General features: G+C 42.2%; 5 protein-coding genes across 7 annotated transcripts; 1 reads left to right on the top strand and 4 right to left on the bottom strand.

Annotated features, from left to right (window-relative positions):
* Positions 1–12,083: 12,083 nt before the first annotated feature.
* Positions 12,084–22,555, bottom strand: wnt7ab (wingless-type MMTV integration site family, member 7Ab). Its single transcript, XM_083769980.1, has 4 exons — positions 22,195–22,555; positions 21,242–21,468; positions 17,029–17,300; positions 12,084–14,471 (listed from the first exon to the last, which is right to left on the bottom strand). Exons 1-4 carry the CDS (start codon positions 22,263–22,265, stop codon positions 13,989–13,991), a joined length of 1,053 nt encoding a protein of 350 aa, XP_083626106.1. The 5' UTR covers positions 22,266–22,555; the 3' UTR covers positions 12,084–13,988.
* A 674-nt stretch (positions 22,556–23,229) lies between these two features.
* On the top strand, positions 23,230–29,805 carry fbxw12 (F-box and WD repeat domain containing 12). 2 transcript variants are annotated; one of them, XM_083768850.1, is made up of 10 exons: positions 23,230–23,391; positions 24,202–24,239; positions 24,622–24,791; positions 24,988–25,112; positions 25,818–26,024; positions 26,129–26,299; positions 26,434–26,674; positions 27,290–27,468; positions 27,999–28,135; positions 28,738–29,805. In XM_083768850.1, the coding sequence occupies exons 1-10, from the start codon at positions 23,293–23,295 to the stop codon at positions 28,835–28,837; spliced, it is 1,467 nt and encodes a 488-aa protein (XP_083624976.1). In that variant the 5' UTR covers positions 23,230–23,292; the 3' UTR covers positions 28,838–29,805. The 2 variants fall into 2 exon arrangements, with proteins under 2 accessions (XP_083624976.1, XP_083624977.1); XM_083768851.1 differs by lacking the exon at positions 24,202–24,239 and having other exon boundaries at positions 23,268–23,391.
* A 1,619-nt stretch (positions 29,806–31,424) lies between these two features.
* On the bottom strand, positions 31,425–38,500 carry ptpdc1b (protein tyrosine phosphatase domain containing 1b; the record flags this gene model as incomplete). Its single annotated transcript, XM_083769847.1, has 9 exons — positions 31,425–31,439; positions 32,609–32,719; positions 34,287–34,472; positions 35,104–35,999; positions 36,348–36,485; positions 36,773–36,891; positions 37,381–37,461; positions 37,558–37,723; positions 38,455–38,500. 9 exons carry the CDS (start codon positions 38,498–38,500, stop codon positions 31,425–31,427), a joined length of 1,758 nt encoding a protein of 585 aa, XP_083625973.1.
* A 1,789-nt stretch (positions 38,501–40,289) lies between these two features.
* Positions 40,290–56,088, bottom strand: LOC310861662 (putative helicase mov-10-B.1). The gene is made up of 23 exons (XM_083769211.1): positions 55,889–56,088; positions 55,652–55,757; positions 54,452–54,621; positions 54,038–54,155; positions 53,793–53,934; positions 53,308–53,563; positions 52,641–52,742; positions 52,058–52,247; positions 51,033–51,175; positions 50,497–50,673; positions 49,983–50,095; positions 48,504–48,700; positions 47,677–47,774; positions 45,254–45,351; positions 44,700–44,798; positions 44,264–44,375; positions 44,053–44,170; positions 43,333–43,539; positions 42,654–42,725; positions 42,416–42,541; positions 42,220–42,308; positions 41,659–41,765; positions 40,290–41,538 (listed from the first exon to the last, which is right to left on the bottom strand). The coding sequence occupies exons 1-23, from the start codon at positions 56,017–56,019 to the stop codon at positions 41,531–41,533; spliced, it is 2,979 nt and encodes a 992-aa protein (XP_083625337.1). The 5' UTR covers positions 56,020–56,088; the 3' UTR covers positions 40,290–41,530.
* A 9,944-nt stretch (positions 56,089–66,032) lies between these two features.
* On the bottom strand, positions 66,033–70,826 carry adtrp1 (androgen dependent TFPI regulating protein 1). 2 transcript variants are annotated; one of them, XM_083770101.1, is made up of 6 exons: positions 70,651–70,826; positions 70,377–70,514; positions 69,820–69,921; positions 68,596–68,711; positions 67,326–67,486; positions 66,033–67,204 (listed from the first exon to the last, which is right to left on the bottom strand). In XM_083770101.1, the coding sequence occupies exons 1-6, from the start codon at positions 70,810–70,812 to the stop codon at positions 67,179–67,181; spliced, it is 705 nt and encodes a 234-aa protein (XP_083626227.1). In that variant the 5' UTR covers positions 70,813–70,826; the 3' UTR covers positions 66,033–67,178. The 2 variants fall into 2 exon arrangements, with proteins under 2 accessions (XP_083626227.1, XP_083626226.1); XM_083770100.1 differs by having other exon boundaries at positions 66,033–67,196.
* Between the last annotated feature and the right edge of the window lie 626 nt (positions 70,827–71,452).

Here is a 71,452-nt window from a genome sequence, read left to right as displayed (position 1 = left end):
AGTATAACACAACAGTAATCATAAATCAACATACTGTAGGTAACAGTATCTATAAAATCGGTGAAAAGCATGTATAGGTGGAATTCTCTATGCCTTTTGTCCCGTTCTTTATCTCATTAGCATCACTGAAGCTGACCCTCTGAACACTTGCATCCAGCTGCCTTCTCGTGCCCCACAGACAAACCTTTGACCCCGGGCTGAACTGTAGAATCATCCACCACTGTCACTGCCTCCATTCTCATGCTGGAGGTCATTAGGTGCACGTTGAATGGCGGAAAAGAGTTTTGTTATTTCTGTTGTTTTCAGAATTAATGGGGTTATTTGTTTGTGATTCTGAGAGTATTGCTGCAAGCGAGTGCAAGGAAAACAGTTAATGAGTGCAAGACTATTATTCAGTAGATTAATTTATGAGGTGAATAACCTGAGATAGCACCCATTAGCCATCTGCAGAGGCCTTTAGCTTGTTTACATTCAACACTGGCTATTTACAGGGAGCCCTGAGCATAAAACTTCACCCAAGTGCATAAACTGTATCATATAGAGGAGAGTCTTTCCTTTTACATATTTTCCACTGAAAACAAAATGTGGACGACATGACTGAAAGCTATCAAGTTATTCTTTTGCATCCTCGCAAAAAAAGAATTTTCGCACCAGCATCGTTGGGTTATATATCAAAAGGAGTACTTTCACGTATCTTTTTACTTCATTTGGGTTGAAGGTGAGGGTGTTTCTATCACTTGGCAAGGCATGAGTAGAGCGAGGCAGAAGATTAATGATATAATAGCTCTGACCACATGGTTTAGCTATTTAAACTGGCAGCATCAGCTCAAATTGTTTCATGGCTTTCTGCAATGATACATTTAGCAGCGTGTCTGGACAGGTCGCAAGATGCTGGAGGAGCGAATGCACTGCAACTCCCTCTCTGAACTTTTCAGCCAAGAAGAGACAAGAGTCTGGAAGCAATGACGGCATCAGCAAAGTACACGTAGAATGTTTACTTCGCAATGACTTGTTTGTGCACCCTTCATCGCACTATACGGTTTCCCTTTGTGCAAATCAAAGAAATCTGAAATTGACAGTCCATGACTGATAGTCTAATAGATCAGGGAGATAAGAAGCTTGGCTGGGTTTCCAGTTTCATTTTTTGATATTGAGTGGCTCCTCAACTGCTTCAACTATGCCGCGTTAATTCCAAGGCGGGCGCTCATTATTAAGAGAGGTGTCGAAATTCCCGACAGTAACCGAGTGAAACTGTGCCACCGAGACTGTCTGTGGTTAATTATGAACCTGTTGCACTGTCACACAGGGAGAGGAAACAATCAAATCAAGGAGAGGAGATGACAGTTTTTATTGTTTGGAGGGCAGGGAGGGGAAGGGCTGGCTGGCTGCTTGACTGACTAGTAAGCTAGCAGACTGGATGAGTGGCATGCTGCTGGAGGCAGATCAGTGAGAGTCTCTCTCTCTCCGAGGCCTTCCTGGGGTTATAGTGAGTTTGGTGTTTTTGTTCAAAACATCCCGTGTCAGGAGGACGCCCGAGACGTCGGAGGATTACTGTAAGCTTGACTCAGATGACGTATTGTGTGGGGGGCAGGTATGAGGGCCCACCATAGCTCTGTTCCAAACACTCCCAAAACAAGGGGAAAAAGTATCATAAGGGGTGTTGGTGATCGTTTGAAGATACATCATTATATACCCAAGCGGCTCACGCTTCAAAGGAAGCTCTTAGCGTGTGCATTCACAGCTCTCATTTCTCCATTTCACAGAAGGCATTACTGTGCCCTGATTACATATTTCAAGAGCTTTCTGAAAACCACACACACACACACACACACACACACACACACACACACACGCTGTGGATCTCTCTCTCTATCTCGCTCTCTCTCATGCGGGGAGCGGATATTGTCGACTATCTGGTGCATCCATATCACAGAGCCTAAAACACTACCCTGTTAGGAGAGTTGACTCTGGCTAATACGCAGTATCCCCTAGAATCACATAAAGGCAACGTTGTGCTCTGCAATTTACGGCGCAGTGCTTAGGAGCTTGTGCATGTCTCAACCAGAGGGAAAAACAAAAGTATGAGTGACAGAATCATGTGTCAGAAGATTTATGGTCAGGGAGGTGGGAGGGGGGGCATTTTCTTCTGGTTCCTCCCTCTCTTCAAATTATTGTCTTTAACGGTGTCCCCCCTTGTTTGAGGGAAATGTTTGAAGCTGTTGAGACAGTACGGTTTTAGTACACATGGAGTTACTGTACAATGTCACTTCGCAACTCTTTTGCTGTGAAATTACGAGTCCCTCCCATGTGCATGGTGCACCGAGGCCTTTTTTTACTCCATGTGGCAGTTTTGTTGGCAAATCAAATGCCAAGAGATAAAGGGCTATCTTTGGTGGACACATAATTCTCTGAATTTTGGGTATACAATCTCCCAATAGAGTATAGTTGTAGATTTTATAATAATCATTTCCCTTATGTTTACAACACTACCGTCCCTATTCTGGAGAAAGCATTCTGCGAAAAATATATCTACAAGCTCACAATGCGTTGTATTTAGGTATTTAGTGTACAATGAAAACAGGAGGGGGCCTAGTACAAAGTCCTGGGCGACGCCGTTCAACTAAGTATATGGTTTAAGACTCTGTATACTTCATCATACGAGTATGACGAATAGCAAAAATATCTGGTCTGCAAGCTGTCTACAATACAAAAGTTGAACATTTTGAGAATTTCTGCATGCCCAAAATGGGGACGCCAGCCCAGGTGTAATTATTTAATTTGTATGTCCACTATGGAAATTGTGTAGTTCATGCACTCATGGTCCGGGGGCCCCCAGGGGTCCTTGGGTGGGTTTCAGCTAAATGATAGGCATAGATATGATTGAAATTTGGTTCCTTGGTTCCTTGAAATAGGTGGTTTCTTGAAATAAAAAAGCTTGAGAACCACTGGTGTGGTTTCCTTTCAAGTTTCAAGAGTATCTAACACTCAGGCTGGATACACACAGACAGTAGCCTATATTTATCTATTTATATGCCATATATTTTTATATTGTCAATAAAAAATGTGAGGAAAGAAAAGACTTTCATATTTTCATATCTTTGACAACCGGCTGCATCGTTAAGTCTTATCGCGTTAAATATCAACAACTGTTAACTGTGCACCGTGGCATCTGATGTCACGATAACTCCCCAAACAGGACGGCTCTTGCCTTTTTAATGCGTTTTAAAAGTATAATGGTGTACTTACTTTTGACGCTTAATTGCTGGCGGGAGAAAGAAAGAACTACATGGCTGCCCTAATGCACCAGGTCACACCGGAGAGCAGATAGGGAAGCCATGGCAGTCTTCCAGCAATAACACACTCGCTGCCGAGCCAGACTGAAGACCATAAATCTGTAGCTACCACCGATTTCCAAGCACTGCAGGTGAGGTTGCGGGTGTGTGTGTGTGTATCTGTGTGTGTGTGCGTGCGTGTGTGCGTGCGTACATGTGTGGTCTGGTTCTTGGGAGTGTGCATAAATGTGTGTGTGTCTCCACATCTGTGCATGGGCGTGTGTGTGTTTGTGTACGTATTTGTGCACATGCAGGTGTGCATGCATGTGTGTGGTTGGTTGTTGCGTGCACATGTGTGCTGAGTTTGTGTGTGTGTGTGTGTGTGCGTGCGCAGTATAATATGTGTATTTATAAACAAAACTCCAAAGGGTAGAGCAACCCCACTTCAGAGCAACATGTATATTACACCCCTGAACATCTTGGCATGGTCTTAGGCCTGTTTATAGAGCAACACAGGCATGAGAGTATAATTAGTGAGTGAGTGATCCTGCAGGGTGTCTGACTTAGGCTGCCATATCAAAGCAGCTGCTGTTTAGTGTTGGTGACTCAGTGGAGTGATGGGATGACTATAGAGCAGACCCTCCTAGCTGTGTCTTCTCTGCACCTGACCACGTAAACACTGCAGGTGGATTAGCACGCCACAACAGCCCGTTAAGCTCACCTGTTTGTTTTACCGCCAGACAGTGTCATACAGTATACAGTAGCGTATAGGTAGCCATGGTGGTGGAAGATGTACTCTCATTTGTTCGTATTTTTTTTACTTAACCCAGGGATAATATCTGTGTCGTCGTATAGATGGCATGCACACGCATAAAGTTAGTGCCAAATCGACTGGCAAAGTGAGTGGCAAAGTGAGTTTAACGTCGTTTAACGTAGTCAGATAGGACTTTTCTTTCGTTTGGATGTATGGGCTGTCAAGGCCACAAAGTAGTTTTTTGCCACTCAGTAGATGTTCCTGCATAACTTAGGGTATGATGATAATGTCACACGCATATACAAGTTCACTGTGACCTTGAAACATCTGAAATCTAAATACAGTATATTATTTTGGGGTCCTTGCAGGCTCGGCTCCAGGATGAAATGACTGAGGGGGCATTTGAAAATGGCGAGGGTGCACATCAAATTTTTATATAGTAAAACTATGCTGTATGTACATAAAAGTGAGGGTGCAGAATTTGGAACGGAGGGTGCTGGGCGGGCACCCTCTGGCACCCCCGTGGCGCCGGGCCTGGGTCCTTGACACGAAAAACTGATTTAGAAGGCATTTGTAGAATCAGTGTTTTCAAAGGTTTTCAAAATCTACAGGCTCACAATGTTGCGCTATAGGCTGCTGTATGTGACGCATTGTGAGCTTGACATGAGCTTTTTAAATAGTCATTATATAATATAGAGCTTAATTTGTTACGGTATGTTCTGTAATCTACAAAAAATATTATTCAATTATTATTATTTTTTAAGATTTTTTTTTTTTGCGGCTTACGCCTTTTATTGATTTTTGAAGGGACAGACAGTAGGCTGACAGGAAACGGGAGAGAGATGGGGGGATGACATGCAGTAAAGGCCGTGTCGGGTCCGGGAGTCGAACCCGCGGCACACTGCGACTGGATTACCAGTCCGGTGCCCAGACCGTTACGCTACGGCCTGGGCCCAATTATTATTATTATTCAGGAAAATAATTTGCCTCAGAGATTGTGGTGGAGTAGAAGTAAAGTATTAACTAAATGGAAATACTCAAAGAATCCCCCTCAAATTGTACTTGAGTATATGTACTTTCCACCAACACTGATTATATGGAACAGCAGTTAATCCCGCGTGTTTGTTTTAACCGGCTATATTATACAGTAGGTAACATCAAAGGAATGACGTCTACCCATTCATCAGCATTAGTGGGATTTTGAGGGTGATTCTGGAGCATTTCATTGACTCCATAGCACAAAAACCCTGAGACTCTGCTCTGTCATTTAAAGGCCAACACAAGACATGAATGAGTGAGAGTGAATAGGTGACCCACATTACGCCCTCCGAGATGGAAGTGGTATAGAAGAACGCCCATTCAAGTACTTGTTAAAGACGCGGGATGAGAAGTGTCATGTGCATCGCGCGCGCGTGCACACACACACACACACACACACACACACACACACACACACACACACACACACACACACACACACTATACAGCCCTGGTTTGACTTTAACCGGGGCTGTTTGGAGCAGCTGTCTATTCTTATGCGGGATTCTTTTGTATCAATATTATGAAAGCTGAAAGCTTTCGTCAGACAAAGAGAAGCCACTGTTATTATGCCCCCCCCTCCTTCTCCTTCTCCCCCCCCCCCCCCCTCCATCTTTGCTCTTTTGTTCTGCGGGGATCATCAGTGCCAATGACACATAATACCGCTAATCTACTGTAAGTTATAGAGTTGACTTCGACTTCTTTTCCCGTGTCTCCGCCATTTTGAGGGAGACAAGTAAAAGAAGACTTTTCGTCGCTAAGCTTTTGTTTTATCTTACAGTAGCCCATACGTCTCTTATAGTCTGTATCTGTAGCCTACTTATCTAGTGACTGAATTCCCCCTTGCGATCAATAAAGATCTGTATCTATCTATCGATCGAAGCAGAAAAAGAAGGCGTCAAAATAATACTTAAACAGTTTAAGTTAAACTTTAGAGACAAGACTCATTATGGAGAATGTCCCATTTAACTTTCTCAAAATCTTTCTCAAGATCTACAAGAAGTAGATGACGAAGAAAAAGGGAAAGAAAGAAAGAAAGAAAGAAAGAAAACCTGTCTTTCACTGTAAAAATGCCTGTGTGTGTACTGTATGTGAATGGAAATGTTATAAAAAACACAGCAACAGGTGAAACCTTCCACTTTACGGGGCACATTGCGTCTCTTCCCCCCCTCCCAGAGGTTATTGGGACCACGCAAGCTTTCCATCAACACGTCTCCCCGCTGCGCTCACACACTTCCAGGGCCCCGGTGGGAGTGGAATCCGTAACGATCTGTGGGCTTAAGCATCGTTAACATTTCCCTGACACGTCGCCCCGGCCTCTCCTGGAGACCGCCCTGCATTTTCCCCGCCACGGTCGGAGTTGTTGTAGCAACGGGTTGAATGAAGCAGATGTGTGGGTCATCTATCACCTGACAGCTTCCACCGCCCCTCCCCTCCCCGCCTGCAAGCCCCTAATTTATGCTCCCCTCGGAAAACCGCAGAGCTGCAAGTTCACGAGGCGTCTCGTCCGCGACGCCTCGTGAGCTTGCAGGTCTGCGGTCTTCGGTGCGCCGCGCGACACTGTCCTGCGGCGGGGCGTAAATGTTAAGGCTTGAGCAAGTCATCACCGTGACAACCTGCCCGGTCCAGCCTCATCCATTACTCTCTGGTACCCTACCATTAGCGCACACAACACTTTTCTCCTCTGCTGACACGTTCAGTCGCTTCCCAAGTCTCTGAGATGGGCCCTCAATTAAGCTTGAATACCCCCCCCCTCTCCTCCCTCTCCGCTCTCAAAGAATGTCTCCTTTTGGGGCCCGGCTGTGCGTTGCAACACATTGCACTTGTAGGCCAAATCCCTTTGGGGAAGCTGATTTATCTTCATGATAGTCCTATGCGATAGCTCACCGCTTTTATGTGCGATTTTATAATAGGCTACTCTATGAGTGGGCTGATTACAATTCATAGCCTACTCATACTGCCATAAAACCCAGGCAATTACGGCAATCTTATGTTTTATGTCTAGTTGAATGGGAAGACATGAATCCTTTGTTAATTAATGTCCGTGGAATGAGCAATTTAAGATAACTAATGCAATAAGGGTAATGTTCGCTGTCTGTAAAGCTACAGGTCTTGAGGGAATTTCTCTAAGACCAGTGCTCCCTTATCTCAGTTCCCCGTCGTGTTTCATTTAATGAGCAGTCTCAGCGATGTGTTTCCTGTTCGTAGACTGTATTGTACCTGCTCTGCAGCGCTGATGTAAAAAACTATCTCTCAAAAGATGACACAATTCGGTCGATATCCCCATTATGTGAACAGTGGTTCCCAAACGGGGGTCGGGACCCAAATTATTTTGGGTCATCCCCAGACATGATTAGCTTAACGTGCAACCTTGTTTTCTCACGAACCTAAATACAGTATCCTATAAGTGTATAGGCTCTGTTATATATACATTCTGCACATTTCTAAAGTTACAAGTTAAAATAAGGACCTTTTAAAGATCAAATGCCATCTTTAAGACCTTTTTTATACCAAATTGTCTAATATTACGTAAGAAAGAGGCAAACATTGTGAAAATAGCCAATCCACAAGCTCACAACGCCTCGTTGTGACTTGTTGTGAGCTTAGTTCGGCTATTTTCACAATATTCACCTGTGGAAGCGAGTCAAACTAAATGTAATGACTCCCAGCAAGACGCCCTGAGTCCTAAAGGCAGAGGTCGCGTGCACGCATCTGCCTGGGTGACAGCAGACTGCTGGGCGAGCACTGGAGCTTTGGCATGGTGGGTCAGATCAACATATGGAATGAATTCTGTACTGGCCATATATTGAGTGTCAGATCAACATATGGGATGTCAGAACAGGTCAGCTCCATATATGGAGATCTATAAGGGTGGCAGCGGGGGCAGTGTCTTGAGTGTACAGGGTTTGATGAGGTCTGGCCATATATATAGAGCGTGTCTTGAGTGTACAGGGTTTCATGAGGTCAGATCAACATATGGAATGTCAGAACAGGTCATCTCCTTATATGGAGATCTAAGGGTGGCAGCGAGGGCAGTATCTTGAGTGTACAGGGTTTGATTAGGGCCCAGGTAGGCCGGGCCTTAAGTTTGGGGCCTGTTGCGAAGCGCGGCTGCACTAATAACTTTGCGGTGGGCCCGTCTAGAGTTTGAATGGACAGGTATCAGTCAAAAGGGAGACATGCTCTCAAAGGACACCTACAGACGGCTGCAATTCGAAACTGGCCCCCGTAAAATCTGAATCCCCCACCCACCCCTGTTCCCCCTCACTGTATATGTTTATTTTCCCTATATATGATGATTTCTGTTTTGACTATATAGTTGTGTATATTCGTTTCTAAATGTGTTGATGAATTGAAAATGGTGGGCCCTATTGTAAACAAGTGTAATGCTTTATGGTGTCGTCCATTTACTGTTAACAGTTTTTGCATTAAGTTGTACTTGAAATGTACTCTAATTCTGCAAACTGTTAATAAACCAATTAATCAATCAATCAATCAATCAATCAATCGAAGAGGAAGGACGGGTGGGCAAGGATCAACATATGGAATGTCAGAACAGGTCAGCTCCATATATGATGTCATGAGGCGTGACCATATACGGAGGCGTGATGTGAAACACGGAAATGCAGGTTTTCATAGTAAATGCAACCTAACGTCGCAACAATTCTCCAGTTCAAATTTGATTGCTATTTAAAATAAAAATAGCATAATATAAAAGCTCACCTGGCTGCTTGAACATCTGCTATTTTTGAAAAAGATAGAATAGTTTAGAATATTTTCACCACAAATGTTCTCTTCTGCAGGGTTCCCTGGCACATCTTCAGGTGGTGGTCTGCATGCAGCCACACATCTTCAGGTGGTGGTCTGCATGCAGCCCTGGCACATCTTCAGGTGGTGGTCTGCATGCAGCCACACATCTTCAGGTGGTGGTCTGCATGCAGCCACACATCTACAGATGGTGGTCTGCATGCAGCCACACATCTTCAGGTGGTGGTCTGCATGCAGCCACACATCTTCAGGTGGTGGTCTGCATGCAGCCCTGGCACATCTTCAGGTGGTGGTCTGCATGCAGCCACACATCTTCAGGTGGTGGTCTGCATGCAGCCCTGGCACATCTACAGATGGTGGTCTGCATGCAGCCACACATCTTCAGGTGGTGGTCTGCATGCAGCCACACATCTTCAGATGGTAGTCTGCATGCAGCCACACATCTTCAGGTGGTGGTCTGCATGCAGCCACACATCTTCAGGTGGTGGTCTGCATGCAGCCACACATCTTCAGGTGGTGGTCTGCATGCAGCCACACATCTTCAGGTGGTGGTCTGCATGCAGCCACACATCTTCAGGTGGTGGTCTGCATGCAGCCACACATCTTCAGATGGTAGTCTGCATGCAGCCCTGGCACATCTTCAGGTGGTGGTCTGCATGCAGCCACACATCTACAGGTGGTGGTCTGTATGCAGCCCTGGCACATCTTCAGGTGGTGGTCTGCATGCAGCCACACATCTTCAGGTGGTGGTCTGCATGCAGCCCTGGCACATCTTCAGGTGGTGGTCTGCATGCAGCCACACATCTTCAGGTGGTGGTCTGCATGCAGCCACACATCTTCAGGTGGTGGTCTGCATGCAGCCACACATCTTCAGGTGGTGGTCTGCATGCAGCCACACATCTTCAGGTGGTAGTCTGCATGCAGCCCTGGCACATCTTCAGGTTGTGGTCTGCATGCAGCCACACATCTACAGGTGGTGGTCTGTATGCAGCCACACATCTACAGGTGGTGGTCTGCATGCAGCCACACATCTACAGGTGGTGGTCTGCATGCAGCCACACATCTTCAGGTGGTGGTCTGCATGCAGCCACACATCTACAGGTGGTGGTCTGCATGCAGCCACACATCTACAGGTGGTAGTCTGCATGCAGCCACACATCTACAGGTGGTAGTCTGCATGCAGCCACACATCTACAGGTGGTAGTCTGCATGCAGCCACACATCTTCAGGTGGTAGTCTGCATGCAGCCACACATCTTCAGGTGGTAGTCTGCATGCAGCCACACATCTACAGGTGGTAGTCTGCATGCAGCCACACATCTTCAGGTGGTAGTCTGCATGCAGCCACACATCTTCAGGTGGTAGTCTGCATGCAGCCACACATCTTCAGATGGTGGTCTGCATGCAGCCACACATCTACAGATGGTGGTCTGCATGCAGCCACACATCTTCAGGTGGTGGTCTGCATGCAGCCACACATCTACAGGTGGTGGTCTGCATGCAGCCACACATCTTCAGATGGTGGTCTGCATGCAGCCACACATCTACAGGTGGTGGTCTGCATGCAGCCACACATCAATGTGGGGGTCCTTGACATGAAAAGGTTTGAGAACCACTGGATCAGGATGGATGGCAGTAGTCAGTGGTGGGAAACTACTCAGATTTTTTTTACTTAAGTAAAAGTATCAATTGCACCATGTGCGAATTATAAGTAAAAGTCCATTATTAAAAATGTACCTTAGTGAAAGCACAAAAGTATTGGCGTCAGAATATATACTTTAAGTACCAAAAGTAAAAGTTCAAATAATCTTTAGAAATTCTTCAAATAGCCAATGTACATAGGGCTGAAGTGGTTCGTGTATGTTTTGTAATAATAATCTTCAAACAATCTTCAAATAATTGTAGTGGAGTAAAATTACAATATTTGCCTCTGAGATGTAGTGGAGTAGACGTAAAAGTATTGAAAAGTGGAAATACTAATACAGTAAAGTAAAAAAAATCACACTTGTGTGAAGTGAGGGGCGCTGCAAGGGCATTATTTATACCAGCCAGACGTACGTTGTCATTTACTGCATTAACAAACATTCAAGAATTACATAATAACTGCCCTAAACAAACATTAAAGTCCATTAAAGACTTGGCTGGCAAACGTTTTTTTTAAAAGGCTGTAAACAAACAATAAAAGTCCATAGACTTGGCTGCCACATGACGTAATTTCAGGCTAGCGCCCCTCAAAAATACATCAAAATGGTACTTAACCCCTTTTGGTGTTTTAAACATTATGTTATAATTTAGCAATTGAAAAATAGCAGATCTACAAGCTCATAGCGCGCCACCGAGTGGCGCGCTATGAACTTGTAGGTCTGCTATTTTAGAAAAATCGTTAAAATGTGCCTCAAATCTTTCAGAAAATTGTCATGATTTAGAAAACGTTTTTTATTTTATTTTGACGTCAGGCCTGAATGGCATAAGTACAGTACTTGACTAAATGTACTTAGTTACTTCACACCACTGGCAGTAAGTAGTACAACCATAAATCAAACTCTCAGAGGCGTACCTGGTTAATTGTCCTGTTTCTGTATTCCATCAGCAGTAAACACACAGCAGTTTGAACAGTCTCTATCACATACGATATACAACTATGGCAGTGACAGTGAGGGTCGTACATAACACATCAGCTTGTCTCACGTGGGTATAAACAACAAAAGGATGGAGGGGAGGGGGGGGGGGGGGATGCATGGGATCTTGGACATTTGAATATGCAAGAGATATAAATAAGACATTCATATAAAAATAGCCTTTTACAAAATATACTCTATCAACCATTATTTTATATTTACCAAAAAGTGGAAAATGTGCCTGTGTTTCTTTCTGACTTGTGAAACCTGTGTCGTGTAAAAAAAAAAGAAAAGAGTATAGCCTGAGTTATACTGAGTTGCGCATTGGGTCTCAAGTATAAAGGAGGCATATTAAAGTTAACGGAGTCGTTCACCCCCCAAAATACTTATTTTCTATCAATTACACAATACACACCCCATGAAGATCTTTCTCTATATTGCATTGCTCAGCCAATCATTTGATGATTGATTGATTGATTGATTGAAATATTTATTAACAGTTTGTAGAATTTACAGTACATTTTAAGCACAAACTCAATACAAAGACTGTTAACTGTGAGTGGACGACCCAATTAAGCATTACACTTGTTTACAACAGGGTCCACATTGTTCAATTCATCAATTCATCATGACCAGGACATCGGTCAGTAGGAGACTCAGACTTCCTATACGGTCATCAAATTATTGGCTCAGGAATGCGACAAAATCAGAAAAATCGCCATGAATTCAAGGTTTAACCCATTCTGGGCGGAAACCCCTTTTGGTGTTTTAACTAAGCATTTTATTAAGCTCATAGCGCACCACCGAGTGGCGCGCTACGAGCTTGTAGGTCTGCTATTTTTGAAAAATCATGAAAATGTGGTGCAAATTTCGAATAATATTCTTTCACAGCAAACGTTTTTAACTCAAATCTTTGCTTCTGGGCTCCTGGAATTACATTTCTTCGGAAGAGGGTCAGCGGCCAATTACATATATTTTTGGGCATGAAAATGGCCTTGACATGAAAATGTTTGAGAACTACTGACATAGAAACATAGGTTTTTCAGAAAACTGTCAGGACATTTGTAGAATCATTACCATGTTAAAATGGGTTAAGGGGTGTGTAATTGATGGAAAATACTGCAAGTAATTTCTTGGTTGAACTACTCCTTCAATGGCTCTTTTGACTACGAAGGCTAACCCAGTACCTTGCATAACCTGAAACTTTCCAGAACCAGTAAATCTCTGATTGTTTTTGTTCAAGTTTCAATTATAACTACGACTACCCTGGAAGGGGGAGGAGGATGTACTGTACGTCATTTAAAAAAAAAACATAAAAACGTGAAAATAGCCGATCTACTATCTCACAATGCAGCCCATCGTGTGTGTGGAGTGTGTAGATCAACAATTTTCACTTTTTAGAAAGTAAGTTCTGAACTCAACATTTCTACAGGTACTGGGGACCTTATCTGAAACCGAGCGGAATAGCGCATGGAAACAAATCCAGAACTTGTGAAATACGTTACACCGCACGCCATGGATGGTACAGCACGTTCAGTTCTTGTATACCGGTAGTCCAAAAGAGCCAATATGTCAGCTTGAAGAGGGAGTGTTGAAATCAGTCAGTTTAGTGTTCAACCTTCTACCTCGGAAAAGGGTGGGATTCTCTAGACTAGCAGCAAACAGAGGTAAGACAAACTCATGAGAAAGACCAGGTCAGAGACATGGAGCCCACAGCAGCTTCAACGTGGAACAACACATTCCAGTCATTTCCAGTGTACAGTTACCGCGTGGACTTAGTTCCGATTGCATTTATATAAACCACAAACCTCCCCTCATCTAGTCATTGTTGTTCCAGAACGGATAAAAAAAAATCAGTAGTTTTCTTTAATAAAATAAATTAATATTAATTATTTATTTAATCTCTAAATACAGCATGTTAAATATTCCCGATGGCTGTGTCGTTTTATTTCTTTCTTCCGTCTGTGCATAAGGTGTCCTAGGGCTGCTAGGAGCAGAGAACTACAGCAGTCAGTCAGTCAGTCCAGCATTCCCGATCCAGCATTGATTTAAGAGCGTCGGCTAGTGTCCGTTTCCTCAGCCGGGCCGGCGTGTCCGTACACATCCCATAGCTTAAAGTCTTCCAGTCTAAGTGACTCACACTGCGGCTCCGTCCAACCACACTCGTCCTCGTTGGGTTGTTGTTTCCCTTTTATGGTGGATGTTGCACTGATTCCTCACATTGCACTCCAGCAAAAACACCAAAAATCCATCACGTAGGGGGTTGGGTTAAAGGGCTTTGTGTGCAAAAAGACGTCAGGCTCCACACGTATTCAGTAGCTCCACATTGTCGACGACTAGACTGCGAAAAAAAACCCTTCTTGTACAACTCAACAGTTCCTCTGTCCGTGTAATCATACAAAGGTCAAACTCAAAACACAAGACAAGACGTGAACAAAATGCCCCGCATGCATACGTATCCACACACACACACACACACAGACACCACATGCACACACATACGCACACACTCACACGACCGTCGTTCCAATAAATAATTTCACTTGCAGGTGTACACCTCTGTCCGTTCGCTGCATGTGTTGCACTTGACATAGCAACACCACAGGAACTTGCAGTTGCACTGCCACACGCGCGAGTACTGGTGCGTGTTGTAGCCCCGTCCGCAGCACATCAGGTCGCAGCCGCTGATCTGCTGCATCATTGTCTTGTTGCACACCCGGCCCTGCGTCCCCAGGCTCCCGGTGACCGGGTCGGCCTCGCAGTAGTTGGGCGACTTGTCTATGTACACCAGGTCCGTGTCCATGGGCTTGCGGTACGAGTAGGGCTTCTTGATCTTGAGGAACTTGGGCCGCTTGTGGCGGCTGGCCTTGACCGGCTCCACGTGCACGGCGTGCGCGTACTTCTCCTTGAGGATGTAGCCCAGCTCGCGGAACTTGGGGAGCGTGGTCCAGCAGGTCTTGGTGGTGCAGGAGCCGGAGACGCCGTGGCACTTGCACTCCAGACGCATGTTCTTCTCCAGGACCTATAGACAGACACACAGAAAGAAAGTTGGGTTAAGACCAACTACACCCACCCCGGTTGTGTTACTTATTAGCTTAAAAAACGTGCAGGAGAAATGCTCTATATGGGTGGGAGACAGTGGGTGTGCTTCAGCAGTGTGGTACTGTATACACAGAAGCCAAAATACTGTATCAGATTTCAGGCTCTGTGTGTGTAGCCACCACACACAATACACAAATGTCAGGAGTGATTGTACAAGGTGCTGAGTGACTGGGATCACGGCAAAACCCTGAGCCGATGACATACGTATACGATGACACCATTGCACCGCCACTCACTGCAACGCAGTCAGTCAGTCAGTCACACTGCAATAAGGTCAGCACCATTTAAAAAAAGTTTCATTCACACTTCTTACAACTCTTCAACTGCCATTAATTTGTGTCCCGTGCTGTCCTTAACCACTATATACTTAGTTGAAGGGAGTGAGTCTCTCCTGTTTTTTACAGCAAATATGTCAAATAATATATAGCCTAATAAGTTAATAAATAAATATAAGTTAACACCGTTGTGATGCGTTGTGATCTTGTATATTGTCTATTTTTGCTGAATGTTCGACGCTAGGGTTCAAGTAGTTGAATTAAAAAGTCAAAGAACTTGTAATGTTAGCCTACAATTACATTGTTACCTGGAAATAATCAGTTATTGTCGGCCAGCGACTCCGTCTTATACTAAATTAAGCATAAAACCCAAATGGAAACACAAGACAAGAGAACGAGGACTGATAAACAACCTGTCTTGGCTCTCCATTGACTAATCCATCAGCCGTCCTGTGACCAACACTTGTGACAGCCTTTGTGAGGACGTCATGGACCTGGAGCTGTGAGCGCCGCTCATGCTCATTGCTGCTGCTTTGATTAGCATAAATAAAGGCAGGGGGGGGGGGGGGGGACAGCCATCAAAACAGAGAGTCCATTTATTGCCAGAGACAAGGGGACGGAGTAAAACCACTGATGGGTTTGAACCATGAGTGTAGCTTTGCTTCGCTGGGAGGCAATTTAGCTGTCTAGATAAGCCAATCAGAACCCGAGGCTTCAGAAACAGCGCACAGAAAGGCAGCAGTGTGATCTGCCGGGGTACAATGTGTGAGAAGGAGGCTTTTCAGTCTGCGTGGGGACGCGTCGGTGGTGTGAATCGGCCCACTGTGGCACCCAGAGAAAGAAAGAAAGAAAGGAGAGGGAAGCTGGGTTGACTCGGGAAGAGGTGCTTCTTTCCTCTTCACTAACCCCAGTGTGGTGCAAAGAAGCCTCACCCTGGCTGTTTGGCACACTATTCCACTCAATCTTTAACCTCCAGACTTGCTGGAGTCTCTCAGTCTCTCCACAGTGTCTGCAGCCATGGATGCACCGAGCATGTGAACGCATCACAAAAACACTAAAGAACGACGGTCTGCTGCTGTTTTCGGGGATTATCTTTGTCTGACTGGCACTAGTCGTAAAAATGGAAAAACGCATGACTCACATGATGAGCAAAAGTTGTATGAAAACAGCAAACATTTCCATGGTACGTACTGACACATCACAACTGATGTGGGTTGATGATATTAGATAAACCATGTCAGGGAATCCAGCGAAGGTAACTGTATACTGTCCCAACAGTGCAGCGCATGGGGGACAGAGCTAATGCCCTTTTGTACAGTGTCAATCTGTTTTCAGCATGAGAGATCTGGGTTGTAATCAAACCCTGCCACTTAAAGAGCTCTTCCCCTACAAGAAACCCTTTATTCCGCTGCCTGTTTAATCTTGGCCCCGTTGCCCAGATCCCTGGCAAGATTCACCCGTCCGAAAGCACGGCGATGCCTCCTGAATCGCCACAACCACAGTTACTATACTGTGGCTGATGTCACAGTTGTTAATCCCCGTCATTAATTAACATCTCAACCTAACATTCTGTCATGGCTTACATGTCATTCTGTCTCCAAAGATTTGCGCTAATGAGCCATTACCCCATGCCACACGGTAAATGTGGTGTTCATTTAAAAATGGACCTGTACAATCAATCATTAAGGGTGAATAAAACCCATAAACAACTAGTATGTGAGTTGTGAGTATGGGTGGTGTCATGATCATGAAATATGAATTGTCGTACAAATAACTAAGATTAATGATTTAATTGTGTTTTTGGCATTGAACATTGGAAAATAAAACAAATTTTGATTTCTGTTTGCCTTTTAGACTTTGTAAACTACAATTGCACAGGATATGTCAAGTAACTATAAACAGAAATTACTGAATGACCGGCACCGATAATCTAAATAAATGCTGTACTATAGCCAACACTTTCAAATGTTTTCTATAATAGTGAAAATAGGCAATCAATGAAGCCTTGTGAGCTTGTAGATCAGCTATTTTGTATTTTTGCTATTTTTCAATAAATTAATTTATTCAGATCGAATTCTGACAATTATGCAAGGGATAATTGACGACGAGGGGGTCTAATCTCAAATAATTGCGATCAGGCCATCGTGTGATAATAATAACTGTGACAGGCGTGTGCGGTTGCGAGTTGTTGTGACCACCTACCTTGCGCCCAACCTCGTTATTGTGCAGGTTCATCAGCGTCCTGGCGTTCTGTTTGACCTCACGGGCGTCCACAAACACCTTGGAGAAGCCCAGTCCGTAGCTGATGTCGGCGGAGCACCCGCCCCACTTCCAGCCCATGCCCTTGCCGTAGAAACCCTGCTTCTCCTTGTCACAGCTGCAGTCGCTCAGGTTGCCCTGTGTGCATGCCGCCGTGATGGCGTGGGCCACCCCTGCTGCGATGATGGCATACGTGAACGCCGCCTCTTTGCTGCCTATAGGGAAAGACGGTAAGATGGAGGTAGAATAGATATTTTAATGAGTATTGTATGAATCTTCTCTGTCGGGTGGAAATTATGTCTAAAACTGTTACTTTTGAGTATTCAAATTTAAAAAGAGCAAAAGTATCAGATCTACAAGCTTGAAATGGTTCTGTTACTTTTTCTGTTTTTTTGTGACGCTGTAGTTTGCTCAAGTAGGGCATTCATTTACGAAAAAACACAAAGTCAATATATGGAGAATGGGCGATAAGAGGTTTCTCCCCGACAGAAATGGTATGATATTTCATGGCGGTTTTACATGAAGTACAAGAGAACATGAGGTAAATGGGATCACGTGAATCTTGCAGATCCACATGGGGAACAGTGTAGCTCCCATGTGGATGTGGGACTTCATGTGACATCACTCATCTGTGACGTCAGTCAGTCATATCTGTATATGACCAATCTATTTGGGCAAGGTTTCTGCCCCGATCTGAGCCCTATGTTGACTTCCATTAAAAGTATATAAAACAAAGTGGAAAGAATTTAGCATGGAGGCACTTCTTCAGCTTAATGGCAGATATTTGGTACTGATTGGTTGACACGTTTGCAAGATTAATTCTGAACAGAGACAGACAGACAGACTCACACACTCACGCACGCACGCTCGCATGCACGCACGCACGCAAACACACGCACACACACACACACACACACACACACACACACACACACACACACACACACACACACACACACACACTCACACTCACACTCACACAAACCCCACACAGACCGTCTTATAGACGGCCATGCTGTAAAAACTCAGCGATGCTCCTCCAGTCTCCGGGGAATACAATAAGCAGGGAGCAGAAAAAAGGCGTTTAACCATTAACAATATGTGTGCTTACATCACAGTCTTACTGACACATCACTCAAGGGCTGCAGTGTTCTGCAACCTGACCTGGAAACTCTCCTGCCTTTGAACCAAAATGGCTGTGAGAGGCACTGTCAATAAAACGTCATGAATAAACGGGCTTGTTGGGAAGGAAGAGTGTATTGATCCCATCAGAAACTGGTACGCTTTGTGCAAACTCATAGGAGGCTAACATTACAATCTTCATGCTGGGGTTATCTCTTCCAAGTCCAGCTACACAAATCATTTACGCACACTGGAGGGCCTGAATTATCGACAAATAATTTACAGTTAACCTGAAACAATTTACGGGAAGATCCCAAGGCAGGGTTTCCTGAGTCAAAACAAAAAATATGGGCCATGAGGAAATATGAGCCATAAGGAAACATTTTATTCAAGAGCCCAGTTTTATATCCATTTTGAGATTAGATCTGCTTCCACTCTGCCATAATGCAAACCATTTTTTCTCGTGGAGCACGCATGCAGGAACATGCACTGTGCGCAGATGCATATTCATAGATGCGGTATTTATCATGTTTCAAATAGCAGGTATCGCATTCGCCAGCATGTAAACAGGAAACCTATCGATGACAGCACGCATCATATCTATGTGTAAACAAACTCATCTTGTCTCTCTCTTTGTCTAAAACAAACGTGATACTCTCCCCAGCACTTCCTCCTGCAACGTGGTTGACTGTGAGGCTGCCATGTTTCTGATAAACATCTTGGATGCATGCCCTTGCCATTGAAGGGAAAAAAGGAAAACTCATATTGAGGCATCAATTATGTGGACGTTTTTATAGAGTCAATGGGCTCGTAGCCAGAAACGAAGGTGTGTCGACACAGTTGGCCAGTCCTGACTGCACTGTTGTTAATTTTTCCCCTTGAGTTCTGAATGCGAGGGGCTCAAAAACAAAGGATGGTATGCATTCCTTGTGATCTCGTAAGAACCAGTGGAAGAGCTTAAAAACAGAAGAGACACTGGAAAACTAAAAATGGCTACATAATGTCTACTGTAGTGTAGCCTACACAACTCTTTATACTCCACCTCTTAATATTACTCTAAGGTATAGCTAAGGTCCATGGTACTGAGCATCACCAACAGCACCTCTTAATATTACTCTAAGGTATAGCTAAGGTCCATGGTACTGAGCATCACCAACAGCACCTCTTAATATTACTCTAAGGTATAGCTAAGGTCCATGGTACTGAGCATCACCAACAGCACCTCTTAATATTACTCTAAGGTATAGCTAAGGTCCATGGTATTAAGGTCCATGGTACTGAGCATCACCAACAGCACCTCATATTCAACTATATGAGTAGTAGGGTCAGTTACTTTTCCTGTGTCCTCAATGAAAGCAGTGCAGGCTGCAACTAAGCACCAACAATGGCATTCATTTACACTCGTTCGCCTTCTACCGGCTAATCTGATCAGTGAAACCAATCTATTTGGCACGGCTGTCCAAGCCATAGCCTTGGACTCTTCTCTTAAGAACTATAGACCGAGAACCTTGACGGGCTTAAACCATTCATTCAGAGGAACAGATTGGGGAACACCACTGCTTTCACCTCAACAGCATGTCGAGATAATCCCCTCCCGCCAACAGAAAGCAGGAAAGATGGGCCCAAACAGCTGCTCCAAGCAATACTGACCATTGTATACAGAGGTATTTGGCCATATTGTTTAATAACAACTCTAGTGGTGGTGAGAAACTCTAATATTAAATAACTAACACGAGGCGAAAATAAAGCCCCTGCTGACTACAGGCAGTAACCAAAGAGATATATAATTTCAAAATATTGCAATGTTCTGTCGTCATGCTTTTAAAGAGAGAACACATTTTAACATACATATTTTATCATACAACCACATGGTCAACAGAGTTCTCACACAGAAAGCCACTGGTCATAAGATGCACTCCCATCTGCCTGTCTGAGACTATTGTATCAACAATGACAACACTGGTTTGAACTGGTCTTATTTCTTGTTTCTTAATAATTCCCATGAGTGTCGTTGAGGCCACTTTCAAATCTTTCTGTCCTCTTGACTTTTTTCCGTGGATGTAACTTATACCCGTGGTAAGATGCACATGCATGGATACAGTGTGAGCCACAGCACCCAACGTTAGACAGGATAAAGACTGGGTGAACATGCTGTCTCTGGAGACGCTGTCTGGCTGAAAAGAGAGACCGGCAACATTCACAGGAGCTTTGTTGTCGCACTGGCTTCAGATGCCTTTTATAAAATGCCCAGAGAGCCTCACTAGGCCTGTTGTAAATGACACTATAGCTGCTCATTGGATCCTCTGTAACAGTGGTTCTCAAACCTTGTTTTTATTTCAAGGACACCCATAACTCCGAGAGTATATTAGGCCTATTATTAGTAGTTATATTATTAGTATATTAGTATATTATTATTATAATATAATATAGCCTACACAGACAGGTTTAAATGGAAACAAGCCCTTAGGACTTTTTGTGTTATCATTTTAGCATTATTGTATACCTCTGTACTATTTTGCAAACTCTTAATAAAGTATTCAATCAATCAAAAACACATGGAACTTTGTACACTCTCAGAGTTACAGACCCGTAAGGGTCCATTTGTAACCCTGAGGGTCCCTCCATAAACCCCACTTTGAGAACCACTGCTTTGGAAAGTTGCAGAGGATGTAATTTTGCAGGTGGCACGATCATTAGAAATATTGCCAGATTTAGCGCAAGCCGCATAATTATCATATCCTGGAGCTTTGTACTGTACCTACGTTTGTCATGCAAGACTACATTCACCATTTTGATAATGTATTAAAGGATTAAAGGATATTGCACACAAAATAATTGTTAATTAGCCCACAACATGTAGGCTATTAACAAACATGGCTCCTTATTTAAACACGTTGGCAACTTTGCGCACTTGACGCACCTTTTACGCACACGTGGATGCATTTCTTTCATGTAAAGGCGCTCAATTTAAGGCATTTTAGCGACAAAAAAAAGTTTCAAGTTGTAATCCAAATGTAATTGACAGGTAACATACCCACTTTCAACTCTTTTCCGAAGACTGTCCTCTCTCCGAGCGCAGAGCAGTTCCAACGTCCGTTTTTGAACTGAAATTGACATTCGTTGATGCCCATTTGGGCTCCCTCTCCGATGACGATAATGGCATCGGGGCGACTTTGGCAGATAATCCGTTGTCGCGGAGCCAAACCAGGAATCTTGTTACAGATTATACTCGCACCTAAAGCGACCACCGACGAGAAGCCACTGTGAATGGAAGATGGATGTAAATGAGATAAGCAGACATGCAGAGCAGATGATGCAGTCCCTTCATTATAGCGAAGAACATTTTAGTTAGACTGTCCGAGGCTATTTTATTAGGCCTAAATGTCTTATTACATTTGGACATTTCTAGCATTTAGTTAATTAGGTTAAAACTTGAAACCCTAAAACAATTAACAGAAATAAATATAGCCTAACCCCTATAGGCTACAAGGCATTAATATAGCCACTAAACAGCAAAATCCTGTTAATTTGTAATAGTTTACCATTGGACAACATTTGGATAATTCATTACAAATGCGAATTAAAGTGTTAGGTCTATAATAATGTATCAATATGGCAATAGACTTAACAGCTTGGGTGTTATTGTCAAATTGACAAATTATATCCAATTATTTAACATAACAAAAAAGAAATTATAGCCTAATATGCGTTTTATAACAAACTTTTGTGTTTCTTTTTAAATTAAGTTCCATTATTTGCTGCCTTGTGCAGAGATGTTTTTTGGCACAATATGAATTTTGCCAGGATGAAAGGGGGATAAACTAAAGTCAGTAGCAACTTTTATACGTTTTATTTTTTATTTTTTATGTGTAGCCTATAAGCCCTATATAGGCTACATTTGTCAATATAGCCTCAGTCAAAAGCCTTTCGAACCAGACTGCAACATCCGCACCGGAGCGCACGAGAAAACACGTAAATGCAACTCACCCAATTTTCAAATAAACTATTGCTAGGCAAAGTAAAACTCTTAAAATCCAACGGCGAGTTCTCCGACTCATCGTGCCCCCACTTCATGCAACGATTCCCACGAGTGATGTCTTGTTCGCCTATTCTCCGATGATCGTCCACAACAACAACCGCCCAGGTAAGTCCAAAGAAGTAAACTCCAAGTGACGGATCTCATCAAAACAAATGTACAATCAAATATATCTCATGGCCTGGAGAAAAAAAAGTTATCCCCAAAGAAGTCCCTTCTTTTACGTGGCCCCTTTGCAGCGCCCTCTTGTCATTGCGAGGGTGTCACAGGTAACGCTTGGGGTGAGCAAGTGCGGTGCTTTCTCACAGTTGTTCCCTGGCTGGCTGCTACCCGCAGGTCTGAGCCGAGCTCTTATATCTGTCTGATCTATCTGGGGCGTGTTCACACCGTTCACAGGACAGGAGAGAGAGACATGCATGCATGGGGCCCTTCTTCTTCTTTCTGCATGCTGTGGAATCCCGCCAGCCAGGGTTGCAGGCAGACAGCCACTACATATTCCACTTGTTGTGTGCATTCACCTTGATTGATAGGCATTCCTAATGATTTGGCCATCGGGCATGGTGTGTCGACATCATATGTGGTTATTTAGGTTAAAAAACAAACCTTCCAAAACAAATTGATGGTTTATTAGTCCTAAATTATTAAAGTAATCCGGCTAAAACTGATATATTTCTGGAAACAGGCTATGCAACTGAGCGCAAATTAACGTACAGGACGGTACAGCAAAATTATGCTTCACTTTCATTCAACATATGTTGATGTAGTGCAGTTTAAATACTTTTTTTTAAACACATTTTCTTTCTCAAATAAAATTAGACGGGGCACTGGCGCGCGCACTGTGTCTAGTGCGCTCCAGTGTAGCCGTTGTACCTTTGATTGTGGCGCCATCTGGTGGTAATGTGACGCCAATGCAGTTAAAAGGGAAAACTGTCGTTTGACCCTGCATACTTTCCGTAGTTTTACACAACAATCAACATACTGGTTGGTTAGAGCTACGCAAACAGCACGTGTGCTTGTGTAGTTTGTATTAACTGCTGACTTCCATCACTATGGACAGTGCAATTGCAACATTAGGCAGTGATTGCCTTATCCACATTTTTACCTTCTTAAATGTGGAAGATTTGATGAACGTCTCAAGTGTTTGTACGGTAAGGAGGAGTGGTGGCAGCGAAGTGCGGAAGTGGTGTGTGGGAGGCTAAAATTCACAAACTTGAGACAGACTAGTCACTAGTGACAAATGGAAAAAGGGAAAATCATGTGCTATCATCATAATAAGATAGTCTGAGTATAGATGTTGGTCTGGTGGCCACTGGCCACCTAGCCCTCCAAGCAGAACCCAATGGTACTGAAGTTTCTGACATTTTGTTCATCAGAAAAGCTTTATGTAGGGTCCCGAAAGGGGCTAACTGGCCACCTATAGACAGCTTTTGTGGAGATGTGGACAGATGAAACAAACATGCCAATGTAACACAAGATAAAATAAAAGCTATCCCCATTCCCCATACACTTGATTTTATTATAGTGGTGGTGGCCTGGTGGGTCATTATGATTCATATTATTTTCATATTCATCGATCAAACAATTCAGTGACCCCTCCTGCGGATGTGGGCATTGTCATCGTGGAACTTCAATCTGTATTGAATTTGCCTGACCCTCCCCTCTATGGGGACAAGTGGACCTGAACCATGCCTGGAAAATGCCCCCCATAGCATAACCAAGCCCACTAAAGGGATCAAGCATTCAGCACATAATGTCAGACACATACTCGCACACTTCTGGAGAATATAATGAAGGATGTCTCATCTGACCATCACCGTTTCCCACGTTGTCAACTGCTTATGGTCTTTGCACCACTTAATTAACGCAGATACCCCAATAGTGAGCCCTCTTTCATCATGATAATGTTCATGTACATACATGTACTTCTTTATACCTGTGCATTTGTTTTGTTTTTTTAGGATTGGCTCGAAGTTGCACAGACTCCTTGGTTATGGAGGTACGTTCAGCTTAAAGGGGCATGTTTGGTGTCGTTTTAACATCTAGCTTTTGGGAACACCCCAGACTGTTTTTAAGTTGCTTGTTTGTGTGTGTGTGTGTGTGTGTGTGTGTGTGTGTGTGTGTGTGTGTGTGTGTGTGTGTGTGTGTGCGCGCGTGTGTGGGTGGATAGATGGATGGATAGATAAGTGTTCGGTGCATTCCCTACTATACATTCTATGATGTGATGTGTCCAGGAGGTTGTACATTCTATGATGTGATGTGTCCAGGAGGTTGTGCCTCCAGTACTGTACATTACTGTACATTCTATGATGTGATATGTCCAGGAGGTTGTGCCTCCAGTACTGTACATTACTGTACATTCTATGATGTGATGTGTCCAGGAGGTTGTGCCTCCAGTACTGGGGGTTCTGTAACGTCGCTGTGGTGGACAGTGAACACATGAGGGACGCGTGGAAGAGGTACTACCTGCGTCGCTCCCACTTGGAGAGCAAGATGACGCAGGGCCGGTCCGGCTGCGACTACACCTGCAAAGGCCTGAGGGGTCACACAGGTATGTACTTACATACTGTACCTGTCCACAGGACTTGCATTGCCATATCTGCCATGTAGGGCTGCAGCTATCTATAATCTTCTTAGCGATTATTCTATCAATTACCTTTTTTTTGTTTTGCACCCTTTCTGCCATGATGCCATGCCACTCTAACCTCATTCTTTTGGTGTGAAATGGTTGTCATCATCTATTCTAGGCAGAGTGGTTGGTTTAGTGTACCTGGAGAAGAATACACCCACCGCTATGGAGCCCTGGAGTTTCCGTAGCACCATCTGCAGTGCCTCAACTGATGGGACAGTGCGAGCGTGGGATGTGAAAAATGTTAGTAAAAAAAATGTCATAGAGCGATTCAGTGGATTTGCTTGGTTTCTAGCTTTGGAACAAAGTTGCCTTCAAATACCTTTTAATTGTTTCATAATTCATAATATAGAACAATAAAGGCACCCGCACACTGCCCAACTTGCACCAAACAGGAGAATAACTTAATAATTTTGGTCACGTTTCGGTCACCAAGACCTTAAATGCATGATTGAAGAAGGCCTTGGTGACCGAAATGTGTTTAATATTAGTTCTTCTCTTGTACTGTGCAAGTGTGCGGGTGCCTTACCGCCTTTATTGTTCTTGGTGCATCATTGTGTGCTTCACCTACGCACCTGTCACAAAGACATTATTACCTTGTGTACAAAAGCCTCGCAACAAAGAAATGTCAATCCTACTCTTCTTTTAGTCTGATTCTAAACATTTGGCAGGAATGCAACCTTAATTACAGGCAAAGAAGCAGAGACATTTGAAAGGGATTGAAGGTCAAAGTAATTAAGCTTCAATTACTATATTACTATACTGTACAAACATAAGGGAATTGGCAATGAATACAATGGGGGCAAACAACATATATTAAACATTCATACATAAAGGACCACTAATGGAAATAAGCTCTCAAGCCTGTATGTATTCACAAGCTAGCATTCTTGTGTGGCCATTTAAGTGAACTGAATTAGCTTGTTGTGTTTGTCTCATTTGTTTTAGGGGGTGGAGTTGTGGTGCAGTGCCGTGCAGAGTCCTCTGACGAGCATTGTCAGTGACAGAGAGCATGGAGTAGTGATTACATCCGATTCCTCAGGGCTTATCAAGAGCTGGCAGGCTCAGACAGGAGAGGAAGTGGCGTCATACCACACTGCATCTCCACGCTGCACATTACTACCATACACGTTTAAAGACCGCTGCTTTCTCTTTGTAAGTTACCAACTCAATTCTTCAAATCTTTGCTCACGTCATGTTTATTCACGTCCCTCTCTTCTGAAATGTTAACGCTGTCTCTTAATTCAAATGTTTCTCAGGTAGGCACCGGACAAGGATCACTGCACACACTGACACTAACGGGCCCTGAGTGGTCAAAAACATCCAGTCTAGTGGTGTGCGACTCTTACAATGTCAACCTTCTGCTAGCTTCTCCCGACAAGAAATGGATCTTGGCAGGAACCAAAGACAACTATGATTTGATTCCAAAGGTAAGTATAGCTCTGTAGGCACTGGGTAATGCTTGTTTTACTGTATATTACATTTCTGTGTGCAGCTGATAAATGAAAATGAAACCAGGATTAAAGAACATTTCATTTATTTTGTTTGATGATGTGGCTTGCAGGTGATCTCTGCTACCAGTTTGATCAATCCATCTGCGGACGAAGATCCTCTGAGCCAGTATCTGCCGGTCCAATGGTTCCACACGGCCGTCTTTATGCCCACCCAGCCTGCTAGACTGGCCATCATCCACCAGGTGAATGATGGCCAGGTGGATGATATCTATGGCTCCGGGTCTGTGCCCGGAGCCGTCACTGTGCTGGATTTCAGCATGAAGACATCCAGATACAAGTCAGAGATACAAGGTAGCTACAGTATACAGATACACTCTGTGCTGTGAATGTTGTACCTGTATTCTAAAGCTGGGATAGTGGATGCATGCTGTAATCCATGGGTCTTCAACAGGGGGTCCTCAGAGTTACTGCAAGGGGGTCGCTAAATCTTTGTGTGCTAGGACCCCCCCCCCCCCCCCCCATTCTTCCCTATTCTTTTCCGTTCCCTATTCTTTGCCGAACGCGTTGTGAGCTTGTAGATCGTCAAAGAGGTTTGGTGTAGATGGAAAAAGTACAGAGGTTTAAGTATTGAGGGTTTAAGTGGTTAAATGTATGAAAAATAGTAAATACACTTTTCCATGAATCCAACATACACTGATAACAGTGTTGTCAAACAAGACTATGAATCAATCTATGGAATTTATGAAAAAGTTTAATCTGCAACACAATTTTACACAATAATGTACTATTGGGGGGGTCCCTGCTTCCTCCCTCTGGCTTGAAAAGCGCTGGAAGACCTCTGTCGTAATCGATATAATAATCACTAAGAAAATAGTTGCACTACTTTCGACTTTTCGAGTCATACGGAATGATTTTCGAATTAATAGATATCAGTTTTCCTGTGTATAATTTACGTTTCCATTGTAGTGGTGAAGTATGGGATTACCTTTCCTTTGATCTGGAACAAATCTCCACGAAACGTCGTGCTGGAGGCCAAGGACGGGGATATACTCGTGATGGGGGATCACCAAGACCTCTGGGTCACTTATTTGAAGTACAGGCTCAGCTATAAATTCCTAGCTGCACATGTTTCATCCATATCTGTGGTAGGCTCTTCTTCTTCTTATGGTGAAAAGTACAAGCACTTGTAAGCTTGTAGCGAGCCTGGTAAACCATCCCGGTCGCGTGAATTCACATTATAATATGAATTCAATCACAGCGCTCAGGGCCCTGTGATTGACAGACACCGATTGGCTCTTCTATTTATATATTTTTCACACAGCGCTTTTGTCAGACTGTTCTGCAGATGACATTATGATAATATGAGTTTACACGACCGACCGGGATGGTTTACCAGGCTACTTTATAGCTGTGAAACATATCAATTGTTTGTGTGACCTTTGCATTGGTTAACCCATTTTGGGCGGGAACCCCTTTTGCTGTTTTAAACATTATGTTATAATTTAGCTATTGAAAAATAGCAGATCTACAAGCTCATAGCGCTACGAGCTTGTAGGTCTGCTATTTTTGAAAAATCGTGAAAATATTTATTTCAGAAAACTGGAGGATTTAGAAGAATTTAACACCTTTCTCGGCTACAATTAGTCAATTATTTTCATGCAATTGTGTTTTACAGGATAGCTTTCATGTGGTGGCTGCTTGTCGGGACCTGTCTTTAAGAGTGTACACATGGAAAGACCAGAACAGGAAAGATGGCCGTATTGACCTGAAGGACCGATATCACTTACTCGGAGGTTCCCACACTATGTCCAGGTACAGTATAATACAGACAACAACAGACAGGTTGACGTTAAAGTACAGCAGAAATAATCAATTGATCAATCAATTATCAAAAAAAATAATCGATAATCTATTAAAATAATCTGTTAATAATTTACCCCTGTCTTTGGGTATGTCATCATAATGGGAAATCTTTCAAAACATTTGGACAACTTTCAAGAATAGTGAAAATAGATCAACATGTAATTTGAGGCCGAATGATCTGAGAATTCCAAATATTACTGGCAGATATAAAGCCCTGGAAAGTCAGAGGTTATGCAATTCATGTAACGACGGGTTCAGTTGGGTATGAGTTTCATGTTTTGGTTTGAGTGCAAGAATATTAATTTTAGAAGTTATTTGTAAATAGTGTGCTTTTCTGAAAACGTTCTTCCTCTGTTCAAATAATGCATAAACGAATATAGTGTGTTTCACATTCAGCCATGCCTTTTGCTACTGTACCTGTACGAATATCGTTATGTTATACACTGTCTATATGCATCAGTGCTCCAAATAGCTTAAATAGATGATGATTATGAACGAACAAAAGCACTGTTTTAAACCTTCCACTGCTGCTGGGGTCCTATCTGTTTCAGGGGCTTCAGCCATGTGGCCTGTGACTACTCCAGCATTGTGGCCGTAGCAGAAGGCAACGACGGGAAAGATGTCCTGAAAGCTTACTCTTTCACCTCCTGAAGACCAAAAGCACCACGTGAATGGAAAACATAATGGCACTACTGATATTTGCACTGACCACTTCTTTTAATTGAAGGGGAACTTTGACCGTAGTGTAAGTTCTATTGTTTGTGCCGAGGGCATTGCTAGGTGTCTGATTTGTATCCAACATTCACACGTCTTCCTCACGAAGAAATTATAGGGTTATTTTCCCCTTTGAGAATTACTTTAACAGATATGTAATATTATTGTGTATTATGTGGTATTTTAGAAATCCTATGTTTGCAAACACCCACACATTGTCTACTTGCTCAATAAAGAAACCGTTTTGTTTTTGTTACATTAGAACTAGAAGACCTTCAGGCATTTGATATGCTGAAACATAATAAAATAGTTTATTTATTGAGCAAGTAGATTTTTATTTTCATTCCGTGTCTGTGATGCTTCACCAACGCACCTGTTGCCAAATTAATCTCTTTTTTATTGCCAGAAATCTACAGACTCTTAACTCCTCTAGGACCGAAACGAGATGTCCGAAACGATATTGATATATATCTTTTTGTGTTTCTGTGAGTTCACAATCACATTAAAGTGATTAAACTATTGTACTACGACACTGTTACACATAGTACTATATTATTTTTGTTCATCAGTTTCAGTTGAAACAAACTATTTGTTTGCAAGCAGCTGTCAGTGTAATATATTGTTGCTATTTGGGAAATCAATCAATTTGATTTCCAGTTTGTATTTTGCCATGATTCCAAAAAACACCAACAGGATCAAATATAATTTGGAAGGGAGCTAGGCGGGGAGGTTTTGTCACTGCATTACATAACACCCGGTGGGGGCTATTCACTGGCAAGTTAGCCAATAGGGTATAGCTGCTGGATATCATCATACAGTGGCCTTATGTTATGGGAATGGCATGGAACACATACTGTATTTTGTTTAGAGACATTTTGTTAACTAAACTCTTCACTGGTTCAAGGGCAACCTACTGTTATAAATTAAGGGACAGTATATTGTTGTACACAAGTCTTAAGGCATATTGTATTGCATGTATTCTGGTGTGATCAATTTTAAACTCTGCTAAATATTGTCAGAACATATTACTGTGGCAAGATTCCATGAATTTAATATATTAAGTCTACACAATAGTTGTACTTGTTAGGTATTAAAAATATAAATATATTGTTGATGTCGGGCAGAAACCTTGTATGTCCAAAACTGTTATAATGGAGCAAAATAACTCCAGATCCAAATAAATGACTTAGTTCTGGTTAATAACTTTTAATTGGGTAAATATTTAGCTTATTTTCCTCCATAAAAAAATAGTTTAACACCGTTTGTTATATAGGTGAAATATTAGATAAAGGTTTCTGCCCAACAAGGGAACATGTATACTAACTATAGGCTATATGATTGTGACACAAGGCACAAACAGTTCCCTTGTTTAACAGGGCTCCACAAGGGTGATGTCCACACAGCACGGTAAATATAAAAGTCCATTTATTGGTTATTATGTTGCAATTACTGACAATGTTGAACTTTGGTTGTCATCACCAGTGGTTGTCCATCTCATGTCCAGAAGGATGTACCTCAGGACTTCAGTCATAGTCTTGTACACATTCCTTCCATTCTCTGAGTTCTTCTCCAGCTGTTGAAAGGCATGGCATGTTCTTTAGTCATACACAGACAGGGCTTTGATTAGGAAGTTATTGAACAGTGTTTCTCAATGCTGGGTCTCTGGGGACCACCAGCAGCAATTGCACCCTTACTGGTCTGTAAACTCTTAGCCTCGGAAACCCAGACATTTATATTTCCTCTTTTTCAATTTAATTACATTTTTGCTTAAATTAACACTTTGTTAATTATACCAGTATTACATCTGCTCCCATGCCATATACCTCTTCCTAATGTTTCTCTCTGTTTCTCTCTGTTTGTGTGTGTGTGTGTGTGCGCGCGCACGCGCGTGCGTGCGTGCGTGATTGAATGTCTGACTAGGGGACGCCCTCTTCCTTCGGTGTGTCGGTACACTAACTTAACTTCACAAACACTATGCCTAACCCTAACCTTATTACCCTAACCTCACAAACACTATGCCTAACCCTAACCTTATTACCCTAACCTCACAAACACTATGCCTAACCCTAACCTTATTACCCTAACCTCACAAACACTATGCCTAACCCTAACCTTATTACCCTAACCTCACAAACACTATGCCTAACCCTAACCTTATTACCCTAACCTCACAAACACTATGCCTAACCCTAACCTTATTACCCTAACCTCACAAACACTATGCCTAACCCTAACCTTATTACCCTAACCTCACAAACACTATGCCTAACCCTAACCTTATTACCCCAACCTCACAAACACTATGCCTAACCTTATTACCCTAACCTCACAAACACTATGCCTAACCCTAACCTTATTACCCTAACCTCACAAACACTATGCCTAACCCTAACCTTATTACCCCAACCTCACAAACACTATGCCTAACCTTATTACCCTAACCTCACAAACTGTATGCTTAAACCTAACCTCAAAACCACGTCCACCTGGGTGAAACTGAAACACTGAAAAGAGAGCCTAACCCTCAGCTAGACAGGTTCTGGTTCAAAAAGCACAACACATTACTAGGATCTGACATAGAGTAAAGAGCACAGCAGAGGTTATAGGGGCTGGCTTGCTCAAGAGTTGCAGATGAGGCGGTGCAGTACTCAGTGAGTACTGCAGTGGCCTCATTTTTGAGAGGTGCTAGCCCCTCCTACATCCAGCTTTTAGTTACTGTCCACGATAAACTTTGTCTTAAACAAACATTACATTTCCATTGACAATGAATGGAGAATTTTACGTCATAGTGTCTGAGCAAATAGGCATAGTGTCTGATGTACGATGATAAGAGCGCCGCTCACTTCACACGGGTGTGATTTTTTTAAATTGTTCTACTTGGCTCAGTTGGCTGGCAATGAAACTTTAATTTTGGGGATTTATTCTTGCCTCTGTTTGAGTCTGCACTTGGGTTCAACTAGTGCGACGGTTCCCTGTATTATGTATGTGAGGATGTTATAGTTGACTCTTAAATTGGTTACGGACCGGTTTATGTCTTTGTATGTGGCTTTGCCCTGTAGTATTCTCTCCCTTCTCATTGGTTCCAATAGGAATTGGAGAGTGTTGAGATGAATGATCAGAGTAATTGGCGTGCACCTGAGCTCAGGGGCCAACGCCCTTTAAAAGCCTGCCTCCTCAGTCCCTACCAGGTGCATGATGCACCTTATTCAACATTTCTGTTAATACATGTAACACTCACACACATAATGTATTTTGTTTAAACCTTTTAGGCCCCTGTAGGCCTATAAAAAGTGTCATCATGATAAAAGGCTTTAATTTGAAGATTATGCCAGGCATATGGCAGCCAAGTCTATGGGATTTTGAATGTTTGTTTAGAGCACTTATGACGTATATTGTTTGTCCGCCAAGTCTATGGACTTTGATGATATTACAATGTTTGTTTAGAGCACTTTAGAGCCAGCCAAGTCTATGGACTTTAATGTTTGTTTAGGGAACTAAGTGTCGACGTAAGACATCATGTGGCAGATATAAATTCAGTGTGTTCCCCTCACTTAACACAAGTGATTTGTTTTTATCTCTGGGACCCCAATCTACGCTGAAGAATCATTGTTAATTTAAATCATTGCATTTGTACACTTTCTGAGTTCTAGACCGTAAACTGTCAGTAAGGGTCCATGTGGACAGCTGGCGGTCATGGTTCTTCCTTACCCGAGTGAAAGCCTTGATGGTACGATCCAAGAAAGCGTTCTCTACCTCCTCTGGTATTTCCTGCATATGAGCCATACAGTCTAATAGGCAAATTAACGTCTGCTTCTGAGCCTTGGAAGACATATTAGAGAGATGACAATGATGAGATTTTACATGAATAGTTGGACGTTCTAGCTGCTTTGCAAAAGTAGAAGTGGTTGGTTGAACTACTCAGTGGTGGAAAGTACTGTACTTTTTGAAGTACTTTTGCGTTACTTTACCATTTCCAACTCCAGCTACTTTAGACTTCTACTCCATTACATCTCCACTACTTTCATTCTTTTATTTATTTATTAAATACATTTTTCCCCAAATAATTATTATAAAAAAGAAATTTAAACAGATTAATTGAAAAATAAAACACATCCCCCTCACGTATTAGACGGCCAATATCAAATATGGATCACAATGGAGTTTGAAGTTACATGGTTTTATAGGAAGGGGGCGTGTCTGATAAAATGAATATAAGCAACTTAAAAACTGTCTGGAAGCTCACTGCTCACAAAAGCCAGAGTAAACCAAGTCAAATATCACCCACTATTTTTAACTTTGGATATTCGAACATAGCAGAGCTACAAGCTTATAACGTGTTGCATCGTGGCACATTGTGAGCTTGCAGATCTGCTATTTTCCAAAACATTTGTGAAATGGGCAATTCATAATGCATGATTGCATATTGTTTACTTAATTGGTACTGTGAGTAACCTTTTATGCCAATACTGATCAAGTAGAATTTTGACAGACAACAGACAACAGTCTTGTCAAAACTCGACTATTGTAACTCCCTTCTTACTGGCCTACCAGCATGTGCACTTAAGCCTCTCCAGCTGATCCAAAATGCCGCAGCTCGCTTGGTCTTCAACCAGCCAAAATTCTCACATGTCTCCCCCTGCTCCGCTCCCTCCACTGGCTCCCGGTCGCTGCCCGCACAGAATACAAAACTCTGATGCTGGCATTCAAAGCAACCAAAGGTATGGCTCCCCCATATCTTGCAAGTATGATTGAACCCTACAAACCCTCCCGCGCACTCAGATCAGCCAACGCAGGGAAGCTGGAAGTACCCTCACTAAAAACGCCGGGACAACGCTCCACACGTCCCAAACTCTTCTCCCTTCTGGCTCCAAAACTGTGGAATGCACTTCCCATTGCAGTCAGAACTGCAGCATCACTCCCAATCTTCCGCCGTAGTCTGAAAACCCACCTTTTCAGACTCCATCATGGCCCATAGCACTTATCCTACCCCCATAGCATTTCGGTAGACTTAGATAGCATTTGATAGACTTATAGCATGTTATGTAGACAGCACTATAGCCTAATTGCATTGTATATAGTCATAGCACGCCATAGTACATATGTATAGCATAGTAGTATAGATATATAGTTTATATGTATAGTCTCATAATATAGATATTCCACTGTTACTTTCTTAGTTTACGCATGTTTCATGATAAATGCTTTTATGTGATGTATTCCCATGCTTTTTTGTTCCTGCTTAATGTAAGTCGCTCTGGATTAAGAGCGTCTGCTAAATGCCTAAATTGTAAATTGTAAATTGATTGAATAGGCCTTTTACTTGAAACAGAGTATTTCTATATTGCTACTTAATGTGAATACATCTTCCGCCAGCGGGACTACTGACCTGGTCCAGAGTGTTGAGGACAGTGTGAGCCTTAGTGTTGTTGGGGTCAAGGGTCATGGCAGCCTGCACGGAGAGGACTGGCTCTCTCAGCTGCTCCAGCCACGACCACATCAGCCCAGTCAACACAAACGGATCCCTCTCTAAACACAGCTGCTGCTCCCATCCACCGCCCATGTTCAGCTCTGCCTGTACAAACACTCAACATGAGATGACCTGAACAGCTCTTTGAGCTTATATTATTTAAATATACATATTATATATTCTGTCAAAGCCCCCCTCCTTCACCATCATTTAATACTAGGGTAAGAAGCTGTAAGTCACCCGGGAGAGACTTGGTTGGAAAGGAGCCAGTAAAAGGACCACACCACATTTTCAACATATCTTCACATTAATATTTGCTCCACACTAATGCTTACTAAAAGATGGTACAATCTTTGTCTACTCACTCCTTATGAGGGCTGTGGACAGTTCAGAAACCCTCCTACAGAGAGAACAATGGCCTCTATTTCAGCTTGCTAAATATCCAGGAAGAGAAAGGCTGTAGTTTCTATTGATGATGTCATGTGTATAGGCCATAGACCGTATAGGCATATGTTTCTGAACTGCACACAGCTCGCCTCTGAGACAAAGACTGAATGGACAGAAATGGTGACAGACCAAGGACCAGGTTGGTTACGTTTGTTTGATGCTGTAGTATGATCAGATCAAGTTTAGTAGGGCATTCATTTATGAAAAACACAAAAAGTTTTATTATGGGGATAGGAGGTTTCCGACCCGACAGCAACGAGGTAGATATGATGAGCGGATGAAGCTATACCTGCCAGGTTAAGACAGCGCATCTGTGCTGCTTCTCTCCATCCAGGAACAGGTCCACAGCCAGAGCCTGGGCCACCAGGAGCCTCCGGGTCTCCGCAGACAACTCTGACTGCAGGGTTATGAACGGCACCTCCGATTCCTCCACTTCTACCAGACACTGCTTTCCTTTCCTCTGCTCTGCCCTCAACCTGGACGACATCTTGGCCTTTATCACAGACGATTGGTTGCAGTCGTCCCACAGTGTTCCTGTCGAGCAGCAGGAGGTGTTCGACTGGTTCTGGGTGGAGGTGCGATAGGGCGAATGAATGTTGCTTTGCGACAGTGAACCGAGATGAGGCTGTGCCAGCAAATTGAGATTGGATCCGAGACGCTCGATATTGGAGTCACTGTAGCTCAGACTCTTGTGGTGGTAGAAGATGGCCGGCTCGTTGAAGTGACGGGGTAAAGTGGGAGCGCCCGGTAAGCGGGGCCGCATGTCAGCCATGTTCTGGCCAAAGCCAGGGCCCAGCTTTTCGACCATACTTTCGACCATCTCTAAGTCCTCAAAATCTGGGGCCTCCAGGACGTCGTCCTCGATGACCTGCCGGTTCAAGGTGTCTATCAGGAGCCTACAGATGAGGTGGACGATCTTAGGCAGGTGCCTCAGTTCCCGCCGCTCGTAGCCGTGGAGCACGTGTCTCTGGCGGATTAGGTACTGGGACAGGGTGACCGGGTCTGACCGGGGCTCCGCGCAGGAAAACACTTTCCTCAGAGGCACGAGGAACTGTACAAACTGCCTGACACACTGTAGCTGACCTCTCGTCTGGATGGAGTTAGGACGCTTGGCACGTACGTGAGAAATGGCCTGGTTAGCGGACATCCTGGTGGTGTAGGTCATGAAACATGCCAACAACACACCTGGATGGGACAAGACAATATGTGTGTTAAATACCTTTTTTCCTTATCATCATAATTATTTTAGATTCATAATCATAAGTGCGTTTTAACAGCGGGCGACAGCCAGACGAATTTTCAGGAAGTGCATTATTTGTCTATGGGACCCGGGCAACTACCGGCGATAGCAGGCAAACAGGCTATAGTCGAAAAGTGGACTGAGGTACGTCGCCCGAAAAGATGAAAATAATTAATCTTTTGGGGCGACATCGTCCGGCGATAGTGGGCTATTGGCCATAGCCAATGAAATTAATTTGTCACTCGCCATTGTTCTCCCAGTGTTAAAACGCACTGTGAATGTGAAGTGTGTACCTGTCCTCCCTAGACCGGCATGACAGTGCACCGCTATCTTCCCCTCCTGCATTGCAAAGGCCATGACCTTCACCATATCCAGAACCGCCGTGAGGTTAGCCACTCCATAGTCAGCCAGGACAAAATTGTAGTAATAAACTGAAATGGTGAGAACTTTTTTAATAAAATCAGTTTCCTGGTATTACACCACATCAATACCCATTAAAACTGGGAAAGCATCTGTGTAATCTTTGATTTTTAGCAATATATAAAACTCTTGATATATGATTTGGAACAGTTCTTCTGTCATTTTCAGATGGGCGTCCTTGGCATGAAAACATTACTGAAAAAGTACAGATTTACAGTAGCTGGCATTTGTAGAATCAGCCTCAGCTCTTAAATGGGTTAATCAAACAGAACTGCAGAAGTATTTGAACAGCACTCACTGTCGTTCTCCATGAAAACCTCAGGGTGATAGGCAAAGCCACTGTCAGGCTCCAGAGGGTTTCCACACATAGCATGTTCTCCAGGTCTCTGCAGATTGATGACGGTTTTTATACCATTCCTTCACAGACACACAGATAGTGTGGATTAAAGCAAAATAAAACCACGACTGAAAGTGTTTGTATGACCAAATCCTTATGCGAAACAGTGTGAACCTTCCTAAACAATTGTGTAAAATTATTATGTTTTTTTAATATTGTACATGCTGTTCGACATATTGCCAACCAGGAGACGAAATCACATATTGAGGCTTTAAACTTTGATTTTATAGGAAATATAAAACTATTAACTAACTAAATATAAGACTATTGAGATTTTATGGAAGATGCTTCTGAACATATTGCTAATTTGACCACTTCAAATGCTCTAATCTTAAAATAATGACAGAAAATAGACTATCTACATTACAATGCTGACTTCTATAGAATCCAAATGCATGAAATCAGTCGTGGCAACTGAGAACTTTAATCCATGTAAACATACACACGTTATTATAGTATTGACATACTGTACCTTAAAAGTTATCAAAGATCTATGAAAAAAGCTGTACCTTTTGAACTGATCAATGATATTATATTTCTCAATGATTTCAGTGGAAGGTCTGGACATTGCCAGAAGATAATCAGTAACCCTGAAATTACAGAAACATCATGAGCAGAATGTCATAAAGATGCAATAGTTAAATGTGTGATTATTGTAAAGTGCTAATAAAGCAGAGCAGGTTTACCAGGAGGAGTAGAGGCCTTTGATGGCCTGCTTGTCATCACTCCAGTGAGTCGGGTTGTCATATTTGCAGGCCGGACCTCCACAGCCCATTGAGCATTGCATTTCTTCTGGGACGACATGACGCATGAGCTCCCCCACTATGGTGTATTTGGCCCGGGGGGCCGTGACTGCATTCAGCAGAGGATAGAGCAAAAGAGCCTTTATGGGTCAGTTTGGTCAATGTTAAAATGTTACATGCAATCTTCTGTGTGATTTGCATAAGCTAGTGATTGACATAGTCACAAACAAACTTTGGTAAGTGATAAATAAATGACATCTTCACTGGTGAGTTCTAATCCTTGGCTAGCACTCTATAACCAACATACTGTACATATACGCATATAATAATACTGACATGTGAATTTAGCACTAGTCCTTAACAATTCACATATTAGTTCTCAATAGATTAAAGGACCACTTCACCACTTTTCAACCTATCTTCATATACTAGGTCCTCACCTATAATCCTGAAAAAATTGCGCAATTATTTTCTACTCGATCTGTGTCTCATAGGAGGGCAGTTCAGAAACCGTCTTCCAGTGACATCATCGATGGGGAATACAAGCTAATAGAAACTGCAGGCTTTCTAGTCCTGAACAGTTGCAATGCGAAAATGGAAGCCATCGTTCTCACGATAATGAAAACCTAAATCTTTGTAAAAAAATATTGTTTAAAAGAAAAATCTGCCTAATGATGTCACTGGAAGACGGTTTCTAAACTGCCCACAGCCCTCCTATGAGACATGACGGAGTAGAAAAAAAATCATGCCATTTTATCATGATTATTATGGGACCTATTATATGAAGATAGGTTGAAAAGTGGTGAAGTGGTCCTTTAACAGCTATACATAAGTCTTTACCAAAATCAATCAGGAATCCGCCTCTTGTCTTGGCATGGACTGCCATCTGGATGGTCAGCTGAGGCGACGTCAACAGTCATAGCAGAGGCAGGCGGTACACATAGCTGTAGCTATACTAATGAGATGCAATACTAATTAAGTTAACTAATTCAATTAAACAATCAATTAAACACCTTCTTTGTGAAGGCTAGAAAATGACTGACGTTTTTATTCCAACCTTTGAGAAACTAATCTTGGACAAAATAATTAAGAAAATAATGATACAAAATCAACTCATTCAATCACACAGACATTTTAATCTGCCATAATCCATTTGAAAGGATCAGTGTTTAGGATCAGTCATGCTAAACCAACAGTTATGACTCCTATCCTATAATAATCCCACACAATTCACGACCACTACTCAGTCACACAAAATTATCCAATGATAAACCAATAGATAATAAGGACACAGTTGCCATTCAAAAGTGATAGGTTACACTCAAGAGGAATTACCTGCTGTGAGGAGCTTGCAGCCACCATACCCATGACACAAATGTGTCACTTTCTTTCTCAAAATGCTGTGACATGAACGTCCACTGCTGTGATGTCCTTTAGATTGCTTGTAAAGATGTCCCCATTACCTGCTGTGATTTGACTGTCCTCAGATTGTCCAACAGAATGACCGTTTGCATCCTGTCGTAATAACAACAATACATTATTATTAATATTCCCTGTTGTAATACATCCAGGGATCTCATCAGGACCAAAGACTTCCTTGTATTATAGCAAAAATTAAAATAGAAAAAGATTGTCTGTTGGTTGTTCCACTTGCCACGTACACAAGCACACTGTAGCCTACAGCAGGTCTGGGGTACATTTACAGTTGGTCTATTTCTGACTGGATTAGTACACTTACACTAATCTTATTATGAATGTTATAGGTCTCCCACTCCTCCACAAAACTACAATGCAAATGATGGGCACAGTATCACTGTGTATAAAAAAAACTATTGCATGATTACACTGACTGTCATCTGCAGCATATTGTGTCATGGTATTTGTGTATGAGGTTAATCACTAGGCATGATAAAGTCAGTGAGAGTGAGTGATCATGAAGGATAATGTCTGATAACGATCAAACAGACAACAGTTACTTTAACTACCTAAAGTTAAAGTTGAAGTTCAATTGGCTTTATTCAAGTTCCAATCATTTGTCCAAAGGAGGAGCCTGACAGGAATTAAGTTGGGAGAATCAACTTGGTTTACGTAGACTAGAGCCTTTTAAAGCTGATTAAGGTACGGCTACTGAAGTACAGTCTAAGTCTTAAAGGGATATTTCACTCTCAAACATGTTTGGGGGCATTTTTACAGTCTGCTTTTGTGAAATAGTAGGAAATTGAATAAGCTTGGAAGTTGGAAAAGGCCGTCAACATAAAAATACAACATACATACAACATACAACATAAAAATACATTATAGGTGAATAATCAGTTTTCTGTCTGTGTCTGTTTTACTACTCAGTGCTCATGTGATTCGGTCGAGAGCCTATGATTACCGGTAGTTGCGCGCGGACACACACACACACACACACACACACACACACACACACACACTGACACACACACACACAATCTCTATCCTTTCTAGACCATTTTTGTTTTTTACATGCAAGGATGTACAGTAGCCTAACTATGTGACCTTACTTACTATATCTGGTTTCCATAGAAACCTGCATGGATGTGATGAACAATACTTTCAAGATGTCAAAATCATGAAATCATACAATTCATTTAATTAATTAATTCTTAATTTGACTAAGTCAGGACAAGAAACAAAGTGATGTTGTTGGAATCTCATTTTCCATTTATTCATGATGACTTCCAGAGAAACATTGAACTCCAGAAAGCCAATGGCTAGATTTTAGAATCATGATTGAAATTTGAATTGATTCATCGCTCATCGCTGTTTACATGTTTTTGTTTTACACTAAATGTAATCATGAAACTTGCCAATTAATTCAAACACATGATTTGGTCAGCTGTTGTTCCTGTCCATTAACACAACAGTTATTCTTTTTTAATTCAATGCAATTGTGAACAATAGCCAAGTCTGATAATATATCCATTTGGCCAATCACTGCAGCTCAACAGTCAATGTGAGGTATGGTCAAGGAGAAGACCATTGTCTGTGATCTCGGGAAGGCTGTTCCACACACGGACAGCAGTGTGGAGAAAGGTTCAGTCTTTGACCATAACATTATACATCCATCTCTCCTATAAAAAACATGTAAATATAATAGTACACCAAATCTCCCCATTAATCAGGCTCACAGGAGAACAATAAAATGACAGGCCATCATTACAAAGATATGGCACCAAATGAGCAAGAAAATAAAACATTTAGATAAAAAACATACAAAAACTATATGTAACTTCTACTACAAATCATGATTAATAATTGTGATTAAGATATTAAGCCACGTATTGATTTTAACCATAATGGGTTAAATGTCTTTGGTTCTGAATCAAATACCTCAAGTAGGTCTGCTGATACATTTTAAATGTATAGTCACTGTCAGATGGAAACCTTGTAAATCCAAAAGAATTATACTTTTAAGGAATTAGAAAAATATATAATCTGTGTTCCAATGTAGTTATTATACATTATACAGTTATCTTAATACTTTATTAGTTAAATATTTATGAAACCCACTTTCACTTAAAAAAAATATTCAGTAATAGCTAAAATAGCCAATCTACAAGCGACAAACTTGTAGAACTTTTTTTAGCTACTTTCCAACACTGTTGTACGACAAAGTAGGGCATTAATAAAAAAATTATACAAAAGTTTAAATATGGAGATACAAGGTTTCTGCCCGACTGCAACAAAGTATATATTCATGAAGTTTCAATGTATTCATACACTTAAAATCTTTGTTCAGCAGATACAAGATGCCCCTCATGACCTGAATTACACTATTACAAAGAAATTGACAAAGTTGTCTAGATTCTTTCCACACGTGCAGATCAGAGGTCATTCAGTTCACAGGTTATTCCTCCAGTCTGGGTCCAGATGCTGCTGAACTGGACTCTCCTCAGTCTCCTGGGGGGAAACGGGGTAAAAATAATTAGCTTCATTTTAAAATAATATTGTGTGTGTGTGTGTGTGTGTGTGTGTGTGTGTGTGTGTGTGCGCTTGCTTCTCTTTATGTTTAACACTCACCATTAATCTCCATGTGGAGGAGAAGTTTGGCCAATCTGTTCTCCACCTCGTCGTCTGTGTCTGAGAAACCGGTGTAGCCTCCTTCATCCTTACAGTATTGGATGAACCTTGGGGAGACCGGGAGATTAGGTAAGACACAGAAAGACAATATAGAATCATAGTTTCATGTGCTTTATCAGGGTTGAGCAGTAGATGTGTGCATGCGTGTGTGTGCTCACAGCCTCACACTTGATAATGCCTATAATGTACTACACTGGACCCATTGGAACACTGGGTCACTGGGTCACTGGGATTTAATTTGTGCCTTTGTACCGTGACGCTCCCGCCATGTAAAAGCTTCTGACGCAAGGTAAACAGTGTGTGCTTGTTCCAATGATACTCGAGTGTGTGTAGCGAGTGTGTGTGTGTGTGTGGGGGAAGGGCAAACTCCAACTTTTAAAGTGAACGCGTATGGTGGCACCTGGAACTGGGATTTATGCTAACAGCTAGCCGCAATAAATGAGTTAAAACAACATTTTGCAACGGTACAGCATATGGAGCTGGTGACATTGTGACACTCACCTGTCCCACGTCGGGTCCGTTTTCAGCACTATGGGGTTTCCCACCACAATCATCAGGGCTTTGGCTCGAGTCATCGCCACATTGAACCTCTGACCCAGGAATAGAAAAGTGTCAACATACAACAGTCAGTGATCATTTATCAATTTGGTAGAATTTTATTAACACTCATGATTTTGTTCTTTTACACACTACGTACCTTCTCATTCTTCACAAAGCCCAGGGAGAAACGCTCATCAAACTCCATATACTTGCGGCTGCTGCGAACTGTAGATACCAGAATGACCATCCTCTCCTGACCTTGAAACTCTTCTACCGAGCCCACCTGGCGCACGGACACATACAGACACACACACGTGAAAATCTATTTCTGATCTGCCAAATGGCCGATATTTTTCATGTAACCTGTATTTACCGGTAGTTCCATTTCCTTGTACCTTCAGTTCATGCATGTTCTCCACTCTAATGTTCTCCTCCACCTTCTGAAGGGCCTTTCGGATCTTCTGCACCTACATGAGCAGCATTCCCAGAAAACACCTCATTTCATTTTACATTTCAATAATTTTCCACACATATGAATGAGTAGATTCTATCACAGCGGTGTTAATAACTATGTTATGAATCAATCAATCAAGTCTGTTTTGCCAAATAATATGGGGGTCCACTTGCAATATCGACACGGCTCAACAGCTCTAGACCAGCGGTTCCCAAACCTTTTTGGCCATGCACCCCCTGTTACCCCCTGACCTAGCTGACCTGCACCCCCACATGGAAATATTAATTGCATAAGCTACTGTAAATAGAGAAATAAATGTCCTATTTATCCACATATATGCACATATTTTAACCTGAATATGGCATATTATATATATGCAGCACAAGCTATATTCTGCATATACTTGCCATATATTGGCATAATATGTTAAAATATTTAAAATAAAACCATCTCATGTTGCGCACCCCTAGAAGGAGCCCACGCACCACAAGGGGTGCACGCACCACAGTTTGGGAATCACTGCTCAGTCTAAACCATTGCTCTAGACTAGTCTAGAATTATAAAGTGAACTGTGGTATTATGCCTGCATATGAAAGGCAATGGAAGTGTACATTTCCCACCTGTTTCCTGTAGGGGGCAATGATGCCAATATCTTTGGGTGTGATTCTGGACAGGCCATTCTTGCCCTGTGTCTGCAGGAGTTTCTTCAGGTAGTCCATGAGCAGCTCCACCTCCGCTACGTTGAAGTATGAAGGACTGCTGGCCTCACGCTGATCCACACCCGTCACCCCGTGGAAGATCACCGGGAACTTCTGAGAGGATAACGCCTACAGAGACAATGAAGCCTACTTTATCCCATTTTGACCTGAGATCAGATTCTAAAAATGTCTTCTACATCCTGACAGTTTTCTGAAAAAGCTATGTTTCTATGTCAGTCGTTCTTCGATTTTTCAAATATTGTGACGCTTGAGGTCGCATAACGTTTTTCACATGAAAATCCAATTATTTAGGGGCATGTGAACACAGTTGTAGGAATTAGTTTAGGTTACTATAAACTCTGTATGTACATTCTCAGGCCGTGTATCCACCAAGGTGATTTTTCAATCAATGGAGCAATCGAAGCAATGGCTCCCACACCTTTTATATGGAGCATTGCTAACCCAGACCCCATCTGTGAAACGACTTAGCTGGCGACATCGGCGCAATTTAAATTGCTTCGTTGTGAATGAGAACAATGTACACTAGCCTTCCCCAAAGGTTGTGTCACAACTTCCCCTATTTGTGTCACACTAATGCCTAAATTGTAAATGTAAAAGTATGTCTGTATGTGTAAACGTTACCTTTTTGGGCAGGTATTCCCATCTGCAGTAGGAGTTGCACAGCACCTCGTCAGCACATGCTTGGAGATCTCCATCATAGAACATTTCATTGGGGATCTTCAGAATAGCAGGATGGGACCTGCCACAGCATAACATCACACATGTAAATACATTCATTCTGTCATGATAAACTAACCACTAGCCATTATCATTATTATTATTATTAATGGACCTGTAGTTATTCAGTAGTTTGGTGACATAATGGTTGTCGAACTTCCCCTCTTGGTTCTTCTGGTACAGAGAGACATCCGTGTTGTTCATCAAACGCTCCAACAAGGAGACGCCTGCAGATGGAAGAACGTTCTCATCAGCATACATTTTCATGAAATACCATTTTATTTTTCAAGCTATTCAAATTAAATTAGCCGATCTACCGATTTAGGAGTCCTTCCTTGATATAAAATCAGACCCGTCTGAACCGAGTAGTGCTGTGTGTGTGTGTGTGTGTGCGCGCTGCAGTGGTCAATGGGTCTGTGTGTGTGTGTTAGGCTACTCAACAGTTACACCTTAGGTCACTGTGGGGTATTTCCGTACTCAAGTGAACCCACATTGCTGTTCCTTGGAGTGGCTAGCACCACTCAAAAATGTTCCTAAAAACAAGTTCCTACCCATGCCATGTTTGAGTGCCAGTGGAGATTTGAGGATGGGTCCAAGTTGCTTGGGGTCTCCAGCCAGGACCACCTGACCAGAGTCTGCATGGAGTAGCCCTGCGTAACATGGATAAGACATGAGAGCAGATGAACACATGTTGTTAGAATTGTTATATTTTTCTTTCACCTGCTGAAAGGGCTGCAATTAATCTCTTTGTGGTTATCGTATCGATTACTTTTTTGATTCGAGTAATCGAAAAGCAGAAATTTTTTGATCATTTGTTTTATCTTTTACATAAACTAATTCATATGATTTTTTTTTATTGATTAGTCTGATTAACCACTTGAGCCCTATTTAATTCTTCATCATACAACAGCGTCACACAGAAATAGCCGATGTACAAGCTCACAACCTGTCACCATGAGACACGCTTTGAGCTTGTAGATCGACAGTTTTAGCTGAAACAGTTGGAAAGAAAAAAGGGACATTTCAATTTTTTCATTATAAAAATTGAGTATCAATTTTATTATCGATTAAGTTGATTCGTTTTGATGAACTGTTGCAACTCTACCTGCCAATGGGATGATGCATTCAGGCTCCACTGCATGTCCTGCCTCGTCCACAAACACATGCGTGAAATGTCCTGAAGGAATCCCTCCTGTAACCAGCCTACACAACGGAATACAAACACATTACAAACACATCAACGTTTTTGGCTGGGGATTCCATGGCTTTGGCCATGTCTCGCGACCCCCGTCCCGCCCCCCTCCCCACCACCAATACAAACTGACTGCAAAAATAAGTTTAAAAATAGAGAAAATATATCATAAAGAATACTGAAACCATGCAGATACAATCATTAAAGAAAGTTTCCGTTTTCCAGCCATTCAGTTGCATTTATTTTATTTTATCATATCATACTATAATTCAGTCAATGTCTGAATGAATGAATGTCTGTCTGTCTGAATGAATGTCAGAAACACCGGCGTATCTCCTCATTGCCTGCACCAATCGCTCCCACTTTTCACACAGGCATTGGCCATAATAATATGGAGGTCTTAACGAAGCCATTTTTTCAATAAGATTAATAATGAATTTATTAGTGAATAAAAACCCGTTTATTTGTCCGTGGTCTATCTCCGACCGAGCCACACTATTAGCACACATCTCTCCATGCCAAAATAAATCTGCACGCTCCCAGACTCAGGCTACATTCTACCGATGCAACTGTCATATTTACTCTACAGATATTGTTTTTACATCACCACACGATCCCACGGGCAAAGTTGCGCTGATCTGCTCCACAGTACACCACCTCAGGCCCCTCCCCCTTTGCACAGACAGGCGTTTGGCGATTCAAACCACACACGGGTAAAAACAGCGCAGGCACCATTGTGGCAGACAGGCAGCTGTTACACACGGCGCATAGCCTACTAAGGTTATTTAACCACTTTTTGCAATGCAATGTTTGAACGTCACTTCATATTATAACTTCAAACCAAACGCGGGTGACACGCCTGGTCACAAACATTGAACAGCACGGCCACGATCACAACGGAATGATTATCTATCGGGGTGGCTCTGTTGGATCACTTGATATAACTTTTAACCAAACGTGGGTGAAACAGCGTGCAGTCGCGCACGTAAAGAGTGCACGTGCGCACGCACATGGAGTGGACGGATTGATTGATATACCAAAACAACCCTTGCTTAGCACCTCGCTAAAAGTGTGTGCGCAGGCTACTCTGAGGTGGGCACCCACTGTCGTTATAATAAGGAACCTTCTGCCCTTGCCTGGCTTGATTAGTGTGTGTGTGTGTGTGTGTGTGTGTGTGTGTGTGTGTGTGTGTGTGTATGTGTGTGTGTGTGTGTGTGTGCGTGCGTGTGCAGACTACTTTCGCTGTGAGCGTGTGTGTAAACTACTTAAGCTGTGTGTGCGCACGTGCGTATGTGTGCGCGTGCGTCATCGCGTGGCCGTTTTCAGTTCGCTATAAACACAACACGAGATACAACTGTCTTGAACATAAGCCACACACACACACAGCGTGAAGTGGCTACAGCGCACGCTCCGGTGAAAACAGCTAATCTACAAGCTCACAACATCACAGGTTGCAAAAGCCATGAGTTCTCTCAAGCCAAAGCTCACAATTGAGACCGTTTTGGACGAAATCCACCTGCAAATTGGATCTGTGTGACTGTCCATATATAGGTGCATGTCAAACTGGGGGTCCTTGATACTTTTCAAATGGGGCTCTGTGGGCTAATAAGTGTAAATGTTGCGGTCCTTGCTCTTGCCATGAAAACGTTTCCCTACCATGCATTTGTAAGAATACTTTCATGTTATACTGCTGTTTTTATTCATAAAAGAAACACACACACACACACACACACACACACACACACACACACACACACACACACACACACACACACACACACACACACACACACACACACACACACACACACACACACACAAATATATTATACAAGTTGAAATATATCAGAACGGGTAAGGACTAGTAATTCGGGGACCCCCCAAAATAATTAAGCCATTGTCCGGTGCTCTACTTGGATGTTTCCTGTGATTTCTCCTGTAGGCCTACCTGGAATATCTCGTTCTGTAAGGTTTTTTGGACTTCCTGTGTTTTGTTTAGTTTTGCCTTTTTGGTTTTTGGTTTGTACTTTTTGAATAGTTTAGCCCATTGGCTTCCCTGAGTTGTTTGCTTGTGCTTGCCTTGCTGCCGTGTTTGTAAGCTAGGCTGCTTCTTTAATAATAAAACAGTTTGAAACTACTCTGCTCTGCATTTGGGTTCAGTCATTCTGCCACCGTGACACCTTGGTCCTCAACAAATTGCCGGGGCTCGACCCTGGGACCTTCTTCATCCCAAGTGGGCACTCTACCCATTCAGATATAGCATGTAGGTTAAGCTATCTTTATATTATACAGTAACTGGCTATGATGTGTAAACGTTAGTGTGTAGCATTAGCTACCTTCCAGCAGTTAACAGTGTGGTGACGATGATCTTGTACTTCATCAGTTCTTCTTTAGAGGGAAACACGTACGATTCTCCTTCCAGGTTACAGCAATCCTGTGAAAATACATCAGGGTGTAAATGCATGACTTAATTAGTGAAACCATTCAATCTGGGAAAGGATCAGTGTCATTTTTTTTATTTTATATGAGTGGGTCAAGTGTTTTAAAAAAATCACACACGTGTGAACTGAGTGGTGCAATTCACCCCCCCCCCCCCCCCCCCCCCCTCTCTCTCTCTCTCTCTCTCTCTCGCTCTCTCTCTCACTCTCTCTCTCATTAGAGTCACTACCCCTCTCACTGTTTCTGGCGCCCCCTACTGCTATTATTAAGTCACATACTCATGCTCACACAGACACACAGACACACAGACACACAAACAAACAAACAAACAAGTACGAGGACATTGCAAGCTGGTTGTAGGAGTGGTTGCACCACTCAAATAGCAGATATACAAGATCCGCTACTTTTGAAATAAAACTTGCGAACATTTGTGCAAATCTTTGAATATATATATTTTAAAATCAAACATTTTGTTGCTGCGGGTCCAAATACATATATCTTTGGGAGTCCGTGACATGAAAATGTTTGAGCACCACTGATATACTGTAGCAACAGACTTTTTAGAAGACATTTGTATAATCGGCCTCAGGTCTTACCGTCTTAATGGGTTAATTAGAAGCTAAGAGGTACAATTAGTTCAAGGGACAGAGATACACTTAGTTCATTAGAAGGAACAGTGGGACAGATTAGTTCATTAGAAGGGACAGACGTGTCAGTTACTGACCAATAGACAGTCAGGAACAGCGTTGGGGTCCCAGCTCCTGGCGTACATGCGGTACACATCGCGTTTGTCCACATGCAGCACTATCTTCTTACAGAGGAGGTCAGTGGCGCTGTTGCACGGAGCACAGGCCAGGATGTGGCAGGAACCCTGGGTCTTCTGGATCTGCTTGATGGCCTCAACCACAGTCACAGTTTTACCTGACCAACACACACACACGGCAGCAATGTAATAATGTTAACCGTTACTTTCACTAAGTCACCCCTCTTCAATGTTACTGCCGTTTCCATTGAATTTGACTGTGTTAGTTTGGTTTTGAATTTAATTTAATAACTATCTGTGGTGAAAGAGTTTGATTGATTGAAACGTGTAATTATGTACATAGTTTGTAGAATGGGTACAGTTCAAAAGAAAGTACAGGTCAATACAAAAACTGCTACTGCAAGGATATATCCAGGAAAAGCACTAAGACTTGTTTACATCAGGGTCCTCCATTTTCAATTCATCAGTCAGTTGGTAGAAAGTACGAAATATGGTGCACTGGCCAATAAATACTACATAGGTTTAAATTGGGTGCAAGTGTTATTGTTTCAAATATATTTTAAATAGCTAAATTCTGATTATTGCTATAGCCTAGGCCTAGGGCATAGCAGTGGCAGCCATTTTCTGATGAAATATAATGTCCTAACTTGCTTTCTGACCTGAGTAAAAGTCATGCATCTAGAGCATGTATTTGCGTTACATGCGTATCTAATGTCATTATGAGTTAAGGTCTCAGCTTCCAGCAGACTACATGTCGCAAACTGTTCTAAAGTGGTAATAATCAAGAATGAGCACCATGACATTATTGCGGGAAGGTAGTTTAAGAAACATCAGCCATCGTGGCAAGCTCAGCATTAACTGGTAACAAAAGCTGTGCTGAGGGTACCATATGTGGCTAGCAGGATGATGAGTAGAGACTAGAGACCTGTAGCCATGGAGAACATCCAACTGTAACTTATCCATTCTTTAGCTCCCCATAATAGGAGTATGTGGCGTTGAATGGGTTGAATGGGTTTGGGATTTGGGATTTCAGTGTGCCGAGAGCTGACTAGACAACACCTGTTGGCATTCAGAGTGATATCAGAACCAATTTCCTATTTTAGACATGATGTTACTAGGAGGTTCAAAGGGAAGGGCACTAACCGAAGGCCTATATATGCGTATACTCAGAACTGTTAAAACACTTGATGCAACGACTTATGTGCCTTGTATCAACTCGCCACAGCTACTTGAAAAGATCTGTGCTTCAGTGAGGATTCTGGTCTCCGTCTTGTTTCTTGAAAACACTATTATAAAGAACAAACACTCTATAGCAATGATTGATAATCAGAATATAGAGCTTTAACTTTTTGTTTTGAACTAAAGAAATGTATCACTTACAGCACCTTTAAATACCAAGTACAGTATACCGTAATCAAGTACACACTTTCTCCAGTATACCTGTGCCAGGTGGTCCAAACAGCAGGTAAGGAGCTGGTTTAGAAGATCCAGCTACAATGTGTTTTACAGCGGTGTACTGCTCTGGGTTCTTCTCGAGCTGTTTGTCAAACAGTCTACAGAGAGAAAGGTACAACCATGTGGTATAAATAAGTTGGCTTTAAAACCCACTTAAACCCTATATACTTAGTTGAGTCCCCCAGGGCTCTATACTAGGTCCCCTGGTATTTCCCTCAACAAGCTCACAATGTGTCACAAGACAAACTGGGTTTTTTGCAGTTCAGACGAGACAAGGCTAGGGTTTATGTGGTTCTGGCTTCAGCACTGTGTTCAAGTACAAGCTGATCATATATACAGTATTGTGATTTGTGATGAAGTGAACACCGCTTTTTGTAGACAAGGCCCCTAATAAAGCAGAGGAGAGCATTCTATACAGTGAGCAGACAATACCTTTCTTTTCATGTGGTTAATGAATGTAGACAAGAGTGCGTGGATGACAGTGGCTAGAATGACTGACCTCAGGCTGGGTAGCTTTAGCTCCTGGTGTGGGGAGGTGGAAGCTGTAGGGAACAGCACTTTCCCCAGTCCGTGTTTAGCCATCAGCTCTACTGCTCTGTGATAGAGACGCATGATCAGGCGGCTGGGGATGAACTCCACACTGAACTTCATGTCTTCTATGAAGACATCCAGCAACCTGCAGTACCAATTCACAACACACTGGGTGAGCTTCAAGAGTCCAAAATCTAATGTATTGTCACATCACTGGTTTACAGATGTACAGAAGTGGCTGAAATTATTTTGTTCTTTTTTTTTTTTAAGGATGGGGAGAGGGAGAGCAGGAAGAAAAACCAAACATTAAAAAATATAGATATCTACATAGTAGCAGATACCGTATGTACATGAGGTTAAACATAGTGTGGTAGGTCCACATAGCAGCAGGTATACCAATTCACACTAATTAAAAGGGTTGAATTGTTACATCTTACACCAAATAATTAACATATCTACAAAGCAGCAGATACAGTATGCACCTGTACATGAGGTTAAACATACTTTTGGTTGAAGCCCAGTTTGAGTTGGTCCAGCTCCACATAGTGGACAAATCCACTGTATTTAAACCCTTTCTCCCCTTTTGGGCAAACGAGCAGCTCATCGCCACGCAGCACAGATGGACGGTTCTCGCACACACCTGGAACCTGACAGAGAGCAAGAATGAGTGTGTTTTGTAAGTTTGTGTGTGTTACGGATGTAGGAATATGAGTCTGGTTACGTGTTTGTATGTGCGCGCCCGTTTGTCTAATTGGTCCCTGCCGATCCGTCAGCACAGCCATTGGTGGGGAGCGTTCCCCAGTCCCCACGCTCCATCATTGGTCGACTGTGTCTCCTACTGCGGCATCCAATCGTCTCCACCCTGAAGACTTCACTCCTGGCCGCTGTCATTCAGTTTCAAACTCTAGAGTAGAGTAGTGACAGCGTGCCCTCCGTGCAGGGAAAGATAATGTCTTAACCCCTTTCATTCATGGAGTAAAACCTAATTTGCAAGAGTTGCTACATAACTGATTAAACTAATTAAAGTGCTTAATGTGTTTTTGTGATCCAGGGCAGGTATTTTAGGTAGGTATTTTTCTATAGTATATTTCCACTGTTAGATTCACTAGGTAGTTAAGCAGGCACCTCACAATTCACATTGTATTTTTGTTTTGAGTTAGGTAGAAGGATAGAGTAGTCAGATAGTTAGGTTTTCTTTTTTACTAATTAAAGTATCAGTTAGGTAGTTTTTGTTAGGAAAATATGTTAGGATATTTTGTTTGGTTCTTTGCTTCAGGTCCTGCTCAGCCCTGCTCACTTAGCCGCACTTTTATATTGTCTTTCACTAATCACTAACTTGTATGCCATGCCACAAAAACCGAAAAAAACACAATTTCTGGCATTAAACATCTTTGCCTTATTATAACCACCCTTGACTCAGTGAGTCGTTACAGTGTGTGTGTGTGTGTGTGTGTGTGTGTGTGTGTGTGTGTGTGTGTGCGCGCGCGCGCGTGTGTGTGTCATGACTCATGTGTATGACTAAAATTAACCTTCAAAATGAGAAGTCTTCTGTTGCCTCTGTCTCGGACCATGGTGGCGTATTGTTTGTCGTTGTTGGGGATGTTGTATTTCCTGATGTCCACCATCATCTGAATTTCCTCTAGATACAACATCAACTGGAACTTCTTGCGGTAGTTCTCCTCATTCAGTGGACTCTTAAGCACTTCCACCCTGGGGTCCCTATGGTAGGCACATTAAAGATTTTAGATTTTTAATCATTTCATAATCAGAGGCAGCTTGGCCACGATATGTAAAATGTGTGATATATATCACGATATGTGATACTCTATGTAAAAATCACACCCGTGTGAAGTGAGGGGCGCTAATATTAAAGTCTAACTCATGTTGCTGATTAGATGATGTAATGGTGATGTAAAACAAAAGGTGACAAAACAAACATTAAATTATCTTTATTGTTAATGGCATTTAATGTTTGTGTTAGGGACAAGATGACAAGATAAAAACAAACATTAAACCTGTATATAGGAGGGTCTAGCACCCCTCAAAAATACATATCACATTCACTCTACAAGTCTACAGTATAGGGCTTTCCTACATTGACGTTACATTTACCTTGACTTAGGGTCCTTCAGTTTACGGACCAGCGGGTTCATGTAAGCAGGAACCTCATACTGGTTCAGCCGGATCACTGTGTTGAGGCGCAACTCTGACAATCTGTTTATAGGGGAACATTTGTATCTTCAGTAAAATGAACAGGAAGTTGACATTTTTCTTTAAAACAAATTATGCAATACTGGGTTTTGTGATACTGATATTATACTAATTTATATTGGCAGAATCTGTTTTGTTTGTGTTCAATCAATATGCTAAAAGAGTGAATTTGAAAGCTGTTTCACTGTTCAATGCAAGTCAATGAGGAAGCTATTTTTTTAATATCAATATCTAACCAATGGAGCAACAGAGCAAGATATCGTGCTTTAGAAAGCTTAGTGACACATAGTGACACATCAATATGAAGCCATTTTGACCTGAGGAGATCAGATTAAAAGAATGTCTGTTTGTTTTCTGAAAAAGCTGTTTCTATGTCAGTCGTTCTTCGATTTTTCAAAAATAGCAGACCTACAGGCTCTGCTATTCAAGAGCTATGAGCTTGTAGATCTGCTTTTTCAATAGCTAAAGCATCACATTATGCTAACACGAAAAGGGCTTCCCGCCCAAAATGGGTTAAAGAAGATTTACAGTCCACTTGTAGTCAACATGAGGAGTGTATGGTGTTTACCTCTCAGGCCGCACGCCGCCCACAGTCTTGCTCTTCTCATCTCCTGTTATCATCATGCAAGCAATGCTGCAAGGTGTATAGGGGGATACGGGCCCCAGCTCCTTTCCCAAAGATGTAACACATTCGGCCTCAAGAGAACGCACTATGAGAAAAGGTTTGGAGGCAGACAGGTCTGCTTTGAACCCAAAAGCCAAGGTGGCTTTATAGTAACCTACCCAAGTGGTACGGAAGGACACTTTGATTTCATAGGTATCACCTGGGGACAGAAAAGCATTCAATATTCCATATGCAGTCATGTTAAAGTCAGAATTTGTAATTAAGAAACATTTTAGACTGTGAATAGAAATGCTATAGAAATGCTATAGAATCCAGTCTATAGCATTATAGTGAGTGATTAATATTAAGAAACATGTTGTCGTTCCAATTCTTGGGCAAACATTTGTCGAAGATTTACTGTACAAGCCTGATTGGTTATCTAATCTCACCTGGTTTCAGTTTAAGCGGTTTGGCTGGGGTCACTTTACAGGCATCCTCCAGAATAAAATATTCAAGGAAGTGTAGTAGACTGTAGTAGGTGAAGTAGACATGTTGTGCTCCAGTGTTTTTGACGTACAACCGTACCACATTCTGTTACAATAAGAACAATAGACGGTCACTCAATGGAGCTCTATAGAAGACAATCTTCTTGATGTGTTCTATCAGATACTGTGTGTCACAGCCAGACACTGACCTTGTACACTCCTCCAACTCCTAGAAGACCTTCAACCCCTCCTAGAAGAACCGTCCCATTCTCGAACACATGGTCTGAGGTGATGCTGACACCATGTTTGTCAGAGATCATCCGAGGCCTGTGGAGACAACATGAGACCATTATAGTACTTGCTATTTCATATGACATGAGATGAGAGCATTACTGTACTGGTCTGGTACTTTACTAAAAGTGTACGATGTACGATATCTAGGGCAGTGTGCTTGTGATTGCATGAACAGCAGCAAAACTCATATTTGCCCTTGAAAGTTGAAACATGGATGACATGTAAGCTAGGCTGAAGTGATTAAACAGATTTGTATGCAATATTAACTAATTTAACTGGGGAAACCCTGGAATCTCCTCAAGGACCCCTGGGGGTTCCTGTCCTCTTACCTGTCAGTCTTTAGTTTGTCCATATAAAGGCAGGCCTGTATCCTTTGGGGCAGAACTCTGTTGTTCTGTTCATCAGCGGAGGGGGCCTGTCTGGAGATCGCAGACCCTGCTCTCTGGGCAGCCAATCGCTGCTGATTCCTGGGGGGACGCCATTGGTCCTGATGGGAGGGCTGTCACCATCATGAAATGTTAGTTGACGATTCATTGTCATACTTGCCATGCTTGATGATTGATCAAGCAATGATTGGTTTTTTTTGGGGCATTGAACATTGGAATTTGGAACATATAAAATGTGTGACAATGAGCAATAGCAATAATCAATATAAATAATATCATAAATATACGATGGGCAGGAGAACAGGCCGTATACTAGTCTGCCTATGCTGGATTACCTTCCCCCCATATAGTAGCCTATATCAGTGGTTCTCACACTTTTTCATGTGAAGGACCCCCAAATCGATATGCATTTGGCCATGAACCCCCATCTGAAAATATGTTGTGCTAGGGAAATTTTGCTGGGGACCCCCTGTTGGGTCCCCCTCAAGGACCTCTGCTCTGGTGGTCTCCAGAGTCCGGACCCCACTTTGAAAAGCACACACACGCCACCGGCCTATATTACGGTCGCTCACACTTCCTTATGGAAGTTATCAATCAATTTGGGTGTCTTTGACATGAAAAAAGGGGTATACACTGAACTTAGGGTCAGGACTCTCCGACTCAGCACCGTGCACCATAAACGGGTAGAGGCCAGGGCTAGTTCAACAACCTACCTGCTGCTGACAGGAGCTCTGGCCAACCTGTAGGGGTCGCAAATACAGCGACAGAGATCAGAAATAGATACGGAGGAGACTCCGAGCAGTGGGCAGGCCAGGAACTAGCGCTGAACTCTGGGCACGCGGGGCACCCTGATAGGCTACCCTGATATGCGAGGACCGTTAGGGACTGGGAGACGAGACGGGAGACTGTGACTGGGATGATTTTGGGATCGAGATCGACTGAATCACCACCAATGTAATAATCTACTGTAGGCTAGTCTCTAGACTAGTACTGTATTGTATAGCCCCAACCGAACGTCAACGTGTGCCTTTCATTTATATTATTGCATTAAAAAAAAATAAAGACGTACAAGATGAATACAACGATTGCAATGGTGAATTTGTAAAAACAAAAAAAATAAGTTGCGCTGATGAAGATGCTCACCTTGGAGTTGAAATGAACTTTCCCTGAGTATATGTAGACATACTCGTAAAATGTCAGGGCATAAAGAACACTACTAAAGCTTGGATCTTTGCGTCCTTCCCCATTCCTGAAATAGAATAAAATATAGAATAAACGACTGACTGTCTGCAGTGTCTGACAGTCACACAAGCGCCACATGTTTAGTTTTCGCGAAACCTTATTATCTGAGACAACAAAAAAGATCTCACGGATTCTCACCTGTTCTTGTTCCTGAAATCACGATTATAGATGTCTTTTAGCTCATCCTTGTTGTTTATGTCGTCTCGATTAGTCTTTTTCAAAAAATCAAAGAATTTTAATCCAACATTACTCCGATCGAATGTTTTCATATTTTCATGTTAGGGATTTCCTGGAGCTGTGCAGGAAAGTCGCTCGATCGGCTGAGCTGCGCAGTAGAGTACAGTTAAGTATAGACTTGCAGCTGCAGCTGAGCTAACCTCGGCTCGCAGTCTTTCCGCCCAGTTGCAACTGGTTTAGTTTAGAGGTTTATATCATGTTCTTTGCTCGGTGCTCTGATCCGGTCTAGAGCCCGCCTACTATATCCGCTAACTTGCTCACCATAGGTTGCTACATGCAACATGCACGCATACTTACTACTTCCCGTATCCTGTGTAGACTGGATCTTCAACCTGAAAAGAAAATTGAGCCTAGTCTAGTTCTAGCCCACAGTCTAGTGCAGAGTGTGCCCACCCACAAGCAGTGAAACTGTATCAACATAGACTCTATACAGTTTGTATGGGTATGCCTATATGATGAGGTTTATATGACACAATCTAGATATGTAACTTTATCTCTTACATTGTGCTTTTCCAACGATCTTGGACAGGTAAAGGGGTATTTAACTTTTCTGGTGTCATTTCTTTGCTTGATTCAATATTTAGATTTTTATATTCATTTTATCAGACACGCCCCTTCCTAAACCCATTGTAACTTCAAACATTTTTTTTTACCATGTTAGACTAATTGAAAACACCTTTTTTAATTAAACAAAACAAATAAAATAAAAGAAACACAAAAACCTGAGACCTGTGTGGGGGAAATTATTACATGATCATTATGTTCACATAGGCCTATAGGAGTCTCTTAGGATTTAGAACAGTGGTTTAGAAAAGAGATTCTCAATAATTGCAAGCTCACATCTGTCACTTCGTACCACACTGCAAGCTTGTAGGCTACTTGTAGGCCTACTTTTAAACTGCTATTTTTGTATAAAGTAAGTAGCCTTACCGAGCCATGGGGCCCATAGGGCAGGAGCCTATCTCTTGTTTCTGTAGCGTGAGGCAGACATGACGCTAGTATGTCGCAGGGATTTACCCCCAATCCAACCCTTGATGTGTCAAGCAGGGAGGCACTGGGTCCCATTTTTAGAGTCTTTGGTATGACCCGGCCAGGAATTGAACCCCGACCTCCCAGTCTCAGGCCACTGAGCTGGAGCTATTTTTGTTTACGAACAATCTTGAAAGTGTTTGTCCCTGGCACAAAGGGGGGGGGGGGCGAATAGGATTTTCGCCTCGGGGTCCATGGCACAAAATAGTTTGAGAACTACTCATTTAGAAGGCATTTGTAGAATTGGCCTCTGGTCTTAATGGGTTAAAATCATCATGGATTAAGAAGTCAAGGATGTCCACGAACAGCCCTTTTGAATGAACTTTTGAATGAGGTTGATAACACCAGTGGCCTTGGTGTTATCAACCTCATATCAGCTCTCCCAAATTCACCAGCCAAACATTTCCGTTGTATTCCGGTGTAGGAGTGTAGACCTGTGCATCGAGCCTGAACGTCTGAGAAATAGCACTGACACATCCACACATTCTCTTGTTTCTTTCCATATACCGGTAAATTATAATAGCCCATCCCTAATTATCAATACAAGACCTACTGTAGGCCTATACACAGGGATAATAATATTTTTGGCTCCCTAACGGTGGGGCTCTAAAGATGGATGTTCCAACACTTTTGATCAAAACAAGATATTGTATTGCATTGAATCAGCTACAGCGAATTCTAGCTATGGTAAACTATTGTATTTGTAACACCACACAAATGTGTCTCTTCAACTTCAGAAACAAACCAGAAAGGGGCTACACCAGCAGGCACAGCTGTGATGAGATGAGCTGTTGTGATATTGGAGCATAAAGCTGCACTGTTTTAGTAATGGTACACAAAGAGTTACAGAGTGGCAGTATTCTGTTTGTCGTGGCTGCATTGGATGTCAGAAAGTATATTATTGCATGTAACAATGTTACGCACGCCCTCGCCGAGAAGTCTGCCACCACCTAGGCAGATGCGTGCACTTGCACTTGGGTGTGGTTGCGTGCAAAACTGTGCAAAACTGTGCAAAACTGTAGGTGTATACATCATTATGTGTTGACACTAAGGGTTGCCTACCTGCGCCTGGCAGGTAAATAAAACTTCCGGGCAGGTGGAGTTTGCTTTCAGGTTGCCCGACCGGGCAAGTGCTCGTTTGAGAGTGGTCGCAACAGTCTAGTATAAACACAACACGAGATACCTGTCTAAACGTGCCAAGAGCGCTCTGTCTTCTGGTCTGTGCAATGTAAAATGAGTTTACCTATAACGTGCTGTTATCACTATTGCTACACTTAAAATAACAAGTGTGAACCCATAGTCATATCCATGTAGATATTTGGCATAAAATTGAGGTATGACACTTTTTATCACACAACCCCAGATAGTAAAAAGAAATAAAGTTAAATTTAACGGTAATTAAAACTTTACCTATCATTTTATAATGGACGATTATTTTTCAGGCAAGTGGGCATGGCCTTGGGGCAAGTAGAACATGACCTGTAGTTGTCCAACGGGCAAGTGCCTAGTCAACTAGTGTACTGTATACCGGATATGGGAAAAAATATATATTTGAAGGATGTTATGAAGTGACTAGCGCACCTATAGTATCCCTAAATATGTTAGGTTGCAGTCATGTATTGTGAGACATTTCGAACAGGCCTGCTTTGTGCTCTATGCCAGGCACAGAGCCATGCACTCCCCCTTTACTGACCTTGTTCATGTTTTTGCGATAACCGGTGTTCACCTTAAAGCAGCGGTTCCCAAACCTTTTCAGCTTGAAACGACACCCAAAACAGGAGCTAAACATGCAAAAATACAGGATGAATTATAATCACATCAATTCTTGGCACATCATGTCCTTGGTATAATGGGAGTGTGTGTGTGCAAAGTTTCACAACAACAGCGCCGGAGAAAAGAAAGGAAACTGATTGAATGATTGTGGTACAACCACAGATTTTGCATAGCAATTTGTTGCTTAATTACACTCCTGAGTGAAAACATTTGTCTCCGGCCTTCAGAACGTCTGTCTTTCGGCCGTCCGGCCTGACAGAGGGCGAAACCTGCCATGCATAGAGTTATTGTGTTGGATTCATGACTATTGTTATGTGCACTAGCGTCATAATCAGAGGTCTGTTTGAAGGAAAGTGCTTATAGCAATGGAACATTCTGTGATTTCAACTATTCTGACACCTGTGTCTCACGTCACCTACTGTAACCACACAATGCAAATTGACAGCTCTGGTGACAGGATGTGGCTAGATAGAACATCCTGCCGTTGCAGGTCGACGAAACCTGGCATGCCGGAGCTCAACATCTAAAACAAAACGTCAAAGAAAAGATTTAAGAATTTATATTAGACAATGGACAGATATACAACAGTAATTAATTCATTTTGTACTGCTGTGTTTTGACCAACCGCATGCAGAGATACCCACAAGCGTATGCTTTTGGCAAAACATTGGAAATTGGTGTAGCATATCTTCCAAATCTTTTTTGTTTCAAATAAATGTGGCCATTCTATTTGGTCAAAGGGCTTTTGTGACAGTGGCAGCACAAGAATAAATAATTTTCATAATTTGGCTCCCCCTTGCCGTCCCTGGAGCCTAGTAAGATTTACTTCCCACAATAAACCCTATACTGAGTTGACTGGAGTATATCTTTTCAGAAAATAGCCGATCTACAAGTTCAAAATCACAACCCGTCACAAGTTAGGCTACTATTTCCACAGAATGTTCACACCAGAATAGGGATGCAATGCTAGCTAGGTTAAAATAAATGATCCATGTAAAAGAGTTGCCAGAGCTACTATCAATCTCATGTTTGTCACTTCAGTTATCGCCAGGGTTTCTTTTTTTTTTTTTAAGATATTTTTTTGCGGCTTACGCCTTTTATTGATTTTTGAAGGGACAGACAGTAGGCTGACAGGAAACGGGAGAGAGATGGGGGGATGACATGCAGTAAAGGCTGTGTCGGGTCCGGGAGTCGAACCCGCGGCACACTGCGACTGGATTACCAGTCCGGTGCCCAGACCGTTACGCTACGGCCTGGGCCATCGCCAGGGTTTCTTTACTTTGAAAAGTAAATGCAACAGAAAGGAACCTCACTCACTGGTAGAACGGAAATCTCTCTATCTAACTATATATGTCCAGACATGCCCACTGCCCAGAGTCATGAGTCATGCATGTTTCCGGGCAGTCACTGGCGTGTGGCTACTTCCTGTGCTGATATTACCAATCTGCATGCTTATTTTCAGTGATGGAAGAACTCACATTTGGTACTTAAGTAAAAGTAATGTATCAGTACCCAATTGTAGAAGTAGTCTGTTACAAGAATTCACAATTGACTTGAGTGAAAGCACAAAAGGATCGGCATGCATAAAAAAATATATACTTAAAGTACCAAAAGTAAAAGTACTCATCATTATGTAGAAGTTCCCATTTCACAAGTTTCAAATGTCTAAAATGTATAACAATCCTTTGAAATAGCAGATCTACAAGATCTACAAGCTCACTCAAGCTCACTGACACATTGTGAGCTTGTACATTGTGATGTACTAGCTAGCTCACAATGTGTCAGTAAAAATATAGTACTTGAGTAAATGTACTTACGGTATAGTTACTATTTCACCAGTGCTTAGTGCTTATTTTGAGACTGATTGGCCTTGAACACACGCTGAATGAACCTTCCTGGTTATCCATTGACATGGGAATGACCTTATCTCTCTGACCAGACACATTTATCATCATTCTACAACCTGTGTGTGCATGTGTGTGCATGTGTGTGTGTGTGTGTGTGTGTGTGTGCGTGTGTGTGCACGCACGCGTGCATGCACGTGCACGTGCACGTGCACGTGCACGTGTGTGTGTGTGTGTGTGTGTGTGTCTCCCTTAGAGATAGGGTGAAAATTTCATTCACACAAGAGAGACTCGAGAACCGCTGCTCCTTCGCCTGGAAAGGAGCCAGCTTAGGTGGTTCAGGCATCTGGTTAGGAGGATGCCTCTCGGGTGTCTCCCTAGGGAGGTCCTCGAGGCACGTCCCACTGGGAGGAGACCCCGGGGCAGACCAAGGCGCAGTTGGAGGAAACACATCAATTCACTGGCCTTGCAACTGATGTTGCTCTGGAGAGGGAAGTCTGGAACACTCTGGTGTAGCTTGTGGTGGAAATTTCACGAAGGAATAAGAAATATAGAACTGACAAGAAATGAATAAGAGGCCCAGGCCGTAGCGTAACGGTCTGGGCACCGGACTGGTGATCCAGTCGCGGTGTGCCGCGGGTTCGACTCCCGGACCCGACACGGCCTTTACCGCATGTCATCCCCCATCTCTCTCCCGTTTCCTGTCAGCCTACTTTCTATCCCTTAAAAAATCAATAAAGGCGTAAGCCGCAAAAAAATATCTTAAAGAAATGAATAAGAATAGAGTTGAAAGTTTATTGAAAGATCCGCGGACAAAAGTACAAAAGGACAAAGTACAAAAGGACAAAGTACAAAGTCAAAGTGATAGACAAAGGTTTCCCTAGCTCCCAAGACCGAGCATATGTGTGTCTCTTCTTATACCCTCCCGTAGATGGGATTTGTCTACAAATGCTTGATCAGCAAAACAAAAAAACAGAATAGACACAGTCCGTTACAGAAGTTCAAACAATGGGTCAGAAGGGTCACTTAGTTCCTTATCTAGTTTCCTGTCTTCGCCATCTCTGGGGAGCTATAGACACTATAGACACCCACAGTGTCAACATTGGTACTCTCACTGGCCTTCCAGGAGGGCCTCTTCGGGGCCTCTCCAGGTTTCCTGTTATGCTCCCTGGCAAACTGAAGACTAGATAATATCTAATCAAGAATTCACACATGTTTTATGACTGGGGGGGGGGGGCACCTGACAGAAGGAGATAATAGTAAAGCCTATATTTTTTACTTCACAGAGCTGTTGCCCCTGTGACCCGACTACGGATAAGCAGTTGAAGATGGATGGATCAGTTGTGTACAGTTCCTCATGGGATTTGTGATATTTGGTAGAGTAACAGTTGTGTGATAAAGCAATGAGCAGATAAATCTGAGAGGGAGTCTATAATCGTTTCATCAGCCCTATATCTATGCCCCTATAACCCTAACCCCTAACCCCAACACAATCCCTAACTCGAACACCTACCCCAACCCAACCGTTACCATAACCTCATACTAAGATGAGGGGACATAGAGCTGAGGGAGGACAGAGCTGCTGAAGGAACAACATTGAATTAAAATTAGCTTTATTGGCATGAGAAAAATAATTCCTTGCCAAAGCAAGTGTCAAAATATAATAAAAACTGTTGAAAATGGGGACACATACGTGGTTGTAGGGGTAGCATTTTGTAAACAGAGCTATGTCACATTGTGTCACTTTGGGACAAATAGCAGCATTTTTTCTCAAGACTGTTTAAATAGTAGGCCTATACAAAAGAACCACAGATCAGATTTAAGATGTGTTTAAAGGTAGCAGCTGTGTGCAGTAGGTCTAGCAGCCTACTTGGTACAGATAGTAGTCTTTATGGTGTATTGTATTGGCTAACCTTTTGTCGCAACAGTTCACAAATCTTGCTGCTGTGTTTGCACATTGTTGTATTTTTCCCAATAGGTAATTCGGTGTGGGAGTTATTTGTCGTTGGTAATAGTTTTCAAACTCACATTGGGTGTGTGTAATATTTGTCAACTTTTCAGCAGAGAATAAATCAATCTGGAGAAGGTCTGGTCTGATGATGTCCAATTTATTAACAGTTATAATAATATGTCGACAGGTGATGAGTTCACAACCTATCTTAAGGAAAGATTATGAGAACATGGGGAAAGATGCACTTTGCTTGCATATATAACGCGCACAGAATTCAACAGTGGGTGGGTCTTCTTGCCAAGTGGTAAATAACTGGCATCCTGCCAGAGAGCAACCAGCTTGAACTAGAATATGAGACAAGACTTTTGACCTTGGAGAAGGCCCTGAGCAGTCCGTGATATGTAGGTACACGGGCCTGGACGACACATCTGCTAGTGCTGAAATCTAGTGCTGGAATCAGGACTTACTTGGTTGTGTTGTTTCAGGAAAACGAGAAGGGTGAGCTTGTGGATCTGCTATTTGGGGAACCGTAAAGTATGTCAATACATCAAAGCGAACCGTAAAGTATAGAACCGTAAATGGAGATGCAAGCGTGTAAGTGTATTTTGTATATGAACATAGAGAATATTTATATTCTCCAATCAGTAATCTGTGGGAAGTATGTGTCTCTGATGTCTTGGTATGGGCAGGTGGTTAGAATGTGTAGCTCTGTTTCCACCACATTTTGTGTGCAGTGGGTGCATAGTCTCTGTCTTTCCTTGGGAGCGGGGTCTGTCTGTGGCGGCCTTTCTCTATTGCAAGGCTGTGTTCACGGAGTTTGTACTAGTCAAGGCTTTCCTACGTTTTGGGTTGTTTACCGTGCTCAGGTATTCAGCCAATTCTATTCTTTTTAGTGATAGATAGCGTTCCATTTTGCTTTGGTTTTGGGTAGTCTTGACCTATTGACCTCCGCCCTGTCCAGTATGTCACCCCTGGCCCTGACCTCTGTCTCTGTCCACTGTGTCCTGTATGTCAGGTAGCTTTCTTTATGTCTTCTTATAATCTGGTTAACTCCAATGGGTTTTCTGTCTGGTGGTTGTGCTTGCGTTTGTGATCAGTCCCTGGACCAGCTGACTAAGGGGACATCCGTGTCTGGGTTGCTTTCTTTTAGGTAGTTATGAAATGCAAGTGTGCCATTTTTCTTGGCAGGGTGGTAACTAGGTGCAATTTCCCAGTGACAGCCCATACATCCAAACAGAAAATTCCTATCTGATTGTATTAAACAACGTCAAACTCACAACATTGCAGCTGTATATACGCTCTTTCTTCTATCAGCAGTGTTTGTTTAATAAAAACATGTTATTAACTACTTTCTGTCCTGGCAGGTGATCATTTTTCCAAATGTGCTCGTTGGATGTCTTTTATTTTAGAACAATTGTGATGAATAGTGTAGGCCTAGTGTATTTCTCACGTAGTTATCTTTTTCTCTTAGATGAACACACACAGATAACATAGACAAGTTAAGACAACATACAGTAGTATACTGTATTTGATGGGAAGGACTGGCGACTGCAATTAGATCTGGTTGGGAGACAAGGGTAATGTGAGCTGATCAGTGATCACATTCCCAGAGCTAATCAAGTTCTGAGTTCTAGCCAGGAACATACATGTAGTGAACATATATGCATGCACTGTCATATGCACACTTTAGCACAGTAGGCCTATGGAAGTTTTCATTTTCCAGCCTACACATTAACAAGTTCATCTCAGTTTGTGTAATAATAATGGCATTTAACTGTCAAGAAGTGTCTATGTGGTACATACATTAAGACCGTAGAAAGCATTATAAATATTGGGAAAAATCTGGCTTGGACATCTCTCTCTTACTCTTTGCGCTTTGTAAATTATAATAAGACTTATAGGCTACAGAATGTAATTTGGCCCAATAAGCAAATCCTTAAGTAACACTCATACCCATCATTACCATCTCAGTGGCCTTGTGGTTAGAGTGTCTGCCCTGAGACTGGGAGGTTGGGGTTCAATCCCTGGCCGGGTCATACCAAAGTCTCTAAAAATGGGACCCAGTGCCTCCCTGCTTGACACTCAGCATCAAGGGTTGGCGTCATGTCCAGGGGGTGTACTTGTACATCAAGCTGCCTCACGCTACAGAAACAGGAGATAGGCTTCTGCCCTATGGGCCTCATGGCTCGGCAAAGCTACTTAATACTGATCAATGCGAAGTAGCCACACCAACTTGAGACTTCTGAATGGCTGCCCTCCACACACATCAGGATCTTGAGCTCTGCACAGTATTATCTCCTCTGTCACACCGGAGTGTGTCTAGTGTCTACGTACAGTAGGTGGCGTGCCTCTTTCTCTTCCTGGATGTGCCCTGGGCTATAGTTCCCATGCAGTCTCGGTGTGCCTCTTTCTCTTCCTGGATGTGCCCTGGGCTATAGTTCCCATGCAGTCTTGGTGTGCCTCTTTCTCTTCCTGGATGTGCCCTGGGCTATAGTTCCCATGCAGTCTCAGTTTGCTTCCAGGTGCCTGACGGTGACAGTGCCCAGCCAGCCTCATCCTTCTCTCTATAACCTTGTCTGTGACCCGTGGCCATGGGGGGGCCCCCGTAGAGGTCCACGTTTCTGATACAGTCCACCCATGTGACACCAAGTGGCATTGATTCATGGCATTCTTGTGTAGACTCTATGCAGGCTTTTTTCCTGCTGTTGTCTCGGACCCATACAGCAGTAGGCCTACTGAATCCACATGGGACAATTCTGCCACCAAAATGTGGAATGCCCCGACACCATCCATTAAAAGATGTAAACCACTGGATTCTTTCAAAACTGCCCAGTTTCACAGAGGATGTTTACCATAACATGTTATCCACAGAGGGGATATATTATATGTAGGGCGTCAGTGAAGGACGGGGCTTTAATTGTAAGCAGGGTGAGTTATCTATTTGGGCTGAGTGCATGGGACACTGTTTGTCAAGCTTTCAGAGTTAAAGTGACATGAAAGATATGTGTCAGAGTAGATGAGAACATGAACTGGCATCCAAACAATAAACTAAATACTGCTATCACATGTGTTCATTTTGTGTGATTGGCCAGAATGTAATTTGTGATGATTTGATTGGCTGAGCACGGAATGTGATGCATGATGATGTTGTATGATGATATAGAGCGCCTCTCTCTTCACACGAGTGTGATTTTTGTAATGTTGATAAATCGAATACATAGAAGCACAATGGAAACATGTCCCCAGCCAGGATGTTTTTGTGTTATCCTTTTAGCCTTAATGTCTGACTCTGTACATTGTACATACTCACCATCGGCTCTTATGACTCCTTGTGGCCTTCAGGAAGCACAGCAATGTCTACAGGATATAAGTAGTATCAGGCAGAATATAACTAGGGTCAGTCAATCTTCTCAATCTTTTTCCACAAAAATAGTTGTAACTATTTGTAATAGTTGTTGTCATTTATTTTAATAGGAAATGTGTTTGTAATAACTCGCATAAAGTGTTTTTCCCAGGATAAATTGTTTCGTTTCGCAGCAATGTACTTAAAAGTAGTAATGCCATTTCAAAATAAAAAGCTTCATTCATTAAACATTCTGTGGTAAGTCAGTCACTATTCCACCTGCTTACGATTTCTTATTTTGCCAACCTGTTCATGTTTATGAGCAATCAATAGATGATCTACAAGCATTTTGAGCTCTACAAGCTCAAAGCACATCAAGTGCTTGTAGATCAGCAATTTTCACTATTTTAAAAGGAAAATTGGCCTGTAATGATTTTCCCAAAACAGGGATGACAGGCTAAAAGTGGTTAAGATGAATGGAACATAAACATACAATATGGTTATGATCATCTGTGAAAGTAAGAATATCCTTTTCACTATTACTTTTGGCAAAAGCTCCCCCTATTATTTCTTCCATTTCAGTGAAAAATAAAACATAATCAGCACAGCAGCAATCACTTAAGAGATACAATTCTTAATATTATTATTCATTAAAAGCACTGTATATCATTTTTAGCAATAATTATTTTTACAAGTTACTTTAAAAAACATCTTTATCTAAATTCAGCAATTTGATTGAACAGCGACAGAACAGTAGGAATGGTCCCTTTCACACAGACTAAATGTACAATATTGTTTCAAACAAGATTATGATGTACAGTAAGTATTGGAATATCACACAGAGATGAAAGAGAAGAGAAGTGTTGTTATGTGCATGTGTGCTACCATATCTGAGAAAATGTGGTCGTGTGATGAAGGTGAGAGAGAGAGAGAGAGAGTATGAGAAATCAAAATAAGTGTCAAGTCAACTGTCAGATGCAGTCCATTATAGAATAGCATGATGGTGAAGAATATGCTACGTCAGTGCAAGTCTGCTCCAATAAGAATCACAACAGAGTTGATGTGACAATATGCATTTGATGGATTACTGTAAGTCATCCTACAGGAAATGAGAAGGTAATATTCCGAGTCTGTATAGTCATAAGCGTTTTTCCCACTCTGTCCTTAAGGAGGTAGTCAGTGCTGGAGGGGCGTGTCCCTTATGACCTGTGCCACCACAGACCCCTCCCTGTCCCTCAGGCCAACCAAGTCTTACTTCTTCTTTTTCTTCTGAGGTCCTGTCAGAGACAGGAGACACGTTAGGAAATCTTGTTAATTATGGCCACACCAAGTCAAGAATGATAGATTAACCCATTAAGGTGACTTTCCACCAATCTTACTACTTCAGACTGCTCCTACCTGCACTGGCCCAGATCTTGCGGGAGAGTTTTTCCCCGAGCAGGTACAGTGGAGCCATGGTGAGGGCCGCAATCCCAAAGAATAACCCCAGACCCACTGGACTCAGCTTGGCCATGATGGGATACACCCAGATATCTGAGACATAGTGCACCCACAGGACCCTGACACACAGTGACAATACAAAAACACAACGGGACACAAATCTAATTAACTATTTCAATGGTTTATTAGGGATAAAAGTAAACCCCTAATAAAGAAAGAATAAAACTGGCACATCCGGTGGATGGCAGGTGCAGGACCAACAAGGGAACACAATATCAGAAATAGAAGTCTGCACACTGTAACTTTGCAAGCTCCTACTCAAGGATTTATTATACCTGTATAAACTTCGACTGGGAGCTTTGTGCACTTCTAATATAGAGGGTATACGCATGCATAAAGTGAGGGACAAATCGAGTGGCAAAGTGAGTTTAACGTTGTTTAATGTTTAATGCAATCAGATAGAACCTTTCTGTTTGGCCACTCAGTAGGCATTCCCACATAACTTCCGGGTATGATTATGATGTCACATGCATACCCTCTATATTGCCTTATAAAACCCTAATAAACCAGATAATTTAATGGCTGGTGCCTGTCTAGTCTCAGTAAAAAGAAACGGTGTTCCAATGAATCCATTGTTGATTCACAAGCTCCTGTAAGTGAGCGGCATAAACAGAGGTCATATTAAATAGTTACGCTCGACGCTCAGGACGGGAATTAATCACAGGACGGAACATTAACGATATCATAACAGAGCGCACCTCTCTACAGGCTGGGAGCGCCTGTTGGGCAACATCTCCGGTTGGGACGTCATCCAAAGTGGTCCCTCCCATTTTAGTGGATGAGATCGAAAATCTTAAAACGTGAATAACTCTTGATCTAAAATCAATCCTCAGGGTGTTTTGGCTACATCTAGCTACTTCAGCTACATCCAAGATGGTGCCTGGTGCACCTATGCGCCCTGATTTAATGGTCCCAAATACCCCCGGGCGTTCGGGGTGTTAATATTTTCATTGGATCAATATTTATAAAACACACAAACTTACTACCATTTTCAATCTGTTATTTTTGGTGTGTCAAAATAGGGCATGCAAACAATTTAAAGAAAAAAATATATAAATATATAAAATAGGGTAATAATTTATTATTACCCTAAACATACTATGTCAACAAAATGACATAGTATGGAGATACAAGGTTTGTGCCCGACATCATGGAAATCACGTCTTACCATGAAAGGTACACAAAAGCAAAGAGAGCCAAGCCGAGGATGCTTTTGATTCTGTCGCCATATTTATGATTCTGAATGTACATCTGCACAAGTACCAAGGGCAGGATGGTAGTGTGCTGCAAATGGAAAGAAATGCAGATCAGGAGTTTTATTGCGGAACAAAAAAGGTGAAGCTAGCACATAGTAGTTAGTCAGGAGGACATTACAAAAAGTGTTGAGAACAGGTGATATTGTAACTTCAACCAGAGACACGCCAGCAGTAAACATACTGTAGATTAGAATAATGGGCGTTTGAAGAGAGAATGTAAAAATGGTGGCCTTTGGCAGTCTAGCATTACAAACTTTTATCTGACTGTGAGCAAATAGATTAAATAACAATCTTCGGTTAGTAGCAAAGATTGGCATAAACATTAAGCAGACAAGTTCAAGTTGTGCTGTATTTAAGTGTTAAGCATTTCACAGTTGAGTGTGAAATATGCAATTAGGGCTGGGGACTAATATAATAATATATTAATATTGTGATAAGAGACCACATATCTGGGATGTTTTGCATATTGTACTATTGTGATATAATTATTACGTTATGTCTTTCTTAACTTGACTGTTCTATAATTTGCCATTACGTTATAGTTATTATAGACATTACAGATGATTATATTCATAGTGAAAGCCCTAACATGCAATAATCAAAGCAACAAAAGCAGTAGTGTGTTCAGGACAAACCAACCCTACTCACACACACACACACACACACACACACACACACACACACACACACACACACACACACACACACACACACACACACACACACACACACACACAATCAAACATTCAATTGAGAAAACACGTGTTGTGATCTTGTCTAAAGAGCATGTGATACAGGTCATGCTTTTAGAATTCAACTGTAAAGTGGATACAGCCCTAAAGGCCTATTCATAGTCTGGATTTTCGGTGGTGAGGTGACCACCGCTCCGGTGGTGAGTTGACCACCAGAGCTGAAATAACGTTGAGCGGTGGTGAGTAAAAACAGAGAGAAGGGCTGGAGCGGTGGCGGTGGTTTGCTCTTCACCGCGGCTCGTGACGTCATGTTGTAGTTCGGTGGTCACCTAACCACCGAAAATCCAGACTATGTATGAGCCTTAACTGTAACCATTACTAGTATACCCCATTTAGCCTGATTTGTCCAAAGTCCTGTTTAATGACACATTAAAGCACACTTACCATAGCATGGTTCAACCAGACAGGGATAATGGCATCTAGGTACTTGGGATACACCAGCTCTCTGTCATAGTTGTATAATGACCAGAAAGAGGAAAACACAAACTGTGGAAACATGAAGGAGTCGTGGATTAGCCTATATTACAAGTGCTAAAAACTCAAATGGCTCTGACTATATGCTGATAGCAATCATTACTACAGACAGAGTAACAGGTCATGCACTCTTTCCAGCTCATAAATACATTTTCAAGTCAGAATACCATTTTCATCCAATCAATCGAGAACTCACACATACAGGATAAACAATAATTGAAATTGTTGAAATGCAAAATTAGCTGACAAAATTGGATCTGGAATACTATTTTTTTTAATTGAGAGATGGGGAGACTCCTGTAACTTAACACTGTAGCAATGATTACTCTCAGAATATATGTAGCTTTAACTTACTGTTAAAATACTGTTATATACCAGAATATATCAATTTATACAGCACCCCTATCTAATAGAAAGGATTATGTTAGACATTATGCAATGTATGAAAAAGAGTCAAATATACTCACGGCAGCAAGAGGGAAAGCCAGAATAGTGAATATTTTGTCCCTTATTTTAACCAACAGGGATGGAACACCTTTGGCAGGTAGTATGAGGTGAACGATGTCAATGAAGACGCATAATCCAAAGAACACGCACTGCAGGACCTGTTGGCAAATGGCAATGAATGATTCAGTCCGACTCCTAGAAATAGTTTGATGTGTGTGATGCTGGCTACATGCACACATTACGAGCACCATGCCTTTGATCTTATAAAGATGCAGAAAGGTAAACACCTCTTACCAGATCGAGGAAGGTCAGATATTTCCATCGCCCGCCGTATGTTTTCACTCCTGGGTGTCTCTCCGTGTTCAATGAGCAATTTTTGGTTATCGTGAAAACGTACCATGCAAATATTATGGTATGAACGCACAGGCACGACCCCCAGGATGCGGCCGCAGCCATTTTGCACTAGAACAGTCTGACAGCTCCTCTAGTCACGTGCCAAGAGGAGGCTGTCCCCCTGTGAAGCTGTCACTGCTGCTTGTATTGGTGGAGTTTAATGTGTTATTGTAACTAATTAGTAATTACTGTTACAATAACATTTATGATTGATTGATTGATTGATAGATTTTTTGAATGATTGATTGATATATATTTGTATTTAGCCTACAACAATGTGACCTTATAAAGATAGCCTATACATTAATAATAAATTAATATAATATAATACTGACTAGTGGTGAATGAATCAGAATGAATCAGTGGTGGAAGAAGTATCCAATTTCCATTGTTTTAACCGAGAGGTATACTGTACATTTGGGCTCAACTCGCTCAGCTATTGAATGTTGTAATAATATTCTGTAAAGTACCTAATGCTGTACAAATAAATAAATGTAGTGAAGTGAAGTAAAACGTACCATATTTTACTCTGAGGTGTAATGGAATAGTGAAAATACTCAACTAAAATAAAAGTCTCAACATTGTACTTCTAACTTAAAAGTACAATACTTGACAAGCATACATATTACTGTAAATAAAACAAGAAAGGCATGAATACATTATAAACAATCAATACTGACGGGAAGGGAAACTATCTGCAGCA

This window comes from Protomyctophum parallelum (genome assembly GCF_964188405.1).
Source record: "Protomyctophum parallelum genome assembly, chromosome: 7".
NCBI classification, from domain to species: Eukaryota; Metazoa; Chordata; class Actinopteri; order Myctophiformes; family Myctophidae; genus Protomyctophum; species Protomyctophum parallelum.
The sequence above is the reverse complement of the archived record's forward strand: the minus strand, read 5'-3'. Positions and strand labels throughout refer to the sequence as shown.

Bases quoted from the DNA above. Each gene is read 5' to 3' on its own strand.
- wnt7ab (XM_083769980.1), bottom strand. From the start codon at position 22,265: ATGAGTCGGAGAACTCGCCGTTGGATTTTAAGAGTTTTACTTTGCCTA. The intron at 21,469-22,194 runs GTGAGTTGCATT...TTCCATTCACAG, and splicing joins ATAGTTTATTTGAAAATTGG to TGGCTTCTCGTCGGTGGTCG. The intron at 14,472-17,028 runs GTAGGTGGTCAC...GTCTGTCTATAG, and splicing joins ATAACGAGGTTGGGCGCAAG to GTCCTGGAGAAGAACATGCG.
- fbxw12 (XM_083768850.1), top strand. From the start codon at position 23,293: ATGGACAGTGCAATTGCAACATTAGGCAGTGATTGCCTTATCCACATT. The intron at 25,113-25,817 runs GTTAGTAAAAAA...CATTTGTTTTAG, and splicing joins GAGCGTGGGATGTGAAAAAT to GGGGTGGAGTTGTGGTGCAG. The intron at 28,136-28,737 runs GTACAGTATAAT...TATCTGTTTCAG, and splicing joins GGTTCCCACACTATGTCCAG to GGGCTTCAGCCATGTGGCCT.
- LOC310861662 (XM_083769211.1), bottom strand. From the start codon at position 56,019: ATGAAAACATTCGATCGGAGTAATGTTGGATTAAAATTCTTTGATTTT. The intron at 52,248-52,640 runs GTAAATGTAACG...TGCCTACCATAG, and splicing joins CTGAAGGACCCTAAGTCAAG to GGACCCCAGGGTGGAAGTGC. The intron at 48,701-49,982 runs GTATACTGGAGA...TGTGTTGGTCAG, and splicing joins GTTTGGACCACCTGGCACAG to GTAAAACTGTGACTGTGGTT.
- adtrp1 (XM_083770100.1), bottom strand. From the start codon at position 70,812: ATGGCTGCGGCCGCATCCTGGGGGTCGTGCCTGTGCGTTCATACCATA. The intron at 70,515-70,650 runs GTAAGAGGTGTT...ATTTGCCAACAG, and splicing joins ATCTGACCTTCCTCGATCTG to GTCCTGCAGTGCGTGTTCTT. The intron at 67,487-68,595 runs GTAAGACGTGAT...ACTGTGTGTCAG, and splicing joins GCTTTTGTGTACCTTTCATG to GGTCCTGTGGGTGCACTATG.